Genomic DNA, 68,644 nt, shown 5'->3' with positions numbered 1-68,644 from the left:
TTTACCTGGAGACTGCTCGTTGTGTGACCAGTACAAACCCTAGTTAACTCAGCAGTGTCATTGATTGTAAGGTTATCCAATTTCTAAGATGGCCAGTTTTCCTCTTACTGCATTATTTTTATGGATGAATAGCATCCTAGTAGCTGTCTGGACAACAGTGTCGAGTCTCTGCCTTGTGTGTGCCCTTGGAATTACGAATGGACATGTGGCCTCCTTCCTTCATTTCCCCATGGGAGGAGATCTTCCCTAGTGTATGTGGCAGTCCCAGAGCAACTAGCACCCACTTCCCTACCATATGTGGGTCAAGGCTGCCTCCTAGGTAGGGGAGAGGCAGAGTTGCCTGCCCAGCAGAGCATGGGAAGGAGCCCCAGTGAAAACAGGGACTAGAACACCACACCCTTCGCTTTATCCTCTGAGCTTTGCAGGTGCCTGTGAAAACCTCTCTTCTTGCCTGCCTCTTCCACCTTCCTAAGGTGTGCATATTGATGGAGGCAGGTAGGCCAGTGGACTCTATGTTTCCTCAGCTGAATTTTCTACTGCCCTTTTCCAGACCCTCCAGTTAGGGTCATGGACTCACATAATATAGGCAGTGATCTGTGTTAAGGTCCCTTTCTTAAAAGCAAGGCCCAATAAATATTTGTTGCACTGAATGGTAGGAACTTTTCAGCTTTAGTACCTTCTAGAAGAGTTATAAATTAAATTTTAACTGTTTCTTCCCTTAGTGCTTATAACGCTGTAGCTAAAATTGTTGATTTTTGTTTTCTTTCACTCAAGCCTTATAGAGGGAAGTGCTTTGTCCAAAACTTTATGAATAAATCATTAGCAGAACTGACATGAGAGCCTATATCCTCTCCGACATTTAGGTCGTCTGGCTTTGTTGACTCCCACTTGGAAAACCAGTGTTCCCGTTTCATCCCCAGAGTCACTGAAAGCCTTGAAGCCAGCAGCAGGTCAGGTTTTATGTCTATACGCTAAGCCAGCCTTGGTTGGCCTGTTGGGGGAAAGCATCAGCAGTGGGAGAGCTGGGGTATGTGCACCAGACAGGCACCTGGCCAGAATTCCCCTTGGGCATTTCATAATCCAGCCTATCAGAGAGGCCTTGACCATGGCAAGATAGGGGATTTCCAGAGCCCTCGCTTCTGTTTCCCATTCCACATTTAATTTGACCTTATTCCTAATATGCCCCTTTCCCTAAGTCTTCTCCCCCTCAAAAATATCTTAGAAGGGACCTACTACTTTTAAGTAGGAAAAGTCAACTTATATTTTAATTAAAACAATTTCACTTTCAAAAAAAAAAAATATCTTAGAGCTCCAGCTCTTAAGCGGTGGATGCTGGAAACTCTGGTCTCTGTTCTTTTCTTGCTGCTCATTTGCAACCAACTCTTCAGTTCCAGGACAATTTAAATAAAAGGCTCTATGGACCCCCTGCTTCCTGCTGGTCTGGAATCTAGTATAAAACCATCAGTGTGGCTATATTAATAAATGTCCATATAGTTTTTGATCGTTAATTAAAACCTAAACTAGAAAATAGGCTCAGAAAGCATTCATGTATTTCCATTCTGACTGAGCCTGTAGCAGCTTCCTCTGAGAACTGCTTTGTCTCATCTGCCAGCCTTGGGTTTAGCCCCACAGGTGAACTCTGGAGAATAAAGAGCCCCCGAGTTTCTACTTCCTCTCTCCCAATTGTGATTCACTCACTGCTAGCTCTTGCAGGAAGCCCTAGGTGGTAAAGAGATCAAATCAGAATTCCTAGCCAGGAAAACCCTGTCTCTTAGCTACAATGACCCCTGTCTGCCATTGCATTCAGCTCTATGGCAGTTAACACCAGAAAAGCTTCATCTGGCTTCACACCCTCCTTCTGTTTCTTTCAGTCAAGCCTTATGTAATCTTATCACTGATGGCAGACTTCCTTCTTGCCCTCCTTTATTCCCTCCAAGGCTTTAAGCTCCAAAGCTTCCTAGATGCCTCCCACCAAAGAGATGCTTTCTGAAGCCCAGTCTCTCCTCTCTTTCTCACCCCTCAAATCCTCAAATCAACCCCCTAATAGATGTATCTCCCTCAATATCAGATGATACCCTTACAGAACCAGCTGGGTGGTGCTAAAAATCCCATTCCTCACCCTTCTCCCCGCTGGAGCTCCTGGAATCGGGTCTGCAGCCTCCTGTCATCCTAGCCTCCTTTTCTGTTCATTTGGAAGCTTTTCTCCATTGGTTTTGATAAATTCCTGGTTTGGCAGAAATATCCAGTATTTAGGAAGGTCCTGCAGGATGAATTCCCTGTCTCCGGCACCTGAGTTGACCCTCAGAAAGATCTGCTCCTGCCTCTCCCTGCCTTGCTGCCATTCCCCCTCTGCCTGGCCTAGGCTGGTCAGGATCAGTATGTGGAAGTCCTCTGCTCGGACACTCTATCCCTCTTTATCCATCGTGGCAAACAAAGCGTGGCTCTGCCCTGACTTCCTCCTCTTCCTTCTCCATTATTTATTTCTTCTCCTTCGCCTTCTCCCACCTCTCCTTTCCCTCCCCATGTAACACTCCTCATTCCTCTTCCTTTAAATCTCTTTCTCGTTCACTTGCTCCCCGTTGCCCATCTGTGCCTACTCCCTCCACCCCCCCAACCTCTCATTTTTCAATAGCATCTTCCTCATTGCCCGCACATGCTGAGGAAACAGGCAGGTATGGGGAAAATGGCTGCAGAGTGGGTCCCTGGTTGTCAGAGTAAGCTATCCCTTTTTCTCCAGAGGAGTAGTGGCTATCTTTTCCCATCTTGTCCTCAGTGGTCCTTAGGAGCCAGGGAACCCCAGGTGCTGGCTCTCTCTTTTGGGATGAACAGTCTCTCCTCTCGGCTTCATCCAGGGTTGAAGAGGAGAGGAGTCATTGAATCCGATAACCTCTTCTTTTGCTCTTCCTGAGTGTGGATCTGTCCGTGTTTCTCCCTCTTTTTTTTCTCATTCTCTCCCTCTTTCTGTCTCTCCCCAGCACAAAGCAGCGGCAGGACTGAACGAGTCTGTCTAGAGGCTCTGCCAGTCTATGCCCCTCACTCTTGCCCCTCCCCCCTCGCTGTGCGTGCTATGGGAGGGGGGGGGTTGGAGGGCGGTGGCATGGTGCCAGCCAACCCAGAACCATCTCCCGTGCCTTCTGCACTAAGGCGGGCTCTGTCTCTCCTGCCCTCCTCTCCCACTCTTCCTCTCCCATTTTTAATTAGCTGCGAATTAATTAAATCCCACATGCTAATTAACATTCCTACAGGGAAGCGTGCCAGGTCAGAAAAGCAGGGGATGGTAAAGCAAGACTTCTGTCCATCTAGGATAGGAGAATTGGGGATGAGAGGTGGGAGGGAAGGGGGATAAAGGGTAGATGAGGAAAGAATCTAAGTGGGAAGAAACCCGAGAGTGGTATGAAGAGACAGAGAAGGGAAATCATGGAGAATGGAACCTATTAAAAAGGAAAATAATTAGAATAATTAACATGGGAGAAATGAAAGTGTCTTGAAGCCTCTAAAGGTTAGGGGTAGAGCTGTGGGTCTCAAACATTAGCATGCATGAGTAGCCTGAGAATTCATGCTACAGAGGATGCTAATTTGCTGCCTTGAATGTCTTTCAAAGAAATAAATTTCAGTTTTAGAGGAGGGCTTTAGGTTAGAAATGAAGGAGAATTTCCTCCTTGGAAGGCAGTGGCATACTCTGTTGAAGAAACTCTTTGGGAGATAAATTCTTACCTGTCTAGAATGATTAAAGTTTGCCCAAAGCCAGAGTTGATGATGAACTTTAAGGTGTTTTCTAAATAGACATATTAATCCATAAGTATGTACTTTGTCCTAGAGAATCAAGAAAATCCAGGAAGGGAAAATTTAGGATTCATTCTCGGTTCCCTTTCCGTACTGCATTCTGGTGAGCTTTGAGTTTGTTCTCTGTGGTTCTGTCAACTTTTTAGGGATGAGCCTTCTCTTCAAATCAGATAATTACTTTGCTGAGAGGTTGAGAGCTCTGATTCCTGGTGAGATCTTCAGAAAGATGAGTACCTTATGGCCACCATGGCTTCTGGCTTTGAGCAAGGGGTGGAGAGACAGGAGAACAACCGGAGTTAGATATAAGAGAGCAGAGAAGGGAGGTTGAGGTGTGGCTTAACAAGGGTAGGTCTGGCACCAAGGATTCCAGTAAAGTCACTACTGTGGCCCAACCTGAAAAAAATAGGGACATCTTGCTTGTCATTGCTTTTCTCTGAAGAGTAAGGAAAACTATATTCAGTACCGCTCTAAATTCCCCCTTGTTTATCACCCCCACCAAGAACTCAAGTCTGGGAGGAGTCCAGCAGGTTAGAAGAATGTTTCCCAACCATTTCGAGTCTGAAATAGACCAGGAGCAAGTGCTGTGTTGTCTATACCCCTAACCACCATTCATTTAGATGGCATTCCTCACCATTATACCGCAGTAATTAATTCACTCAAACATATTTGCATATAAGCTGTGCAGAGCATGGTACAGCACAGTAACTCAGCCTGCATGCACGTATAAATGTGTGCACACTCCGATAGCACCTGTTGGCCTGTGCTGCTTTTGTGTCCTCGTCTATTGTGGGTGATCTGTGTCTGTGTCTGATCTGTCGCAGAGATGGGGGCTCCTGGAGAAACCAGGTCTGTTGAGCGGGGCCCACAAAACACGAGCCCAAACCCTCCTGTGTTTGCAGCTCTTCAGCAAACAGTGATTAACAGACAGCCATATATCGAGGTTTTAACAGTTGATTTAGAGTCTGTGACATTCCTAGTTGTGAATATTTTCCTCTGAAGGGAGTGCCTATTTTTTAAATTTATGAGAAGTGTAACAGTGAGTAAGATAAAGAATTCTGTGATAAGTAAGGTAGGCAACTCGAGAGGGTCATAGGGCTTGTGCTCCTTGATGAGGCTTGAAGCCAGTTCCTAAAGAGGGGCCAGGCCTGAGGAAAGACACCAGAGAGCAGAGAGCAGAGAACAGGATACAGACTTGTTGTCTGTACTGTATTCCCTTTCACTCTCTTAGACGTTTCCCAGCATCTTCCCACTCCAGAATTATGGTTGGGCCATCCGTGCCCATTTATATCTTATTTTGTCCACTTAATGTTGTGTCATATTCTCCTATGCTATTAAAAAAAATCAGGTTAGAGAATACCTTGTGAACATGTAATATTCTAACATGAATGTACCATAATTTGTCAAACCAGTTCTTATTGTTGGACATTTAGAATGTTTCCAGGTTTATTGTTAATAAACATTAACAACATTAACATTAACTCCCTTCTGTGTTGGATAGCCACATCTTTATATGTAAATCTTGCAGTTTTCCAATGTGAAATTTCTCGAGCAAAGGATAAAGACCCCCATTCTGGTTTGTGGATTGACTACATTTGATTCACCCATGGAAGCTTATTATTATTTAATTTTTAAAAAGGATTTATTTTTTGAATAGGTAAAATATTCAGACACTACAAAAGGTAACACAATGAAATTTTCTTCATCTTTGTCCTCCATTTCCCTCTCCAGAGGTGTTGAATGCATGTATAAGCATATGTATAGCTACAAAGATTTGTGAAAAATAGAAATCATCCTGTCTCACCTCCAAAAATTCTAATCTGGTCTGAGGAGGAGCCTTGGAATATCTCTCTTCTCCCCCCACCTCTCATGGCTTTCTAGCTAATTCTACAGTGCAGCCAGATGTGGGAACAACCACCAAGTCAGATGAACTCTCGGGATCCTTTCCAGCTCTAAAATTTAATGACTGAAACTCACAGAGTTAGTAATTTAAAAAATAATAATGATTAATGTTAAGACTAAATCATAATCAGGTGTCATAAAGATTCTCTTTGAAATGATCTCAGGGATCCAATTTTTGATACTGAATTTATTATTATTAATACAAATAATGGCTACCATTTATGGAGTGCTTATCTGTGCCAGGCTTTAGAAAGTACTTTACACATTCTCACTTAAATTCCATAGCATCCCATGAGCTACGTAATTCTTAAAGCAAGGCTTTGGAAAGATCAAGCAGTGAGCCCATGATAGAGGAACCATTAAGGGGCAGAAGGAAGATATGAACCCAGGCGTCTTCCTCTGGGGCCCATTCACCTCAATCCCCACCCCGAATGTGAGATCATACTCTGCCTGGTGTTTGATAAACTTGTTTTTTCACTAAAACATATCCTGAGTATCTTTTGTTTCCTACATAAAGGTGGTATTTTTGTTCATTTTTAGGTTTTTATATTTTTTATTATTTTTGTAATTCATTACACATGAATACATTTCTAAAACAAAAAATTCAAATAGTAAAAATAATGGAAACTCCCTTGATCTCATGTCCCCAATTCATATAACCATTATTACCAGATTTGTGTGTATCTGGGCCCTTTTCCATGCACTTATGTATGTAAAGACATACATGGGGTTTTTTTTTTTTAGTGTTTTTAGTTATTTTTACATAAATGGGAACACACTATACATAGGGTTCTGTAGCATGCTTTTTAAATTATTATATCTTCAAAGTCTAGGTCTTTAAAGATCTTTTTCAATTTTTTAATTGGCACATAATACCTGTAGCTTAGGCAACCATTTTGCTGGTGATGGGAATTATTATAAACACTACTCTTGTGAAGAAGGTTGAATTGTGGAACACCTGGGTGGCTCAGTTGGTTAAACGGCTGCCTTTGGCTTAGGTCATGATCCCAGCGTCCTGGGATCAAGTCCCACATCGGGCTCCTTGCTCGGCAGGGAGCCTGCTTCTCCCTCTGCCTTTGCCTGCCTCTCTGCCTGTGCTCGCTCTTGCTCTCTCTCTCTCTCTCTCTCTGACAAGTAAATAAATAAAAATCTTTAAAAAAAAAAAAAGAAGAAGAAGAAGAAGGTTGAATTGTTTTTCTCATAGATGCTTAGAAGTAGAATTGCTGGATAGAAGTTTTAAATGTTAATGGACACTGAAGCTGCCCTCCAGAAAGGCTAAATGAGTTTGTACTTCCACCAGCAGTGTACAAGAGTGGCATTTCCCTTGTCAGTCCCGGACACACTGCAGCTCTTCCCCTGAATTTGCTTTATGTTAATTGCTTCTTCTGGATGGTCTCTTGCAGAACAAGCCAAATATTGACAGATCTCTTTTGATTAAACTCTAGGGTAACTTTTCGCCTATTATTTCTGACCTCTGTACTGGGCCTGCTCTCTGAGATACATAGACTTTTTTTTTTTTAAAGAATCTAATTGTCTAAACCTTATGTCTCTTCTGGAATGTCCTCATGCCTGTCCGCATCCCCTTTTGCAGTCATATGCCTGGAATGGTTTAGGCATAACCCTGCTTATGACCAGAATGCTTCTCTCAATGACCTGTTGGCACAGCGAGAGGCAAGTCCAAGAATTACCTAACACTTTGTTTTAACACATTGTTTATTCGCTGTTTTAACACTTTCTTTTTTTAGTAGCTATGATTTATTCCTGTTGTAATCTTTTTAGAATGTGTGAGTCCGGCTACCTTGAGTGGCCACGCTAACGGGTGGGATCCTGATCAGATCATCAAGAGGCCTCTTGACTATAGCATGGCATTGACTAGCACCCAGGATGAAGGGGCCTGCTCTAATGGTAAGGGGCACAGGCAGCCTAATCCTTGCTGACTTTTGGATGGCAAACACAGGGATAAACAACAAAGAGAAACAAACGGTACTAAAACTAAAGGAGAAGAAAAAGGCATCGTTGCTACATTAACAGGTTCAGTGGCCTTAATAGTTCTTAGTGGAAAAATAAAGGAGATGGGAGAATTTAGAAAACCTTTTTTCAATTCCTTAAGGTCTTCCTTGATTCTTCTCCTGTGTGAGTAATGGAAGAACAGATATGTGGAGGGTCCAGTCCTGTGGATATAGGGTCCTTGAATAATTTGGAGTATTTGCTTCTGTGACCATAGAAAGTGGCATTTGGGCAATTTTGCTTCCAGATCTCAATGTTATTGACTGATGAATGAAGAAAAAAAAAAAACAGGGATCATTCAAGAAATTCCGGGGCTCTAGTGCTGAAAGGGAGTTCGGAGGTCATTTAATAATGGCATATGGCTTAATGGGTTTTGGGATCTGGAAAAAGCGGACTTGAAATGTAGCCACTTCCTGGTAGCAGAGCTTTGGGCACATTGCCTCTCCTGAGCCTCAGCTACTTCGTTTGAAAATAAAGAGAATAACTATTTTCTAGGATTTGTATGAAGGATAGAAATAAGTATAAAGACTTTCTTGTCCTTGTCTATGGAAGGTACCTCAGTGTGTATGGTTGTCGTGTGGGCCAGCAACCTCGTTTGCATGAGGAAACTTGGGCTCAGGGAAGTGAAATGGACAGCCCAAGGTCACAGAGCCAGTGAGTAGCAGAGCCAGGTTTTGATTTTTTGACTTTCGGCCCAATTTCCTTTCCTACAATGTAGTCTTTTTTCATTCTTTGTTAAAAAACAAAAAGAAAACATGCAGCCCCTTTCCGCCATCCATTCTTCTTTGTCCTTCTCTGTGTGTAGAGAGATAATGGGGGCAGGAATGTAGGGTTACTATCCTGTAACCCTTCAGAGTTACAGAATAGGAGGAAGTATTCTGTTGGAGAAACTTAATTGACCAGCTTATCAAAACGTCTTGCCAAGCTGGCAGAAAACCAGTGCTCCTAGATCCAGCTCTGGTTGTAAGCAGGGAGAAATGTACTTTGAGCTCCTCCACTCCCTCCCCTCTTATTTCCTTCTGTGCCCGCAGGCTCTGGTTGGCCAGGACTTCCAAGTGGATGTGGCTAATTTGAGCCAGTACCCTATTGGCCAACTCTGTTTCCTCCTCGCTGGGAGCTGCTGAGAGGAAAATGGCTGGTTGGCCATTTTGGGATGTTTCTGCAGTCTCCAGAGGGAAGAAGGGAGGAGGAGGTGTGACTGGAAGGTCCAAGGCTGAGAGTCTGGCATCAGCAAAAAGATGCAAGTGTCCGGGAATCCTTGGCTCTCTTACTGCTCAATTCTGTGCAGAAATTGTCCTGGATGGATGGAGTTGGCAACACCACTCTCCTTTCTGAGCTTCCCTGAGGGACGCTGTATCCTGTGCTGATGAGGATGGCTGCCAGATCCCTCTTCACTGTTGCAACCTGTGCTCTGGACCCTTAACTGCCTTTCACAATAATATCTTATATTTTCCTCCTCCCATTCCCAAAAGGCCTTACTTCTGTCAGGAGACAGTAAATAAATGACACCAGCTACTGACTGCTAACTAGGCTGATTTCATGGTACCCATCCCAGGTGACATAAAGCCTTAATGTGGGTAAGAGAAGCACTTGTGTCTGCAGAAGGCCCTACGTGACTCCAGGCGTGGGCAGTTTGGACAGTGCAGTATCTGCAACAGGTAACATTTGCTAGGCACGCAGTAGCTCTCTCCAAGCCCTGCTTTTTGCATTAGGCACTGTGCTAGGTTCTGGGATAGGATGTGAACTCCCTCTTATAGAGGAATTCAGTTTGGGAGGGAGTCGGGCATGGTCCAGTAGTCATTATGATAGTGGCTGCATTCGGGAGCAGACCATTTTGTAAGGTCCTATGTAAGATGAGCTGAGCGGATGCATTAGTCATGTCGGGGCAATTTCAGAGCCTCAGTCCAGGCCTGGGCAGTAGTGGTGGGGAGCCTGTACTTTAGTTGTCCATAGGCTCGGAATCACATGGAAAACTATTATGCTGGAGGCAGAACTCTTTCAGGCACTTTACATAGGAACAGGCACAGCCTATGTCTAAGAGGAATTTTCCTGGTGGAGCAGGAGCAGAAGCCTTGATAATGTTGTTCAGCCACACCCAGGGGTAGGGAAGATCTTCACAAGAATTGCCCGGGCTCTGGTATGGTGCATTGGCAAAGCTCTGACTGGGGAGTAATAAGACCTATATTGAAGTCCTTGTTTTCTTACCAAGAGCTGGATCAATTAATCTATAACTTTACTGGGTACCTACCTACCATGTGCAAGGAGGGTATGGAAATCAGGCATATAGACTCCTTTCCTGATCCCAAGAGGGTTCGGGCCAAAGGTTGCATGGCCTAAAGAGGAGGAGGAACAAGTGATTAATAATTACTATTAAACAACTTAATGGCAGGAATTGAGTTACCTATAATTACATCTTTTTATGTGTGTATGTGTGTGTTTGTTCTTTTGTTTTTTGTTTTTTTAAAGATCTTATTTACTTGACAGAGAGCCAGCAAGAGAGGGAACATAAGCGGGGGGAGTGGGAGAGAGAGAAGCAGGCTCCACACTGAGCAAGGAGCCCAATGCGGGGCTCCATTCCAGGACTCCAGGACCATGACCTGAGCCAAAGGGAGATGCTTAACAACTGAGCCAGGCACCCCTGTGTGGGTGTTGTTTTTTGTTTGTTTTTAAGATTTTATTTATTTATTTGACAGGCAGAGATCACAAGTAGGCAGAGAGGCAGGCAGAGTGGGGGGCGGGAAGCAGGGGCTCGATCCCAGGACGCCAGGATCATGACCTGAGCTGAAGGCAGAGGCTTTAACCCACTGAACCACCCAGGGGCCCCTGTGTGGGTGTTTTTTTTTTGTTTGTTTTGTTTTTTAAAGATTTTTATTTATTTATTTGATAGACAGAGAGAGATCACAAGTAGGCAGAGAGACAGGCAGAGAGAGAAGGGGAAGCAGGCTCCCCGCTGAGCAGAGAGCCGGATGCGGGGCTGGATCCCAGGACCCTGAGATCACGACCTGAGCTGAAGGCAGAGGCTTAAACCACTGAGCCACCCAGGTGCCCCTGTGTGGGTGTTTTTAATAGGTACTCTGGCTCCTTGCTTGGAGCTAAGTACTTAGCAAAGCCCTTGATAACAATTAGTTGACTGACTACAATTTACCAATGAAAGGAAAGCCACTTGTGAAGGCCTTGGTGAAGTAATGTTGCATCATTTGAAGAAATAACAGAAAACTCCCTCAGCTCTTAAATGTGTCTGTAGTGCTGTAGGGTCCTTGGAGGGAAATGGGGAACTAAATGCAGATGCCATCATTAGTCTGGTCCATGCCATTGGGAGACCCTTGTCCTGTCATGTGATGCAATCTGCCTATAGCTTCAGTCCAAGCCACATGGAGTGGAGGCAAGTATCTTGGACCATGAACCAGAAGACTTGGGTCCCACTCCCACTTCTGCCATTTGTCAGCTGGGTGAGTCTGGGGGAGTTGGCCCTGCCAGTGTTGCATAAAGGGAATAATGTCTACCTTGGGTTAATACAGCAGTCCCCCTTTATCTGCAGTTTCATTTCCTAAGGTTTCAGTTCTCTGCAGGCACCTGCAGTCCAGAAGGAAGATGATCCTTCTCGTGTGCCATCAGGTCAGTCCGCGCCTTACGCGCCTCATGCGCCTGTGTCATTCCCCGCACTGCTTCATCTGGTCACATAGGCGTTTTATCATCTCCTGGGATCATAAGAAGAAGAAGGGTAAGAGAGACCACATTCAAATAACTTCTGTTAGAGTATATTGTTAGTTGTCCTATATTATTTTCAGTTGTTATTGTTCATCTCTTACTGTGCCTAATTGATAAACTTTATCATAAATATATGTGTTGAGGAGAAAATATGGTGTGTAGGTGGTTTGGTATTGCCTATAGTTCAGGCATCCACTGGGGGTCTTGGAATATATCCCCTGTGGATAAGGGGGGCTGCTCTGTGTGGAACAGAAAATTTCCCAAGCAGAGCTTAAAGTATAATGTGTTCCTATCCACAAAGCACCCTACTCAAAGGCATTCACCCTCTAGAGTATCCCTGCTCTGTAGATGAAGTAACGAAGTCTAAAAGGGCTAAATGACTTGCACATTATGTTTTGAGTGGATGGTATCTTTGTTTCAGAGAAAGAGATCGTTCCTCAGTTGTCATGTTCTCTGTATTTAAAATTGCCCCTTGCCTTTCCCTCCATACACACCCCATCTCCCTTTCCTGCTTTATTTTTCTCCATAGCGTTAACACAATTGAACATACCATATATCCTTAGAGATGGCTTACCTGCTGGACATTGCCTTACGCTACATTTTAGGCTGGCATTTCAGAAGGAATGGAATGAAAGATAGTGATTATAGTGAGCCCTGAACATTGGAGTCTTGGGCCCTATTTCTGACTGAGGAGATTCTGCCAAGTAAAAGGATCTTGGAAGTCTGCTTCCCTGGGTTCAGCTTCTAGGTCAAGGCAATGTTTGCAAAAAGAGATCTGAGAAATAGGGCTCTTGGGTTCTTTTGCTTTTGTGCTTGCTCCTGGGTTCTGTCATTCTGGCGGAGGCCAAGAGGATTCTGAGGGCTCAGCTTCTCTAGAGTGAATTCTCCTATAGGCTTGTCCAGTTAGGAATAAGGCTACTGTATTAAACCTTTGGGTTTATGCAAGATGTAATGATTAATGAAAGAGGGATTATTTACTTAGAAAAGGATTCTGGGCATTTATGTGCTGTAGATGACAAAACCCTGGACTAAGCCTTAGCAGCCTTAGGTTCAGTCTCGGCTTTGCAGTTAATTTTCTGGGTGACCTTTGGTCAGGCACTATACTTCTCTAAAGCTGGTTTTCCCCATTTCTCTCTAGGTTGTAAGAATCATGTAAGCTTGCAGCTTTAAAAGTCTTTAAAGCCTATAAAAGAAGGAAGGAAATGACTATTGGCATTTATGAGATGACTCCTAAGAGCCAGCTACAGTATAAGAAATGTTCATTAGGAAAATTAGCCCATTTAGTCTTCACAGGCTCTTGGACCATTTTACAACCATTTTATAGATTAGGGAAACTGAGGCTCGGGGGATTTGTCTTCAGAGTGTCAGCAACGTTTTCAGGGTTTTGGGTGTAGTGCATGAGCTCCTACCTTAGATGTGGGTCTTGGCCCTCAAGAGACTTCCAGGTGACCCTGCCCTGCTGCTTGTCCTGGTGATTCTCTACTGAACTTTAAGTTGAATAAGGAAATTGTTTTTGTTATTCAGTGGCAATAAAGGGGGCTCATGAAAAACAGCGGTGCTAAGCAATGTTTTCTGTGTCAGCAGCCTACATGGGATAGATTAGGATGGTCCCAAGATCTTTGTCCAAACATCGTGGACCTTAGCATTTTACCTGTGGACCTCTTCTTCTTGAAACTCTTCTCCCTTGGCTTCTGTGACACAATCTCCCATTTGTCTTTGTATCACTCTGTTCGTTTTTGGTCTCTTGGTGCCAGCAGTGCCTCCACCCCTTAGGTTATTTTAAGAGTCTGCCTCTTCTTTACTTCTCACTCAGCATTTTCAGCATTCATTCCCAAGGATTCACCTCCACCAAGTTCCTAGTAATTCCTACATCTCTATCTTAAGTCAGATTTCTTCCTTGAGCTTCCAACTCCTCTATTCAAAATCTGCTTGCTGGGAGCTCCTGACTGAGTCAGTAGAGCACATGACCCTTGATCTCAGGGTTGTGAGATTGAGCCCCACATTGAGTATGCAGGTTACTTAAAAATAAATCTTTAAAAAGGGGCACCTGGGTGGCTCAGTAGCTTAAGCATCTGGACTCCTTTGACTCAGGTGCAGGGTGGAGCCCCATGTCTAGCTTCCTGCTCTGTGGGGAGTCAGCTTCTACCTCTCCCTTTGCCTCTCTCCCTCTGCTCTTCCCCACAGCTCCAGCTCTCTCTCTCAAATGAATAAATAAAATCTTTTTTAAAGAAACCTAAAAGGGGCACCTGGGTGGCTCAGTGGGTTAATTAAGCCTCTGCCTTTGGCTCATGATCCCAGGGTCCTGGGATCGAACCCCGAATCAGACTCTGCTCAGCAGGGAGCCTGCTTCCCCACCCCCCGCCCCTGCCTGACTCTCTGCCTTCTTGTGATCTCTATCAAATAAATAAATAAAATCTTTATAAAAAACAAACAAAAAACTAAAAAAATCCGTTTGACGGGTGTGTCCTCCTGGATGATCTAAACAAACTTTATTTTATTTTTTCAAAGATTTTATTTATTTATTTGACAGAGAGAGAAGCAGCTAGAGATGGAACACAAGCAGGGGGAGTGGGAGAGGGAGAAGCAGGTTCCCCACTGGGCAGGGAGCCTGACTGAGCAACCCAGGTGCCCCTAAACAAACTTTATTTTAGCTTGACTTCTTCTTTTTTTTTTTAAAGATTTTATTAATTTATTTGATAGATAGAGATCACAAGTAGGCAGAGAGGCAGGCAGAGAGAGAGGAGGAGGAAGCAGGCTCCCTGCTGAGCAGAGAGCCCGATGTGGGGCTGGAGCCCAAGAGCCTGAGATCATGACCTGAGCTAAAGGCAGAGGCTTAACCCTCTGAGCCACCCAGGCACCCCTTAGCTTGACTTCTAATTTCAGACTTTTAGCTTAATTTCTAAAACCAACTCCATTATTTCCCCCACCAAATCTGCTTTTATTCACTCTCCTAGTAGGTGATTCCTTTCTCTTCCTGATCACGGAGCATGGGACCTGAGCGTCTTTTGGCATCTTTTTCTTCACTCATCTCTATATACCGCCAGTTAAGGAAAGCTGATCTCAACTTCCCTTTCTTTTTTTTTTTTTTTTTTTAAGATTGACTTATTTATTTGACAGAGAGGGAGAGATGGAGAGAGAACACAAGCAGGGGAAACAACAGAGGGAGAAGGAGAAGCAGTGCCGCTGTCCGCCCGCGCCCCCCCCCCCCCGCCACCAAGACACACCCACGCTGAGCAGGGAGCTGGGTGCCCATGCCGGGGAGATCCCAGGACCTTGAGATCATGACCTGAGCCAAAGGCAGATGGTGAACTGATTGAGCCACCAAGATGCCCCTTAACTTCCCTTTCCTATTACCACTGTTTCTTTTTAGTTTCTAGTCATCTCTGACCTCAACCAGCCACAGGCACCTGTTATCCCTGCCTCCATTTTTGTCTCCCTTTGAATCTAGCCTCTGATGATCCACCAAAGTCAACTCTCTGAAGCCCAAATTTTACCATCATTGCCCTGCTTAAATCCTTCCATTTCTCCTGATAGCCTTCAGGGTAACATTCCCATACAAAATGGGGTATAGGTAGTATATATATGCGAAGGCCCTTTTTTCTCTGCCTTCTGCATATCTTTGCCTTATACTTTATACTGTGTCGCAACAATCTGCTCATAGTTCCTGTGTTCCTTAATTGAGTGATAGTGAAATATAAATGTGAGACTCACTAGATTTGAAGTATCCCAGGCTCAAAGCTAGACTAGGATGCTAGGAAATCAGCTTAGCTAGAGGGCCTCAGAGTTCCCCTAACTGAGGTATTTGTAAATCCCACTGACTTTTCTGCTCTTGGTTTTGTGATGAAGAACTTGCATTCCAACACTGCCCTGGGATTCAGGAGACTTAGACCTAGTCTTGAATCTTTCACTTAGGCTAGCTTCCATCCCATATGTAGGCCCAGAATCAGTGGGTGAACCAGACAGTTAGGAGAATGGGCTCTGGAGCTCCATCTACTCCTCTCAGTAGCTAACCTCTCCTTGCCTCAGTTTCTCTATCTATAGAATGAGTATAATGATAGTCTTTATCTCAGAGTTGTTTAATTAGATGAGTTAATATGGTGCCTGATATAGAGGAAGTGTGAACTAAATGTTGGTTTCTATTATTATTATTGCCACTGAAGGAAATCTACTTGGTCTCAAGAGACCTCCAGATGACAGGCAATTACAAGATTAACCTATTAGAGGTGCAGAGGACCCAGGGCTCTTTTTCAGTCCCCAGTCCTGGAATTAAATTATGTCTGAGTAGCTCAGGCTTTCCTGTCTATGGAATGGGCAGGAATAATAAACTTGCCTCTGGCAAGTTCCCCCAAAAGTGGAAGAGCCAAAGAAGAAAGAGAAAGAACAGAGGTGAAAGAAGTCCTAACGGGTGTGTTCCTCATCCCTTTTTGCTTCCTCCACTTAGATGCCTTTACACCTAGGCTCACAGAGCCTTCATCCTGTTCCTAGAACCCTGGGACAGCCATGATATCCCTTCTTGCTGCTGGCTTGTTTCCTTTGTTCCAAGCTTCTGTCTTAGAGGATCCAGAAACCTATGCTGAGATTTGATGGATGGTGTCATTGGTGTGTCATCCTTTTGGGAACATCAGCTTAATAGTCGCCCTTTCTGGGCAGGTGGAGTTGCTCCAAGGAGTAGTGCCCTTGGTGATTAGAAGGTTGAGTCATCTTCAGCTCTGTCCTTTAGATCCTGTCTGGGCAATAGTCCGTGTTGGGTCTAGCATTTGGAAGCACTCCAGTTTTGCTGAGGCCTAGGCCACTCCCCTGGCTTAGGCTAGATTTCCCCACACAAAATGGACAAACTTCCATCAGTCTAGACATGTTCATTTTCATCAGTTTACTTTCCAAGATGAGATATTTAAATTTAGCCCCTAATGGCCAGAGAGCCTGTCGAAAACAGAAGGTACAGGGTCAAGACACTCTGGGATGTAGCCTTACCCAGGAGACATGCTTCATCTTAGCTTCACACTGCCACTCTCCTCTACCTCCTCACTTTTTTCCCCAGATCTCTCTAGGGGCTGTTTTAAATTTCTGAAGCTCTGATTGAAAGAAAATGGCAGGTCGACTGCACAGATCCATTTCTTTTGATCCTAGCCCTGGGCAGAGCCACATACTGAAATTGGGTAGAATCAGAGAAGAGACAGCTATAAGGCTCACATAATAAGTCCTCTAGCTCTCTGTCTGCACCAGAGATACTCACAGTGTGGCCCAAATGACACCTGTCATTACAGTCACCTTGAGGATTGGGGAGAGTCTTTAAAAATGCACATTTCTGGGTCCTTCCCCATTTAGTTGAATCAGTCTCTGGAAGGTAGTTGCTAGTAAGTGTTATAAGCTAATCAGGTAAGTCATAGGCTTACTCACGTTGGAGAATCATGGTATTAGAGGTTGAGCTTTTTAAGTCCAGGATGGCTTGGAGAGGGACACTGAAGTCTGGAGGAGGGCTAAGTGACCTGACTGAGTACAAGTCAGGCAGATGCTTGGGGTTCAGCAGTAAACATCCCACTTAAATATCTGGGTTTTCCTGAGTGGCGTGTTCTTCAGGCTGTAATGGGGATGTGGGCCGTCCACCAGCCATCCTGCCAGAAGGTGGAGAGCACTGAAATATGTAGCCCATTTCTCCCTGCCCCCAACCCCAAATGCAGACGTAGTCAGGTGGGTCTGACTGAAACATGAACCATTCTAACCTTAGCTTCATTCGTTCAGCAAATATTTATTGCGCACCTACTTTCTATGTGTCAGGTATTGTTATTGGTGTTTGGGATATACTCATGAATAAAGCAAATATCCCTACTGTGGTGGAGTTATATGCCAGAGGTAAGAAATGGAAAATAAACAATAAACATTATGTAAATAAGTCAACTATACGTTAGGAGGTAATAGATGAAACGGAAGAAAAGAGTAGAGCAGGGTAAAGGGGCTGGGTTGGGGCAAGCATCAGTGCCTAAGTAGGGCAGTCAGGTAGGCCTCCTGGACAAAGAGCAGGAGGAGGGCAGGGAGCTGGCTAGGCATCTGTCTGAAGAGATGTACAACAGCACAGCGAACAATGCAAAGACTGGACTGAAGTGTAGGTACCTTCCCCTATCTTTAATGTGACTAAGGGGAAGAGAAGTGCCTTTTGAAGGTGTGGCAGAGGTGGGACTAGATTGTAGACCCCTTTCCTGTTCACCAGTGTTCTATTCTTCTGGGCAGTTTTGTTCCAGATTAACCCTCCAGAAGGACAGGTCAGGACAGAGCCTGAAGGGGCAGAGTAGGCTGGTTCATGTGAGAGTCTGCAGAAGTGGTGGGCTCTGAGGACTTCTTCCCTGAGGTTTCTGGGCCCCTTTGCTTTCACCTCTGCCTTATTGCCCTGTCCTCCCCCACCCCCCGCCCTTAGGGCCATCACTAACCAGTATCTCCCTCTTTGCTGCTAATGGTGGAAGGCTTAGGGAGTGGCTGTCAAGCAGAGTGATGGTTCTAGAAGACAATATACAGTTTATCAATATTGAATTTTGTAGCTCGCCTCTGCCGCCACCGTTGTAGGGAGCCGGCCAGGCTTGGCAATGTTATTTGATAATAGAATAATCATCATTTATATTGCAGCTTTGGAGAGCCTCTGCTACTGACAGTGGCTCAGTCCCTGGGTGTTAGGTGAAACAGGCTCTAGAAGGGAAAGTGAACCAGCTTGAAATCCCTGACCCTGGAGAGCTGGACTTTGGCCTCTGTCACTGGCCACTTTCCAGAGGGGAGTAATTTAGCAAAGATGCCACCCAATTTTTTCTGAAATACCTGAAATACTTTCTTTAAAAAAAAAGGGGGGGGTCCTACGAGAACATCTAGGTTTACCTCTGACTCTGTGGTTGGGTAGTTGACTCCTCTTTGTCCTCCCTTTATTGGGTGGTTCCTCAGCTAAAGGTGTAGTTAGCAGGTGGACAGTGGGTCACACTCCGACGTGGCTCTGCTAGCCCAGTGCCAGAGGACTATCCCATCAGAAACGCAGAAAGGAAGGAGGAGATGGGGTCAGCGGGCACTTGTGTAGACTTTTTTAGAGATCCAAAGGAAGGACCTCATCATTCCTGGATATTTGAACGTATATCTCTTTGGCAAATAAAACTTGTATTTTGAAGCTTTTCTCCCTTTAAAATGGGGTGATGAGTTATCTTGTGAAGAGAGTCATCATTCTTAGGAAGTTGTTGGGGGGTTACATGGGGAATGTGGGTGTAAAGTGGAGCTGGCTCACACAATAGAAAGCAAAAACAATTTGGTAATGTTCTTCAACTTTGAAATAATCTAGACTCCCACCTTTCTCCTGTTCCTAGTTCCCCAAAGGGCCTTGCGAGGAAAGAGGGGCTCACACTGTGGAAAGAAGATGGATTTCATAAGCTCAGAGAGGCTGTGGGCCCTGGCACAACTCTGAAGCTGGCCCCAAGGCCTCCTCACTAGTGAGTCAGGTGTCCCTCCAGCTCTAAGACGCCTAACCTCTCTGGAGAGGTGAAGGGACCTCAGGGACTGCAGACACCAGAGTGAGGACAGGCAAAGGGAAGGTTGCTAGGAATATAGCAGGAGATGTCCCAGGAGGCACTTGGGTTTTCTTGACCAGAAAGATATTAAGGTTGGGAGGGAGTAGAAGCTTTGGCTTGAAACCAGTATTATATAGCCGGGGGCAGGGATGGGGGCATCCCAGAAGACAAGTTCTAAATCCATGATATCAGAAGCACTTGGGAGCTTTTGTGACATACAAACTCCTGCCCCCATTCCCACTTCCACAAGAAGATAGACTAGACTCTCCAGAGGCAGGGAAGGGCTATAGGGTTCCAAAGATGGGGGTGAAGGCAGAGGGCGCGGTGGAAAAGACCAGGCCCGGGCCTCCGTCCGCAGAGGGAGGGAAGGCGTCTGGGTGAAGCTCTTCAAGAGCACAGGTAACTGGTAAATCCCATAGCAGCCTGGTCCCAGACTTTTAAGTCCTCCCCTGTTCCAGAGGTCAGGAAATCTTGGTCCTAATGTCAGTGCTATCACCTAGTGGCTCTGTGACCTTGGGCAAATCACTTCACCTTTCTGAGTCTCATTTGCTTCTACTGTAAAATCAGGGAATGGTTACTAAAGTCTCTCTCCAGCTCTGAAAGTATAGGTCTGTGGTTCTAAAGATTGTTATGGCTGGTGTATTGCATTTAGAAGACCAGAGCCTGGATGCTATTCCTTTGTTCATGGACTGTTGGGAGGCTGCTGACCTGGGGCCGGCTAGTCCGTCTGCTGGCTTTCAGGCCACAACCACACCTGGTCACTTAAGAGAGCTTTCCCCAAACTGGAACACTGCTGTGTGAATAAAATTAATTAAATTAGAAAATATGAAAATGATGGTTCCGTGGCCCAGTGACTTTGAGTATCTGTGGGTTAAATACATCGAACATTTTCTTTTTTCACAGGACTTCTCAGAGCCTTAACATACCAATATGCATTTTGAATCTCTTAGAGGGGGAATAAACAGAATTTCCTAAACAAATCTGATCATGGATCCATTTTTCTAAGGAGCAGTCCATCAGATCAGTGTTTCACAGAGCACCTACAGAAGTTTCCCTGTACTGGTGTCTCTCTTTCTCTAAAACCAGAAACAATTGCAAGTTAGGTGGCCCCTACAAAGGTCACACATTCTTGACCTTCAAGGTGGGTAGGAATGTTTCCACTCTTCCTACTCTGGAATCCCAAAGACAGGCAGTCTTTTGTCACAGTCTCCCTAGTGCAGCCTTGCAGGCAGTGCCAATGATTTTTGCTAATTGCTATTGAATTCCCCTTGAATTGACACCCCTCAGGGTTCCCCATATCGGTCCCCCATGCCCTCCTGCAGCAGATGCTCACAAATTGTCCCCTTCACCTTGACAGAGAGGTAGAGAAAGACAAGTCAACATGGGCTTCTCTGAGCTCCCAGAGCTTCCTTTCTGTGACCTGGTCTAAGGATCATTGTGGCTGGATTGACAGGTAGTAGCTGTTGACTCTGGTGTGGGGTTGATATTCTGTAAGAGACAGGAAGAAAGCTGCTGGAGTCCCCACCTAAGGAGTACATACTTTGTGGGATGAAAGGTAAGCTTGAGGAGAAGGGGGAATTGGCTGTCCTATTTGGGCAGGAAGGGCTGTGTTGCACTCCCTTGGACTCTGTTTTTATACCCCATTTTCCACACGCATGTCTCATCACTCTGCCCTTTTTCTCCTTCGTCCTTTTTTGGGTTCTTTTCATCTCCCCCCCCCCGCCCCCCGCTCTTGTAAGCAGACAGACTCTCCTTCCTCTTCCCCTATCCCAATCTCCCAATCCCCTCTTCACACCCCTGCTGCCCTCCAGCCTGGCAGCCTGCCCTGTAGGAATGTTAATTAGCATTCACGATTTAATTAATTCAGTAGCTAATTAATGATGGGGGGATAGAGAGCTGGGGTGCAGGGAAGCTTGGGGCTGGAGGTGGCAAGGAGAAAGAGCGGAGGCTGCAGAAGGCATCGCAGATGGCTGTGTGGTGGCTGGCACAGTGCCCACCGCCATGGATGCAGACACTCGGCGCGCACGCACACGGACACATGCACGCGCGCGCACACACACACACACACACCAAAAACGAGAGGGTGATCGAGGAATAAATTCAAAAGCAGGGAGAGAAGGGCACAGGGGCCCTGGGAACTGGGGGTGGGGAAGGCTCTAGATCTATTTGAATCTGCTCCGGAAGTGGAAGAGGAGAAAAAAAAAAAAAAACCCACCACAGGCGCAGAGAGAAGAGAGCTCTCCCGATACCCCACCCCGCCCCCACCCCACCCCAGCCACCCCTCCTCCCTGGCATGGGATTCATGGGCACCTGCTGAGGACAGGGTCCCCTCCCTCTGCTTGCCATAAATATTGGCACCGAGGACCCAGACTCAGAAGGACAGGACATTCCCAAGGAAAATTGTGGGGGTTTTTTTAAAGTTGCTTTTTATAATATATGTGTATATATATATATTTTTAAAACATTACACCCGTTTTGGTATGAGGGCGGAGGCGAGTGAAAGAAGGTGACCGAGCCAGGAGGAGAGAGCACAGATGGCTTGGTGGTGGTTATGGTGTGGTGAGTTGTGGGGAGGAGGCGAGGGGGTCTGGCAGAGGTTGGGGGTGGGTGGAATGAGGACCCTGTTTTCCGTTCGGTTTGCTGTGGATGAAGGAGAGAGAAAGAGAGAGAAAGGGGGTGGGGAGAGAAGTGAAACAGATGGCAGAGTGGAGAGGCGGCAGCCAGTGCCGGCACTGCCCAGCCTGGGCGGACCCAGCTCCCCCCCCCCACCGCCTGCCAGCTTTCCAAATGCCACCCTTCCCCCATCCTCCCCTCTTCCCATCCCCCCAGCTTGGCACTGATCTCCGAGAGAGAGGGAGGGAGGCTGGGCAAAGAGCATCTGTTCCCTCCATTCTCCCCGCTCTATCGGCTGCCAACCTAGGGCCATCGTCTGCCTCCATCACCCCTCCGCCCGCCTGCCCGCCCGCCTACCCACCCAATCCCAAACGGGTGCTGGATCAGGTGCCGAATCTGGCTGACTCCTCGGGTATACCCGTCACTATGCATTGCTGTGTGTCTGCCACCGCTGCCTGGCACTCATGGGGCCGTGTGTGTGTATGTGTGTGTGTGTGCGCATGTACATGTACGCATAAGTGCGTGCTGTATGTGAGCCTCCTGGGCATGGGTGGGGGTTGGCACTGCGGTTGCCAATCTAGTGTCCAACCAGAAGGACAGAAGGATGGAGGGGAAGAAGGAGGGGAGAGGTGCGGGGCCCGGGAGGGCAGAACAGGGTGCATGGGTTGCTTCGTGCTGCCTGCTTTCAGGCATTGGCACTGCAGCTGCCACCCTCATGCCCGCGGAGATGGGAGGAGGCGAATGGGAGGGGAGCGGCGGTAGGAGTCCTGGTGCTCTGAGAGGAAGGATTGCTACCTGGGAGCCATTGGCATCACACCCATCATGCTGGTGCCCCGAGCTGGGGCAGTGGGAACAGGGGCCCCAGGAGGCAGAGAGGAGGGGCAGGGGGATGTTAATGATCTTGCTGTCCCTCTGGAGCTCAGCTCTGAGAAACAGTTGGACTAGGAGGTAGTCAGCCTTCTTCCAGTCTGGGAAAGTAAAGTGGTGGAAAGAGTAGCCAGGGAAGTGCCAAGAAAGTGTCTAAGAGCTAGAAGGAGGGACCGTGCCACTGCTCCCTGAGGAGAGCTCCTCGGGGCTGGCAGTCTGGCCCTTTGTGAAAAGCAAGGGGACACGGGCATGCGGCCGTGGGTGCTGGCACTGCCTGAGGAGGCTGGCACAGGCTCTAGCATTGTGTGGAAGGAAGAAGGGGGGCAGTGCCTCTTGCCAATCTGCTTGAGAGGGTGGCAGTGCCAGGAGTGAGAAGGGAGGTGAGATGTTGGGCTGTATGTGTGTGTGTGTGTTTATGAGTTGTTTGGGAGAACAGACTTTTTTCTGCCAGGACCTCCTTCCTGTTCCCTCTTAGGCATGGGGAGTGGAGCAACAGACGGAGAGAGGCGTGAGGACACAAAGGAGGACGTGCGCCATTGCCAAGACCCCAAGGAAGAAGGATGGAGAGCGCTGGCAGTCCTGTTTGGCCCCCGGCCAGTTTCCTGCTGAAGATGGCCAAATCCTCCGGCCTGGTCTGTGTATGTCACTGTGCGCGCGTGGTGGGGGCGGGGTAGGGCTTGCTTGCTGAGCTGGGATCTAGAAGGGGAAGGGCACCTTTCCCATTTGGACTTTCCACTCTAACAAGTGAGGTATCTGATTTTCTCCCTGGTACCTTCCTGTCCTCCCACTCCCTCCCCTCCACCCCTCTTTCATCTCTCTATCACCATCTGGGTCCTACTGCTTGGCACCCAACCAACTAGACGCCGCCACGCTTGGCAGTGCTGCACTGGCACGTGAATAGTGTCTCGGATCCGGGCACTGCGGCAAACCCCAAGCCGCCAAACATGCTCACGACCGCCGCTTGGTGGCAGAGAGAGAGGGGGCGCACCTAAGCAGGCTGGGCATCGGGCGGAGCTCTGTGCTGGGGGGTGGCAGGAGATGGGACCCTGATGTGTCAGTACTCCCGCCAACCCCAACCAGACACCCACCTCCCTCCCACCTCACTGCCCCCCAGAAAGGGAGTTATCTGCTACCATACTCTGTGTTTGAGCAGCTCTTTCAGGGGAAGCTGGAGCACAGAGGGACAAGGGCACAGGCAAGAAGCCAAATTCAAGGCACCAGGCCAATGGCCTGTCCACCTTTCTGGGCAGTGAGGACAGAAAAAATAACAGCAGGGTGAATGAGAGCTATAGAGAGGCCAGCCAGTTGTGTTGCCACAAAGCCGGTGCCAGAAGAGACTGGAAGAGAAGTAGGGAGGGACCCTCAGGCCTTGCTGCCAGGTAGTAGGGTGGTTTGTGCCTGTACGTATTTCGTCTGCCTTGTGATTGGCTGAGCTGTGATTGAGATGAATCAGTTTTTCCTCCCTGGTTAAAAGGCCCATATTCAATAACAGTCCTAGAAAAATGAAGAGGTGCTCTTGGCTGAGAGAGGTAGGCAGGTATAAGGAAGACAAAGGCACCTGGGACTCGTCCTTCCAGAAACACTGTTTGGGGAGATTTAGTGTTTAGGAATTTCTCAATGGCACCCCAGTTAGGTAGAATGTGGATAAGTGTCCATGTCTTTGAAATCCACCCCTGGAAGGGAAACCACAGGTCAGCAATGAGCCCTTATAGAAAGGAAGGCTCTTAGGAGGGGAGGCCCCAGCATATCTGTGGTGACACAGACCACCCCTCTGCCTCCAGGAGCAGTTCCCTTGGCAGTGCCACAAAATTGGACCTTGGGCCTCCATCTGGAAGAACTTCTAGTAGATTGGGCTTTCTGGGTAGCCAGAAGCCATGGATTAGTAACTAGGAAGATATGTGGGTAGAAGCTTTGGCTCTGGGTGATACTGAGGGAGGCTGGGTGGCTCTGATGGAGGATGGGACCTGCCCAGAGGGAAATCAAGCCATTGCCATGCTGGACTGAACTGCTTAGGGTTGGGGGAGCTCCAGTTCTAGCATTTCTGGAAGTGGATGCCAGCTTCAGAAGAAGGGAGATGGTTTCCACAGCAGAGGAAAAAGCAGGGAGACACTCAGCCAAATGGGTGAGTGGACAATGTTTCTTTTCTCCTGTTCAAGAATAGCCAACGTAAGCAGAAGACAGAGTCAGATTTTCCAGGTGGTGGTGGTGGGGCTGATGGCAGGGTATTGGGAAGACAAAGCTGAGGTGATGTTAGGCCCCTGGTGGTATCCCTGGTGGAGCAGGGTTGGGTCTGGGTGCTGGAGAGTGAGGGGAAGGTCACAGGCGTGAATGGGCTGAGCAGCCCAAATCAGGGCTTCTTGTACTCCAGAAAGCATGGGATCACTTTAGGAGTTTCCAACTCAGCAAATCTGAAGTGTGGTTCAGAAATGTGCATTTTAAGCCAGCGCTCGGGCGACCACACTGCAGGTAGACAGAACTTGGAGAGACTGTTCTGAGATGTGGCAGTCACCTGCAGACCGTTAACCCTAGTCTGGGCTTCTCTAGGCCTTTGGCATCTTTCTTCTTCCTCCCCAACCACAGGCATGTCTTTATGCTGTCATGCCTGTAATACATGTGTTGTGGGATGTGTGTCAGTGTGTTGTGAGTAGGAGCAGCAGGACGAATAGGACGGATCGTGAGGTCAAGCCAGGCAGAGTTAGCCTGTCAGAACCATGCTTCTCACTGGCAGTAGTTATCACAGAAGAATCCCTTAGGGAACACTTCTGAATTCTGGTGGGCAGCTGCCCTGTGTTTTTGAAACCTCACCACCAAGAACCACTAAGTTAGGAGCACCGCCAGGAGGATGACTGTCTTTGGTCTGGTAAAATTTGTGTGGCTTCTGTGGCTCAGAACAGCATGAGGCCTAATTACACTGCTTTTTGGAGACAGGTCTGTGTCCTGGATGGACAGAGTATAGGGCCTCGCCTACTGCAGATACCTAGCAAGACGCAAATGTTGCTGTTTGAGCACTTGGTGGGAATGAGCACAGTGTGGGTCACTCAAGTCCACTGGAGAAGACATGGTATAAGGTTGGATATCAGGGAAGGACTGTGGATGTGGGGCATCCTGAGCTCCTACTGATGACCTCTTTCAGTGTTTTAGCCATTGTTTGTGTGTAAAAGTGTGTGTGTGGTGGTTGGTAAGATTAAGAGTCAACCCAGGGGGTGGGGGCACCTGGCTGGCTTAGCTGGTGGAGCATCTGACATTTGAACTTGGGGTCATGAGTTTGAGCCCCACATTGGGTGTAGCGAGTTCCTTAAAAAAAAGAAAAAAAATGTCGATCCCAGGTCACCTTTCCCCATCACCTTCCTTCTAGTACACTTATAATCAGCCTGCTTCCCCACTAGCTTCTAGCCGGACACTGTTCTGTGGCTGGAGAGCTGTAGGAAACACCAGGCTCAGACTACTGACCGGGAATAATGCCATTTACTTCTTGTCTGTCCTTTGTGTGGAAGGTTGGCTGGGCCCTCTGTATGACGAAGAATGACAGGGTGGGTCCTCACCCAATTATACACTCTGCCCATAACATGTGGTCTCGCCCTGGAAGCTTTCCCTGGGATTGCTTCCCATCTCTCCCCAAACTTGACGAGTCGCAGTCTAGATCTCTGAATGTCCTCTGTCTGGATTATCTTTCATCTGCCCTTTTCACAATGTATCCAGGCTGTTCTCATGCAGACTGGGTCTGTAGCCCTTCTTGTAGCAAGCGTTCCTTGGCATTGGAGCAGTTCTTCCTTAGTCCTCAAGGACATCCTCGGGGCTTACAAGTTGCTCACTAGTTGTTCCCAACTGGTGTTTTAGCTTCCCAGTGCAGCCTAGAGAGAAGGGCTCCCCGTGCCTAGCCTTCCTATAACAGAGCGTCCCAGCCCAGTTTAATCCTGTTTCTAGGCGTTTTCCTTAAAGTTTCCTCCTGGTTTCTCTTCTATCTCTCCTCTCCCTAGTGTCACAGTGCAGAGGAATGGAAGGTCATTTCACCATGGATTGCAGCCTTTGGTCACCCTTCCTGACTCTGGTTACATTTCCCCTGTTCATATTTTATTCTCACCTACTGTTGGATGTGAAGGAAATGAATATGTCCTGGAGGGCGGTTGTACTTACAGGAACTGTAGGTCCCTACACGGGCCTCTGTGCCCATGGGCCCCATCCGCGCTGGCATGTGTGTACCTCCACGGCATTCTTCGTGTGGCTCTGCTGGCTTCTGATGGCATGCATGCTTGTTTCCTTGGTGCAGTCATATACACAGAGCTCTGTATTTCAGATGTGATTTTCTATACACGGATGAATGATTAGATGAGAAGACGTGCATTAAAACAACCAGGCTGGTGGAGGTTTGGGAAATTGGCGATCTGATCTGTAAGCCTTCTACGTGGCTAAGGAACAAATAGATGGAATTAAGCAGATGGGTGCTATTGGGTCTGGAGTACTGGCTTTCTTGGTTCCTGTGCATGTTTCTGTAAGGACACTCCAAGGACTAGAAGGTTGGGTAAGAAGGGTTTATTTTTTCTGGCCCTACTGCAGACTCTGCCCCATTTGGCTGCTGTAGCTTTAGATTTTTCTCATATTCTAGTTGAGAAAGGGGTACCGGAACCCATCCCCACATGATTCTGGTTTAGAATAACTACAGCCAAGCTCCCATCCACCTCCTGTCTCCTGGTACTGATCCTAACAGTAAGTAGGCTGGACCAGAATTTGGACACCTTAGGGCCCATGTATGCTAGAAGTTCTTTGCCCCAGGCCGTGGAAGACCAATGGTAGAAGCCAAGGATTCAAGCTCACTTTAGGGTTGTTGGGGTGGGGCCTGTGTTACAGAATAGGTGTTGATATGCCAGGCATTTAAGTTGGGTCTGCTGCTCCCCAGGAGAAGCAGTAGGGTTTACCCAGGGTGACCTGGTATTCAACTCTAGCATTCTGCATGGGGCCTGACGACCTGGCCTTCCTTCCACCAGAACGGCCCGCTGAGCATCTCTGAAGCAGGAGCATGGCTGCTTGGGACTTTTGGTCTGAGAATGGGGTTGGGGAGGAAGGCTTCCAGCCACTGGGGACATGGAATGGCATACCTAACTCTACCGTCAGGCAGACTCTTGTCTCTCAAGTTACAGGGCTCCTGGTAAGGACAGTGGCTTAGTGTCAGCTCCTATCCCCTACTGTGCATGTATGCCATGTCTCTAGACCAGGGTGTCCCCATGTAAGAAAACATGCCAGAGGGCAAGAAGAGGCACAAGAGGGATTTCTGGCTATGTTAATTCCTGGTAAAAATATTCGCAGTTCAAATGACAGCAACCTGTCCTAGTTGTAAACTAAAAATGCCCGACACCTCACCTCTAATCATCCTGTACCAGGCGTTTGCCCCAGTTTTCTTTTAAAATGTTTCTTCTTTCCCTCCTATCTTTTCTTCTAATTTAGTGTTTGTTTTCAACTTTTACACACGTCACATTCCCTGAAAGCACAGAGTGAAAAAGCTTCTTTCCACCTACACATGCTGCTAAGAAAATAATTTTATACACCGTTTCAATGGGAAAAGAAAAGGATAGGAAGGGAGGGACACAGGAGAGAGGTGGGAAGGGTGGCGGCAAGAACGAGAGCTTGATGGGGCCAGCATTTGTAACTGGTGTTACTGGAAGGACTCTTTGTACCCTCCCCCGGTTTGCTAGAGTTGGAGCTCTTCACTTTAGAAATGCACTGGGAAGTGAGGTTCACAGAACATGTGGGCACCAGGGACTCGGCTGATTTTCCCTCCCCCTTTCTCCCATCTTTTTGGCACAAAAGCCTCTGCTTTGGTATTAACATGTTCACAGGGCAGAGCAACAGGCCAGGAAGTGGAAATCCCAGGGCTGACTGAACTGTGTGCACACATATTAAATGGATAAGGGTAGTGGAAGAAGCCCAAAGGGAGAAAGTTTGCAATACCTTGAGAGTGGAGGTCTCCTGGGCAAGGGCAGTAGCAGAAACTGTCTGGAGGACTGGTAACTTTTGCAGGCTTTTCTTTGCTTTTAGATCTTTTGCCATTGTAGCTGGGCTTTGGGATCACCGGTTCCCATCTGATGCTGGCAGAAACAATGTTAGAGGTGGGGAACCCTCTTCTAGCCCATTCCTTTTTCATTGGTTTCCCTTGGTGATAGCATTCTGTCAGATTCGCCTTGTGCTTTGGTCATTGCCTAGCCCACCCCCCGCAACCCCGAGCCTCCTGGGACAGCCTGTGACTGGGTGGTGCCCCCAGCAGCTGCTGCTTGCTGGTGGGAGGAAGGGCAAGGGCAGAGGAGGAAGGAAGAACATAGGTGGGGAATAAAGGTCCCCACAAAGGCAAGGATTTCAAGTGACCAGGAATGTGAAGGGGACACTGGACATGGAAATAGATGTTGGGGATAGATAGAAGCGAATGAGAGGGAGCAGTGGTTAGCTGTAGGAAAGGGAGGCATACGTGAGATTCAGAAACTGTGATATCCTGTCCACCCATTCCTTTCTTCCTGGGACTGCCGAGATACATTTGGCAACACTGACTTTCCTAACTAGTGACTGGGAATAAAGAGGTGTTAGCAATCCTGATACTCAGTTCAGAGGGCAAAGGTGGGTCTCTCCCAGTCTCTGGGCTCTTCTCCTCATGGCCAGCCCTGGCCTCGGAACCTGGGCTGGCTAGGGTCAGGCTGCACTGCTTTCTGTCCCAAGGATCACCATACCCATGCAAGGACTTAAAAGCCATCTGCTCTTCCCAAGACTAGTAGTTTAAAGAAACGCTTAACATGGGTGAAAATGGACACAAACGGGGGGGAAAAAAAAACACTTGTTTGATGGGAGAGTTTGCAGTTTTTTTCTGTATTTTCCAAGTTTATGTTTTACTTTAGTTCATTCCTCTGTCTCCATCTCTCTCCTGTGCACATACGCACGCGTGCTCTCTCTCTTGCTTTTTTTTTTTTTTTTTTTTTTTTTTGGTTGTGTGTGTGTTTTAGTTTTTTTAAAAGAACTTTGGATTTGCCGTTGGTGGGCAGCGCCGGTCCCGGAGGCTGGACCCCCCCACATGGCAGGTCTGGGACAAGGGGCGGGCCCATGGCTGCTGAGAGGATCTCTGTGTTTAAAGCCTTTGTGAATAAGTTACTGCAGTTCCCAGGGTGCAGGGTGGGGTTTGGCAGAGGGGTTCCTGGCGGCGGCTTCCCCTAGAGTCCAGGCCGCAGGGGCTCCTATCAGGCAAGGAGAGGGTCAGGAAGGAGGAATGTGGGGAGAGTGAGCTGTGCGCACTTCTCCCCCCTGCCAACCTCCAGTTTGGTTAGAGTTTTGTGGGCTCCCTGCCCATCCCAGACTCCGACCTTGGGAGCCAACTGGGTATTTGGAAAGTTTGTGAGCTGTGTGGCGCTCTAGACAAGGGGGTAGGGAGAGAGAAGGGGGAGTAGCAAAGTTTGTTTTCCTTCCTCCTTCTTTGTCTTGGGTTTTCTTTTTCCTTTCTTTTCTCTCTCTCTCTCTTTTTTTTTTTTTTTTTTTGTTTGGTGTTTTCTCGGTCAGTAGAACAGCATGGGCTGACATACGTGTGTGTATTTGCAGGGGTTGACTGTGTTGGGGGCGGTGAATCCAGTGGGGATAAGGTTGTAGGAAGATGGATTCTAGGATAGATCTCGTGTGTGGTGGGCAGGGCAGAGATGAGCAGACCATCAGGATGACAAATGAGCATGTGTCTGTGAAGACGTGGGGCAAGGAGCCGCAGAGGATCAGTGTGTGTCTGGGGGCTTGGGCAGGGGGAGGAGGCAGGACTCTGCTGGAGGTGGGGTGTGTGAAGCCCACTGAGGGTGGGAATTGAAAGATTCCCAGGAGGCGGGCGGAGCCAGGGGTTGGGTGTGGGGGATTTGAGCTCCCACCAAACACCCCTTGGGGCAAGGGAGGGGGCCCTGAGGCCTTCCCCTCTCCCCCATCTTGGTTTATCTGTTTATAAAGCTAGAAGTGTAGAGGTAGTAGTAGTTTTTGGGTTGGAGTCCGTGTGAGGTAATCTTGCTTCCTCTTTGGCAAAAGCCACAGCAGCCGTGGCGGCAGTGGCGGCGTTGGTGATGGTGATGGCTGGGCCCCCTGGGGGCGGGGCCGCCTTGCGCCTATGGGCCGAGGAGCGCAAGTGGGAGGCCAGGGCTTCGTGCCCACTCAGCAGCACCTCACATGCCAGGCAGTGGTAAGTGCAGATGGGCACCCGCAGTGGGGGGGGCACAGAACCCCCAGAGCCCCGCCCAAAGAAGCAGAAGGATCTCTGGTGAGCAGTGGCTGGGGCTTCCCCATCGAATGCCATCTTGCACTGGCGGCACAGATAACGGTGGGTCACATCCACGGTGGAGATGCCGGTACTGGCCGACAGCAGCTCCTCGGCCTCCCCGGCCTCCCCCTCCCCTGCAGCAGCCAGTTCAGGAGGCTTTGGAGGTGCTGTGGCTGTGGGCTCGGGGGGCTGGGGTGGTGGCTGGAGAAGGGCATTGGGGAGCAGTCCGATGAGGGTCTGAGGTATCACGGGGTTCATGGGAAATAGCCCCTTCTTCATGCCATAGAGCTGTTGGAAGTAGGCCCCCTGCAACTGGGGGCCAAAGACAGCTGGTGGTGTTGCCCCCCCAGCAGGGGGCAATGGGAAGGGCAGGAATTGGCCCCCCAAGAGGGCTGGGACAGTAGCCTTCAGTGCTTTGAGGTTCTTGAGGGCGTCGGTGGAGGAGTTGGTGGGGGCTGCCACTGGCTTTCGTTCACCAGAGACTCTGTCCCCAGAGGGCTCAGTAGGGGGGCCTGGGGCAGGGTCAGTGGTGCCTGCTGTGGAGCTGTTAGTTTGCTCTGGCACAGGTCTCTGAGGTAAGGGGCAGCCTGGGCCAGCAGTCTGGACCACTGTGGTGGCAGGCAGGACTGAAGTGGCGAGGCCGAGGAGGCCAGAGGAGGCTGCAGGGCCTAGGAAGATGAAAGGAGTGATGAAGGATTAGCCACCTACTGGTCCGTCATCCTTCCTTCTGTAGGCCACCTCCAGCCACACCCTTGCCCACTCCCGCCACATAGCTGCCACACGCCCTTCCCTCCCTTCTCTCCACAAAGAGCCTGAAACTAAGGAAGGCCACAGGAGGCTGGAAGTGGGAAGAGTCAAGGAGGAAAAAAAGGAGACCTTCACTAGAGAGGGGTGCTCTCTGCAGTCCAACCCCTCCCAACTGCCCACTCACCTGAACTGAAAGGAGCTAAGCTTCCCAGCGGGGGCTGGGCCAGAGCTGGGCCGGACAAGAGGACCGGGGCCAGGCGAGGCAGGGCCGGGGCAGCCCCAAGGGGCAGAGAGGCAGATGTGGTGGCAGGTGTGGCCTTGGGAGCCGGGGGTGCCTCAGGTGCTGGGGCCAAGTCGTAGCACTTGCTTTCACTCTTCAGCTGGGCTCGGACGGCCTCTTTGAGTTTGGCGAGGTGCTGGCGTGAGAAGAGATGGCCTCGGCAGGAGACATAGAAATCATACTTGACATCACAGTAGGGACAGTCGGTGCGCTGGGCTCCCAGGGGGCCCTCACTGCTGCCCCCAGCCCCGCCAGCTGCTGCCCCCTGCAGTTTGGCCTTCTTTTCCTTGGCACGAGCATTCTGGAACCAGACCTGGATGACTCTCTTGGGCAGCCCAATCTCCTCCCCCAGCACCTCACACTCCTGCATGGTCGGGGTACGGTAGGCCTCGTAGCAGGCTTTCATGATCTTCAACTGCAGGCTGCTCATCTGGGTCCTGTAGCGCCGTTGCCCCATTCCATCTGGAACCCCAGACCCCCCTCCTGCTCCTCCACTGCTTCCTCCAGCCCCAGGGGACTCCGGTTCGGCCAGACTGGAAGCAGACGAATCGCTGAGATCGCCTGCAGTTGGACTGCAAGCCTCGCTTTCTGGAGAAGCTTTAGCAGGTTCATCGGCACCCTCTTCCTCATTGGGTGGAGGGGGAGGTGGGAGGGGGAGCGGTGGCTCTGGTGTTGGGGTGGTGGCCTCTTTCCCCGGTGGCAGAAAAGGCAGGGGCCCAGCAGCAGGGGTAACTGGGGGGTAGGGAAAAGCAGGTGCTTCCCGCTTTGAGGCCTCCCTCCCAGTCCCGTCGTCTACCTTGCCCAACAAGAGGTTGAACTTGGGGAATGCTGCGGGGGTAGACGTGATGGGCTTGACTGCTGGGTTGGGCACTGCCCCAGGGGTGCTTCGAAACTGGCCTTTCCTCTCCCGGGCCCTGGTGTTCTGGAACCAGACCTGCACCACTCGCTTTTTGAGTCCCACCTCCTCGGAGATGCAGTCGAGCATCTTGCGAGTCGGGTTGGAGTCTTGCATGTACCAGCGGTACAGGATCTCCAGCTGCTCCGGCAGGATGGTGGTGCGCAGGCGCTTGTCCCTGGGGGGATCGCTCTCCCCTCCCCCGCCCACCTCACTGCCTGTCGGGGACAGGCTGCCCTCCTCATGCTTCCGTTTGAGCGGGGGCCCTGGTGTGGGCGGAGTGCCTGCCACCAGGGGGCTCCGCTCCCCGAACACCAGCAAGGGCAGATCTAGGAGGTTTGGGGCCGTGCTAGGCTGCAGGGATGGCAAGAAGTGCAGCCGCCGGTGACTGGCGAGGAGGTCTTGGCTGGGGAAGGACATGGTGCACTGGTCACAGGTATGGGCCGGGGAAGGTGAGGGAGGGGCATTCCCTTCAGGTTCTTTGCCTCCTGGCTTTGTTGCCTCTGCTTGACTCAGCTCTTCCCGGTCCGGGGGCTCTGGTGAGGGACCCTCGGGCCCTGTGGGGGGTTCCAGGTTCTGTTCCTCCTCTGCTTCCTCCTCCTCTACCTCTTCCTCCTCTTCCCCTCGCTCTGCCTCTTCCTCCTCCTCTTCAGGGGACTGGTCGTCATAGCATTTCTTGAGGTGCCGCACCAGCTCAAAAACGCATGAGAAGGTGGCATGGCAGCGCCTGCAGCCAGAGGCTCCCCCGTTGCCACCTCCGGTTGTCACAGGCCCACCCTCGATGGCATTTTTGCGTGCTTTCTGGCGGGCATTCTGGAACCACACTACCACCACACGGCTAGCCAGGCCCAGGAGACTTGCAAGCCGCTCCACCTCTCCGTCCTTGGGGTAGGCACTGGTCTCAAAGAAAGACTGCAGAGCCTGAGTCTGGAACTCTGTGAACTTGGTTCTGGAAAACCTACGGCCTGCAGGCACTAGGGGAGGCAGATTCCCTTTGGAGCTCTCTTCCTCCTCTGGGGGCCAACGTCCTGCCCGGCTCCGCTCCTCAGAGGGATGGGTCCCCACAGCCTCAGGCTCTGGGACCAGGAAGGGAGGGCCCAGTGGGGGAGCTGGTGAATCCAGGGACCCATCAGGAGGTTTGGGGGGCTCTGCAGGCGGTGGATACAGGCTGTCATAGCTCTTTCGAAACTGAGCAGCATAACGGCTCAGGGCCTCAAAGGGCAGGAATCGGCGGTGGACGTGCTCCTCGTGTGTCTTGAGGATGAGCATATTGGAGAAGAGTTTCCCACAGGCCCCACAGGCCAGTTTGTCCCCACCCCCCAGGGCCTCTGGTGGGGGTGGGGTTGGGGGAGGGGGCACAGCCTGCTTGCCTTCGTTGTACTGGATCACCAGCTCAAAGCCGAAGTTTTCTAGAAGGGCTTTGGCTGCAGTGCGGGCTGCTTCACTGGGCGTGGAGTTGGGGGGTGAGGTGGGCCTTGCCTCACCCCCCTCTTCTGCCACGGGGGGCCGCTCCCACTCCCGTTCAGCCAGCTCAGCCTTGGGGGGCGGGGGCGGGGGAGGAGGAGTGGCAGCTGGCAGGGACAGCAGGGGTGCAGGCCCCGCCAGTGCCAGCTTGGGCCCCACCTTGAGGTCATGGAGGTAGAAGGGCAGGAGCAGCTGTTGCTGCTGGAGCTTCAGCAGTGATTCGGGCACCAGAGGGAAGGGGGGCAAGACTGGCGGGGTGAAGAGTGGGGCTGGGAATCGGTGCAGGTCCAAGGCAGGTGGGGGAGGTGACAGGAATGGCAACCCAGACATGAAGCTACCAGGGTCGGGGCCCTTCTTTTCAGTGCCCACATCCCCCTCGGTCTCGCCCTCTTTGGGCTCTTCCTGACCTCGCTCTGGCCCCTCCACCTTGGCATCAGTCTTGGTCCCCCGAGAGCGAGTCTGGTGTAGAACGGAGCGCATGTGGATCTCCAAGGTGGAGCTCTGGTTGTAGGAGACCCGGCAGACGGTGCACTTGAAGGGCTTGTCTGTGGCAGCAGCAGTGGGAGGTGCGGCGCCCGCCTCTCCTCGGGCAGGGCCGGATGGGTCAATGGCAGCCTTTTTCATCTTGTGCAGGTGGGAGACAGAGTTGTAATGGACCAGGAGGATATTCTTCTGTGTGAAGGATTCCTTACACACAGTGCACTTATAGGGCCGGGCAGGGTCAAGAAACTTGTCCAGGGCAAAGTTGGTGGTCTTCCGATAGGTCAGAGGGTGGCGAGAGTCAGCTGGAGGGGGTTCTGTGGGGCGTGGCTCCCCGACACTCCCCTCTTCCTCCTCAGCCATGGTGGGTGGAGGGGCCATTTCTTCCACCGGGGCCTCCGGCCGAGGGGCTGGAGATGGGGCTGGAGAAGGGGATCGATCAGGGCTTCCTCGGGGCTTGTCTGGGCCCTCAGCTGAGGGCGGGGGAGGCTCAGGAAGAAGATCAGGACTGGCTTCAGGGGTCAGGTGAGGGTCTTCTGAGGGAGAGAGAAGGGGCCATAAGTAAGGAACTTGGTCTAAGGTCAGACCCCACAGGCTACTCAATGTCTAGGGCAACCGATCCTTGCCTCAGTTGACTTCAGACCCTCCTGGTCTGTGGAGCCCAGGTCCCCCTTCCCTGCCACCTTGACAGGCTTGCTGTCCCCATTCTTACCTGCTCCCTGTTCTCTGCTGGGTGCAGCCTCTGGCCCAAGAGCATGGGGCTCTGGGGCATCCCCCAGCGGGCAGAGAGCAGGCCCAGGCAGCACTTTGGTCATAAAGGTCATCTCTACAGTTGTGGCCTGTAACGGAAGAAAGCCCAGTGACTGACCCACACCTCCCCCACCCCACTACTCCTGCCGCCCTGCTTTGCACCTGCACCCACACCTGTGCCCAGCCCCAGCTCAGGGCTCCTCCTGGACTCGCTCCCCCTACCTTCTGCCCTTCCCCAGAGGAGAGGGCCTAGGCTGCTGCCTCTCCAATGCCGCAGCAAGGGCGTGCTGTTTAACAGCTCTTGTCAGGATTTCATGGAAATGAAGGAAACGCTGAGCTCCCTCACCGGCAAGCAGAGACAGCCAGACAAACTCTGCTAAGTGCTCCCCAACTGTAAAACCACCCCAAACCTGTGAAATGCTGCTTCCTCACCACTACCCTCCCCACCACACACACAAATACACACTTGCCTGGACACCCCTGCCTTTTCTTCCCCTCAGGTCAGGTCCTCGCCCAGCCAGTACTCACCACAAGCAGCAGCTTCTCCACGCACTCGGGCACCACATTGTGAAGGTGGCTAAGGTGGAAGTGCAGGGCAGGCCGGCCCACCAGCTGCTCCTGGCATAGCGGGCACCTGTACTTGGGCTGCACTGCATGCTGGGAGAGTGTGTGAGCCCTCACCTGGTCCGGCTCTGGGCTCAGGAAGCTGCAGTACGGACAGCAGAACACCTGGGGACACACAGCGGGGGGAGGGGGTGCCAAGGGAGGAGGCATCAGGGAATTGGGGGGCCACTATCACCCCACCCCGTGTGCCTGAACACAGCAAGATCCCTCACATCCAATTTAGGAGGAGTGAGCCCCAAACGAAGGCTTCAAGGCATCACGGGGATCCAGCCAGAGGCAAGAAGCTGGCTCCTCCCTCATTTCCCTTAGATTGGGACAAAGGCCTGGGCTAGACTTGCTCTTGCCTTCCTTCTTTGTCCGGGTCTCTCCCTCCATTTTGGCCTCTGTCTTTCCCATCTCTTCTGCCTTGCTCACTTCTCCAGCTAACAGTATGGCCCTGTACCTGCTCCCCTGAATTGAGTTTTCTTACCCACCCCCACCCTGTCAGCGTCATCTCTGGGGAATGGCTCCCCGGCCCTCTGTACATCTGGAACCAGAGGCTGCTCCTTCATCCCCGCCCACTCTGCGCCTCCGAGGTCCCTAACCTGAGTGTCTTCTGTAGAGGGGTCCTGCCTACCTGTCTGCTCAGAAGCTGGCTCATTATCCCAGCGGCTTAGCGGCTCCCACTCTCTTTTCCTTTTTCCCTTCTTAATGTAAACAAACACCACAGCTCCCCCAGCGGCCCAGGAAAATTCTGGCCTGGCTCTGCTGGCGCATTCCCGCCCACACCTCCTGAGGGGCGGTGCCAAGGGAAGGCCCTGCCACAGCCTTAGTCACCTGACTGCCTAACCTCCAGCCTGCTGCGGATCTGCCCAGCTCGGCTCACATCCTCTCCTGCCGGCTGGTGCCACTGGTCCAAGCCCACATACTGGGGGAGGGAATGGCCAGAAAGGAAGGGCATCCAGATGCTCATGTTAAAGCCCTCGGCCCTAGCAGCAGACATCTGCATTGGGTCTGTAGGAGGGAACAGGAGCGAGGAGGCAGGCCCAGCCAGCATTGTCATCTGTGAGAATGCAGTAATGGTGCGAGCTGAGGGGCAGCGCGGTGCCTTGGGACCCAGGCTGGGAGTCCCCTCACAATACCACTTCGCAGCCACAGAGCTAACCCACCCAGGCCAAGCTCTGAGGCCAGACTTAGAGAGCTGTGGAGTTTGCTATCTGGGTCAGTCATCTGGGCTGGGGCCTCAACCCTCAGGAAGGGGGTGCCCAGATGCTTCCCTGCAGGCTCAGGGCCTTCTGCAAGAGATGACCATTGTGTCTTTCTGGTCATGACAGGAAGAGAGAGCTGGGCAGCAGCTAGTCTTATGGTTTGGGCTTTCTCTTTTCATTTCTTCACTTGTGTCTTACCCCCTCTGTCCTCCTGCTTTCAGCCTTTCCTACCTCCACACAGCTTCTGTCTCCCCATCTCTCTCAAGTCCTGCCCGCCCTTGTCTTCTCCCTCTGTCCTACAGCCCCTCTGTGGTGCTGAACACCTGACTGGCCCTAGGTGGCGTTTCTCAGTGTGGCGTTCTGAGATAAGTCACAAGCCTGACAAAATTCCATCTACCTTTAAGTCTGAAATCTGTGTGTAAAGCTCTACCAAGGAGAATTTTAGGCTTTAGAATATGAACAGATCACAGTAACACCAGACCCCTGACCCCAGCTTTTCCCGGTTACCCCAGTTCTGACCGTGGTCTGGTTGGCATTGTCTCCTGGAGGGCCAGTCTTGCTCTCTGCCTCTTCAGAAGCTTTGAAAAAGAGAGGAGATTAAAGAGACTCTGACAGCCCTCCCTCTTCCTTTCCAGATGCCCATCCCCACCCCCACCCTGCCGACCCTGACCCTTAAGATGACCTGATTTGTTGCAGAGAGCTTCCAGAGTAGAGGGTAGGCTCTGGGGAAAGGGGGAAAGGCAGGAAAATACAAAGCTGTACTCAATACAGGGAGAGAAGGCCCAGCAGGGCTGACCCCAGATTAGCGGGATGGCCAGTTTTGAGCCTTTTGGGGCTCCCCCTCTTCATTTCCCTCTGGTGAGTCCTTTCTTGCATTAGTTTGGCTCCCTGTGCCCAGGAGGCCTTGCTGTGCATCTAGATTACTGCCATATCCCCTCTGCATCTCAGAATGTATGAGGAACAGGGCGGGGAGCAGGGCAGAAAATGGGGCAGGGATAGAGGGAAAAGGGACCAGTTGAGCAACTCACCCAATTGTTCTGTTTTGTTCTGAGCATCTTTTTCAGGGGTGGTCGGCTCAGCTAAGGGGGTGACAGGAGGCTTCCCTGTGTAGGAGGAGGGGAGAGTCGGCTTAATAAAAGAGTGAAGCATCAGGAAAGGGAAGACACAGGGCAGAGGAAGCAGGACAAGCAGCCAGGAGGAGAAGATGGATGGATGAGCCACCAGGCCGGAGAGGACAAAAAGCTGCCAAAAAGAAATACAGGATGAAGGAGAAATGATAGGATTAGAGCTAAGAGGGCATAAGAGATCCTCTCTGTGAGCCCAGCCCTCGTCATTTCAGGATGAGGAAGCAAGTCTGGCCATAGGCAGCAGAGATGGGGCCCAACTTGGCTCCCTGTCTTGACTGGTCCTGGAAGCAGGGAACCCAGAGCCATAAAGGGAGGGGCACCGAAGAAGGAAGGTGAGGCCTAAAATGGAAGCAGGTGCGGTGAGCAGGAGGCAGCAGGTCTATCTGGGAGAGGAGATTACCACTCAAGTAAGAATTGACAGATGTGTAGGAATTTATTTTCGGTGGCAGCCTAATTAAAGTGTTAAAGTTCCTTAACTCCGTTCAGCCCTGCGCCAGGATCATTAGCTATTGATCTGGGCCCCTCCGGCACTTAACTCCAGCCAGCATATTGGCAATTCAATTAGCACCAGTCAATGCGGCCTGTTCCTGGTTCCTGCTGCCCGCACCCTCGCCCTCGCCCGCCACCGGCCCCTGCAAGCCCGGATGCCCGTGCCCACCTCTGACAGGCTCTTCTCCTGCACCCTCTGGATCAGTGGTGCCTGGCTGGCTGTTCCTGATCTCTGTTGGTACAACCTCAGCTGCCTAAGGGGGACCCTAAGCCCAGCCTTCGGGCTGAAGACCTCCTAGGAGACAGGAAGAGGCTGGGGAGCCTGACAAGGGCTTCTGCTCCCTGCTGCCTTAGGGGCAGGACCACAGCTCCCATCTCGTGCCCAGCATGAAGCGGATTCCATTCTGTTCTTCTACCTCCTCTCTCCTTCCTGACCAGCTCCTGCTACCCCCAACACCTAGCTAGTGTTGCTGGAACCCTGCTTACCATTCGCAATTGCCAGGCGACTCCTCCTCTCCTCCCTTCTCTCCCCTCCCGTTCTCTGCTCTCCACCCAGCAAAGCCGCTGCCCTCCTCTGCCTCCTCCCTCCCAAGAGTCTCCCCCGGGCCGCCCCGCTGTTCCCCACACCCGGTTTCATCACGCCTTCATGGGGGCTCCTTTCTCATGCCCTCGACTGTCCACAGACCCATTTCTCCTCACGGGTGTTGCCTTCTCCCAAGCCCCAGCACCCGCTTCCTCACCGGGAGTCCGCAGCTGCCCATGGCTGAAGCTCAGGATGCTCTGCAGCGCTGAGAGCCCATCCTCGGCCGGGGGGCCGCCCTGCAGCAGCTGCAGGCGCCGCTGGGCCTGGGCGTCGCGGTGGGCTGGTGCACGCAGGTGCTGTAGCACAGCCAGGCGGGACGGCGTCTCCCATGCGCACAGCAGGCAGCGGAACAGCCCCAGCTCGGGCCCGGCTGCTGCCCCTTCCATCTCCAGCAGAAACTGGAAGCGTGGAAAGAGGGTGCTCAGGCCCCAAGGGACAGGCCCCTCTCAATCTCAGCGGCCCCTCTGCCTCCCTCAAGGGAGCCTGAGCAGAAGCACCCCCATCCTGCCCACTCCCTCTGCCCTCCTCTGGCCACCTGGATAGGATTGCTCTTCCTCCCCCATCTCCTCCTCTTGCTCCTACCAATCCTGGACTCCCTCATGGTAGGGGGATGGAGTCTGCTTCCATCCCTTTGAACTGCTGACAAGATGGCCTAAGGAGACAGAGACCCCACCTCTCTAGTCCCAAACACCAGAAAAGTTGAATAAAGTACTGGGTTCACTTTGTCTGTGTCCATCATCCTTTGGTCTCCTCTCCATAATCATCTCCAAAAAGTCGATGAGCCTGGTACATACTTGCCATTTTATCCAATCTTGCCCGCTCCAGGTTTTCCCCTCACTCTCCCACTCGTGGGTGTCTCCCTGGTCCATCCCCGTGCCCCTCTCCTCTCCTCTGTCCCAGGGGCTCTGTGCCAGGCCCCTCCAGGGCCAGACCCTTCCTGCCTCCCTCACCTTATAGATCTGGCTGTTTTCCTCATGGGCTGCAGCCCGGGCGTGCAGCTGCATCTTCTCCTTGCTGTTGGACTCGAAGTCACAGATGTTGCAGCGCAGGTGCAGCGGGGGCACGGAGCCATAGGGAGCCCCGTCTCCCAGGGGCACTGGGGCAGGGGAGCCCACGGCCCCACCACCCTCCCTTAGGTGGGCGGCCAGCTGGTACTTCTGCGCGTGTTTGTCAGTCTTGAGGTGGAGTTGGAAGTTGGCCTTCAGCTGGGTGCCGTAGCAGCAGAGTTTGCAGCGGTGGGTGTCCCCGGCCACCTCCTTCCACTCGGCCTCCGGGAGGCTCCGGCCCACGCTGCAGTGGTAGAGCAGCAGCTCCAGGCTGTCCGTGCTGAAGGCCTGGCACACCAGGCAGCGGAACACCTTCAGGGCCGGGCTGTCGTCTGGGGGCGGTGAGGTGGGCAGGCCATCGGACAAGGGGCCCAGGAGCTGACTTGGAGGCAGGGGGGTATCCGGGGAGAGGCTGCCAGGGGCTGGGGGACAGAGACAGAGGAGTGGCCCAAGGAAGGAAATGGGTGGGTGGGCAAATGAGGGCAGTGCAGAGGGAGCTGGTGTTACCGGGGGAGGGGGATTGGGGGTTGCTGGCCCTTGGGAGCACATAGGGACTGGAGTTTGGGCCCAGTTTGGGAAGGGAGTTTGGGAAGGGAGGAGGGGAAGCGGGCGCAGAACCCAGGCTACTTACCAGGTGTGGGGAACTTGCGAGCAGACGCTCCAAGGTGGTGGAAGCCGTTGAGAAGCAGCTGGGCTTCCAGGGGCTTGTCTGGCCTCAGCCCAGAGCCGGGCAAGGGAGCCTGAGGCTGCCCCAGGGCCTGCGGCCCGAAGTACTGGAAGAGTTCAGGGGTGGGGGTGGGGGCGGCTCCTGGCGGTGGCGGGGGGCCTGGCCCCACCAGCCCAGGCGGCAGGCCCAGCGGCAGCCCCTGGTGCAGCAGCAGCACATTCTGCATGTGTTTCTCAGAGGTCATGTGGATTCGCAGGTTGCGGGAGATGTTGGTCTCATAGCTGCACACCTTGCACTGCCAGGAAGATTTGGTCTTGGGCTCCTTGTCCCCAGCAACAGCGGGGAGCGCCGCCTCTGGGGGGCTGCCCTGGCCCCCGGGGCCCGCCTGGAAGCCCTGAAGGTTGGCCAGGTGCTTATCCGACTGCATGTGGATGCTGAGGTTGCCCTTGGTGGTGGTGGAGTAGTTGCACACGTCGCAGCGGTAGGGCTTGTAGCCGCAGTTGTAGCTCTCGCCCCGGGCCAGGCGGGGGTGCGCGCCGCCCGCGCTGCAGTAGCTGCAGTGGCTGTTGCTTTCGGGGTGCTTCTCCCGCATGTGCACATCCAGGGTCTGCTGGTACTTGTAGTGCCAGTTGCACTTGGGACACTTGAGCGTCTTGCAGGAGTTGCGAGAGTGTAACAGAGACATGTGGCTGGACAGGCTGAGGCCCTGGAAGGCCGTGGGGGCCGGGGTATAGTCGTCAGCGAGGCGGTAGGGCTGCGGTGCGTCGCTGGAGTCTTCAGGGGAGCCGACGAGGGCAGGGAGAGTGCCCCCCTCCTTGGAGGCGGGTGAGCTTTGGTTGAGTGGGGGGCAGAGCCCTCCGTCCTCTTCTTGCCCCTCGGAGAGCCAATCTGGCCCTGCCTCACCTGCTGCCATCTGTGATTCTTTGGCTTCGGCTGGGCTGGGGTCCCAGGTGACGGGGGTTGCGGGCGGGGAGGGCGGGCTGAGGGCCATGACTTCGTCGGCAGGCAGGACAGGTGCCTGGGCTTTGGCCTCAGTAGGGCCGTCCTCCGGCGGGGGTCCGTTTGCCTCTGTGCTCGCTGTGCTGCTGTTGTTGGGGGGGCCTTCTAGAGGGGGCTGAGTAGGTGGTTTTGGTTCCAGAAAGCTTAGGAGGGCAGTGCAGCCCTCCTCTCCCACCTGGAGCACAGCTGCGTTACTGGGCAGGCCCAGGTGTTGAGCAGGGGTGAGCTTCACCCCATGAGACTGTGTGTGACCCACAAAAGCCTGGGGCCTACTGAAACCCAGGCGGCACAGGAGGCAGAGCCAGAAGAGTGCCCTGTGGTCTCCTCCCCTGCTCTCCATAGGGCCATCTTTGGGATCTCCGGGTGGGTTTGGAGCCAGCTGGTAGCTCCAGAAGGCTCCATCCCTTCCCTCACAGGTGGCCGGAGATGGCGCTGAGGTATCACGGGACAGAATTTGGTCAGAAGAGCTAAAGCCTTGGATTGGGTCAAAGCCATGTTGGATATGAAGGGCAGTGAGGAGTGCAGGGGTCGAGTGGGCAAGGAGGGGCAGGCTGGGCTCTTCTTTGATTCCCACCTCGCCCCAAGGGAAGCCCTTTGGTAACAGTTCACTGCCACCTGTCAGGGACAGCTTGGCTGCGAGGTAGGCCTCACCACCAGCTATGAAGAACAAATGGTTGCTTAGGTCCACGGGTGGGAGCCCACCTCCTTCCTCCTCCTGCTCCTTGTCCTCTCGAACTCCTAGGTCCTTTGGTGAGAAGCCACCACAGCCAGGCTCTTCTCGGGGCTCCCCAGTCTCCTTTGGTGGGACGAGGCCACAGCCCGGCTCCAGGGCCTGTCCCCCCGGCTCTGAGGGCCTCATGCTCTCAGAGCTGGAGGGGGCAGCAGGGGGATCTTTGGTGACAGGGTCAGCGGGGGTGCTGGGGAAGGAGGTGTCCGGAGGCGGGGACGGGGCATGGTGCCCAGGGGTGGGGGTGGCGCCGGCGGTAGAGGGTGCGTTAAGGGTAGCCATTGCTGACGGAGGGGTGCTGGGGGTTCATCTCAGCGTGACAGCCAGTACCCTGCAGGGGAAACGTGGAGAGACAGCGGGGCCGTGAGGTGGCAGGAGACACTCGGCCAGGCAGTCGACCCTCCAGATACTCCAGCCCCACTCGCTTCTTTCCCAAGCACAGACTCAGGTACCGTTTGCCAACGTGAAGCTTCGCCTTAGTGCTAAGTCTTCAAACCTACCGTGTTCAAAATCAGAACTCTGTATTTCTCCCCTGAATTTGGTCCTCCCATCTTTCCGCTCTCAAAAATTGGTACCTCCACTGAGCTGGTTGCTTAGGCAAAAAAGCTAAAAAGCGGGCAGGCACCTGGGTGGCTTGGTCGGTTGAGCGTCTACCTTCGGCTCGGGTCGTGATCCCAAGGGGGAGTCCACTTCTTCCTCTGCCCTTCCTCCCACTCGTTCTTTCAATCTGTCTCTATCAAATGAATAAAATCTTTAAAAAAATCAATAAAAACCAAGGGCAACTGGATGGCACAGTGGCTTAAGCCTCCGCTTTCAGCTCAGGTCATGATCCCAGGGTTCTGGGATCGAGTCCCACATCGGGCTCCCTGCTCAGCGGGGTGCCTGCTTCTCCCTCTCTCTCTCTGCCTGCCTCCCCCTATTTGTGCTATCAAATAAATTCTTTAAAAAAAATCAGTAAAAACCTAGGAGGTTCCTCTTGCTCCCACTCATATGCAACTGGAGAGCAACCTCTCAGACACCTGTCCTGTCCCTCCACCAGCGTCCTCTCCACTAGCACCATCATGGCCCAAGCCACTGCCCTTCCTGAACCAGGGCAACAGACTTCACATAGTGGCCTCCACTTCCACTACTGCCCCTACAGCCCAGTCTCCTGCCATCCAGCAGCAGGAAAGACCTTTCATTTAATTCTCAATTATGAAAAATGCCAAGGTGCCTGGGTGGCTCAGTGGGTTAAGCATCTGCCTTTGGCTTAGGTCATGATCGTGGAATCCAGGGATCAAGTCCCAGCATCATCAGGCTCCTGGCTCAGCAGGGAGTCTGCCTCTCCCTTTGACCTTCCCCCCACTTCATGCTTTCTCTCTCTCACGCGTGTGCTCTCTCTCAAATAAATAAATAAAATCTTTTAAAAAATAAAAGAAGGGGTAACTGGGTGGCTCAGATCACGATCTCAGGGTCCTGGGATCGAGCCCCGCATTGGGCTCTCTGCTTGGCAGGGAGCCAGCTTCCCCCCCCTTCTCAGCCTCTCTGCCTGCTTGTGATCTCTCTTTCTGAATCAAATAAATAAAAAAAATTTTTAGGGTGCCTGGGTGGCTCAGTGGGTTAAGCCGCTGCCTTCGGCTCAGGTCACGATCTCAGGGTCCTGGGATCGAGTCCCGCATCGGGCTCTCTGCTCAGCAGGGAGCCTGCTTCCCTATCTCTCTCTCTCTGCCTGCCTCTCCATCTACTTATAATTTCTCTCTGTCAAATTAATAAATAAAATCTTTAAAAAAAATTTTTTTAAAGGATTTTATTTATTTATTTGACAGACAGAGATCACAAGTAGGCAGAGAGGCAGGCAGAGAGAGAGGAAAGGAAGCAGGCTCCCCACTGAGCAGAGAGCCCGATGCAGGGCTTGATCCCAGGACCCTGGCATCATGATCTGAGCCAAAGGCAGAGGCTTTAACCCACTGAGTCACCCAGGTGCCCCTAAATAAATAAAACCTTAAAAGAAAACTGCCAGACCTATATAAAAGTACAGGAACCCTTTTGTTCTCATCACTCAGCTTCAAAAGCCACCAACACATGGTTGGTCTTGTTCCATCCATATCCTCACCCATTTCCCCTTTTCCCATATTGTTTTAAAGCATATTTCAGTTATCATAAAGAAGCATCTTTTAAGATGTAAATTGTAGGGGCGCCTGGATGGCTCAGTGGGTTAAGGCCTCTGCCTTCAGCTTAGGTCATGATCCCAGGGTCCTGGGATCGAGCCAGGCATCGGGCTCTCTGCTCAGCGGGGAGCCTGCTTCCCTTCCTCTCTCTCTGCCTGCCTATCTGCCTACTTGTGCTCTCTCTCTGTCAAATAAATAAATAAAAATCTTAAAAAAAAAAAGAAAGTAAATTGTAGGGGCACCTGGGTGGCTCAGTCATTAAGCGGCTGCCTTCAGATCAGGTCATGATCCCAGGGTCCTGGAATCGGACCCCACATCAGGTTCCCTGCTTGGCAGGAAGCCTGCTTCTCTCTCTCCCAGTTCCCCTACTTGTGTTCCCTCTCTCTCACATAAATAAATAAAATCTTAAAAAAAAAAAAAAAAAAGTTGTTCTACAAAGAAGCATCTTTTAAAACATAAACTCTATTTCTGCCTAGAACCTGTCCATGATTTCTCACTGCACTGTGAATAAGATCCAAACTCTGTCCCTGGTTTACAAAAGCATCTATCTCATCTAATGCCTACCCACTTCTGACACATCTTCAAATCCTCTACCCCGCCTGGCTGGCTAGCAGCGGTCCACTGGCCTTCTCTCCGTTCCTCAAACATGTCAAGTTCAATCCCACCTTAGGGCCTTGCCTAAGGTAAACAGCCTAGACCTCTGTTTAGCGGCTCCTGCTCATTCAGGTCTCTGCTTACCTGTCACCCCTTCCAACAGGCCTTCCCTCCCTACAGAGGCTACCATGCCCTGGGGGTTATTTTCTTCAGAGCTTTACCACTACCTCCTATTTCCTGGTTTACTTATTTCTGCCTAGAATTCTAGAAGGTCAATGCCAGGAGAGCAAGAACTCTTGTGTTATTTATTACTCTATCATTAGCACCATGAAACATGTCTGCCACGTGTAGTCAATACATTATGTGTTGAATGAATGAACTCTAGGAAAGACCCTCAGATTTTCCACTCACTGAAAGGGTAGTTGCCCTAAGTCAAGGTCCTCTGGCAAGGGAGGCCACAGTGAACTTTCACTGGCCTGCAGGTGCCCTCCAGATCATCCATCGCTGGTCACTGCACGCAGAATAGGCAGAGGCTTCCCTGGCCAGTCGGAAGATAACAGCTGCAATGTGATTAACCTTCTCCTCCCCAAAGAGATTAAAAAAAAAAAAAAGTAACAGTAATATTATTATTAGAAGCTATCCAGGTCCATCTACCACAGTCCTGGTACTGTGCTAAATGCTTTCATCAATAATCTCATTTAATGTACCAACCAACCACCTTACTTTACAGATGAGGTAGTCAAAGACACAGAGAGGTTGAGCAAGCTGCTGACTGTCACGCAGGTCCAAGAAGGTGAAATGAGAAAAGGACCGGTGGGGCCCAGAGATCTGGGCCCCTCCCACTACCTGGATGGTTCTCAGACCCAATATAGACCAAAACCGCCTCCAACCGCCTAGCAATCAGAATTCCCGGGCTCCGTCCAGCTGACTAGAAGCACCTGGCCTCCCAGGCTGCTCCCAACCTTTTTACCTTGATGACCACACCTCCCTGCCCCCACCCAACTCACCAATTCCCCAGACATCACCATCCCATACTTCTCCCCATGTCCCAAGTGGCTTGCATCCTTTCCAGTTTTTACTATCAGCCAATCTCTAATAACTTAACCTTCCGAGCTCAGCCCCGTGCCGGGAAGGGATGTGGCCTCTCCTTCCCTGGGCCTCCTCTAACCCTCACCTTCAGACTCTTCCATTAGGACCTGGTCTTCAGTCTGGCCCCACCTAGCCTGCAGGCCCCCTTTCCCACTGCCCCCCTCCTCCTGGGGGGCTAGCCAGGCGTGAAGTCGGAGCCATTAAGAAGCTCCGCGTGGGCCTGGAGCAGCATGCTAATGAAAATGCAAATCAGCACCTGGGCGAGGGGTGGATGGGGGAGGTCGTTGGAAAACCCAGAGGGAAGTAAAGGAATTAGATGGAGGGGTTATCCTAGATACCCAGAAAGCAGAAGCCTGACCCTGTCTGAGAAAGGTGTCATTGGGGGTAGATGCGCTGGCTCACGAGGGTCTGACAATCCACTGTCACCCCCCACAATGGGGGCTTGCCACCCTTCCACCGCCCCACCTGGTGAGAAGGACTGAGGTTGGGCCCGAGGGGCTTCTCCGGGGCCCTGCCACGGAGGGCTGACCTGGGTGGTGCTCCGGCCCGCGGGGCCACCGCGCCTACATCCCATCGTTCAGCGGCTTCCTCCTGCCTCCCAACTCCAGCTCCAACTTCAGAGGAGGTACTAGGAAGACCCAAGCCCCAGATCCTTTCTCCAAAGCTTTTATTTCCCAGGCCTGGAAAAAGACCCAGCTGATTGCTAGCTAGAAACCAAAGGAGTTTTAGCTTTGGGCTAGCTTGTGGGTGAGAGCCAGACAGCTGAGGGGAGGTCGGCAGCTGTTTAAAATTGCAAATCTCTTCCCCACCTCCCCCCTCCTCCACTACAGGAAAGAATTTCAATTGCAAATTTATCTCTGCCTCCGTGCGCCCCCCCACTCCTCCCCCCCACTTCTCCGCACTTCTCCCCCCTCACCCTCTATTTATTATAAACCTCTAACTGCAGCAATTAGTTTTTCACCTTTTCCCCCTCCTTCCATTTCCCTCCTCCTCACTCTTTTCTTCCTTCCCTCTCTGGGCCTGTGTCCCTCTCCTTGCGCTTCCTACCTGGAACTCAGTCTGCAGCTCTCGCTGGAGATGGTGCAAAACCAGATGATGAACCAAGCCACCCTCCACCTACCCCCCAGCCCCGGGCCAAGCGTCCTGTCCACCCTCAGACTGCTGCCATTCCTCCTGTAGGTCCGGGCTGTCCTTAAGGGCGTCTCCTCTCCCTTGGTGCACATCCAAGAGGTGGGGAAGGGGAGAAGGTGCCCCTCAAGGGCCCTGGCATTCCTGCCTCTGGGGGAGGGAGGGGGCGAAAAGGGCAGGCCAGGCAGAGGGTGGAAGTGGAGGGACAGTCAAAGGAAAGGTGGCAGCAAGGGCTGGGGCCCAGGAGGAGAGGGGTTAGGGGAGACAGCAGGCAGTGGCGGCGGTGTGATTAGAGCGGAGATTGATGTGAAGGGGCGCCACAGACGGCAGAGAGAGTCAATAAAACGAGAGGATCACATTAGAGGCGACAGAGAGAGCTTTAAATTACAAGGCTGCTGCCACCGAGGGGGATGGGAGGAGGCAGGCCTGGAGCCAAGGGAGGGTGGAGAGTTCTGAGGGTGTAGCCGTCCCCTGAGAGGAATCTTCCAGCTCCAAAATGGCCCTCAGTCTCCAGAGCTCCCCTGCTGCCCCTTCATTCCATTTCTCTCCCTAATGCTTCCTTCCCTCCTGGGGCGAGGAGCGGAGAAAAGGGAAGACGGAGTGATGGAGAAATAGAAGAGATTTTCTTTTTGTTTGTTTGTTTCTGTTGTCCTCTTCCTCTTTCCAGAGCCTTGTTCCTGGCTGCTGCTCAGGCTGAGAAGAGAAGGCTGAGATACTGTCAAAGCTGAGCTGGGGAGTGGCTGCCCCACAGCCGTCCTCACTGAACTGCACAGACCTGTTTCTCAGAAGGACACCCAGTAAATAGCTGCACAAAAATTCCTCCGTCTTGATGTGCGCTCCCTGTTCTCGGGGCAGACACACAGTACCTAGAACAGGAGGGAGCCCGGAGGCTCCAAGACAGACAGTGGGACCCAGAAAGCTATGGGGAGAGAGACAGATGGGCCAAAAGGCTTGAATGGGACGTTATGACCGTCTGAGGAGGTGGTCTGTGAGACCACGCGAGGCAGGCAGAACATAGTGAGACTTAAGACCCGAGAACTACAGGAGCTAAAGGAGCAAGGGTAAAGGAAGTACCAAAGAAAGGAGGAGGCCCGAGGAAGGAGACAATCTGCCCCTCACCAAGGAGGAATTAGGGCGTGGGGTCGCGCTGGCCCGCGGAAGCCAAGGCAAAGCCGGCCAGGGGCGCTGCCTCAGAGCCCAGTGAGACTAAGACTATCCGTGGGTAGCGCCCCCTCCCGGCCCCAGCCGACTAGGAGCGGGGAAGGAACACTACTGCTCCCTAGTGGTTACGAGAGGAACAGCACCAAAGAGAAGACAGGCAGAGGAACAGATCGCCTTTCTCTTCCTGGATTCCCGTCCTTAAACCAGAAAGCAAAACCCCACTCCCTTTTCTCCAAGCCCAAGGACAAGGCAAAGGCTTTCCCTGAAAAGTCTGCCTGAGAGCACCAGCACTTTTGCTTAAAATTTACATACAATGATTTCCCTATCAGAGCCCTCCAGACACTTTGACTTTTCTCTTTTCCTCTCTGAAATTCTGGCCTACAGCACTGCTCTCTTCCACACTCACTTTGCCCTGGGCTCTCTCCTCATTTTGTCTCAACCTGTTGCTTTCAAGAGGCCTCAGACATGGAGAAGAGGGTCTTGAAGAGAAAAAGATGGAGTGCCCTGTCTCAGGGGGACTCTTTGGTATAAACAGCAAATAAACTCTCACTTAATTAGCTTTATTTTTAGGGTAGGGAAAGAACATGGGCTTTGGATTCATGCAGACCCAGGTTCAGTGCTGATTCCCTCACTCACCAGCTGTGCCACCTTGGTAAGTTACTTGTCTATTTCCTTATCTGGGAAAATGGGAAGAAGGATTCCTTCCTTTCTGGCCACTGTGTGCATGTCCAGTGGACACTGAATGGTCAGGTTAGTTCTTTTCCTTCTGTCTTCGCTAGCTCCGCCCACAGAGTAGAGCAAGGTGTTTGCAGGTAGGAGACAACTTTCCTTCCACCTTGCCCCGTCTTGTTTTTGTTTTTGTTTTTTTTAAAGTTTTTATTTATTGACAGAGAGAGAGGGGGAGAGAGAGAGGGAGAAGCAGGCTCCCTGCTGAACAGAGAGCCCCATGTGGGGCTCCATCTCAGGATCCCAGGATCACAACCTAAGCCAAAGGCAGGTGCCCAACCAACTGAGCCACCCAGGTGCCCCTGCCTTGTCCCTCTTGACCAGGACTCATCCTCTAATTTCTGCCCATTTCAAAAACTGAGGGCAGTGCCTTCAGTGGACAGGATTTAAATCTAAGTGTGCCCAGCAGCAGAGTTCACTTCTCACTTTGTCCTCTAGATTGCCAGGCCTCAAGACACCCCATCATCCCAGAGAAGAGAATGAAAGCCTTGCCTGGGCCCACACTTGGCCAGGGTGCAGAAGCAGCTAATGCTTGGATCAAAACTATATGGCCTCTCCCTGCATTTAAATTTAAAAAAAATTTTTTTAAAGATTTTATTTATTTATTTGACACACACAGAGAGAGAGAGAGATCACAAGCAGACAGAGAGGGAGAAACAGGCTCCCTGCCGAGCAGAGAGCCTGATGCAGGGCTCAATCCCAAGACCCTGAGACCATGACCCGAGCCGAAGGCAGAGGCCTAACTCTCTGAGCCACCCAGGCGCCCCACTCTCCCTGCATTTAAAATGATCATTTTCTGTCTCTAAATCTTACCTTCTTATTTAAAAAGAAAACAAAAGGAGGTACTCCTATTCCTCCATTTTATATATTTTTCACATTTCAAGTTTTTATTTAAAATCTAGCAAGTAACATATAGTGTAATATTAGTCTCAGGAGTACCTATTCCTCTATTTTAATCCTACCTATCTCTCCTAGATCTCTCCATCTCCCTCTACCCCAAATATCTGGCAGGGTTTACTTTGTGCTATAGAAGTTTTGTCCACAGGATGGAAAATGAGAATGGCAGGGAATGAGATACTCAGACAGGTGAAGGAGTGTCAAAGGGGGTAAAGAGAGAGCTAATGCGGAGAAGAGGGAGAGGTAGGGAAGCTTGGGGAAGGGGCCGGATCTTGATCCGCACATGTGATTACTGAATCTAAGACCTCCCAGCTTTGACACCAGATTGGGCAGGTGGCCTGTCCTCACTGGGAAGGATGGAGCAAGGGGGCTGTGTCTTACATCTTGCAAGATGCTTAAGGGAACTAACTGGATGAGGTGTGAGGGGGAAAGAGAGGCAGAGAGGAAGAAGACTGAGGGTTTAGGGGTGGGTAGGCTAGGAGCAGAAGGCAGGGGTCTAAAGGAAACTGTGGACTAAAACCACAACTAGCTAGTTGAACATCCATCCACATTTGCATGGCATGCTGAATGGGCTGCTGGAGGGGTGGATGTCCTGGAGAGGAGTGGACCCTTTCGCCCATGCATCTCCCTTAATGACACCTCAGTTGTTAGGACAGCAGGGTGGAGCTGTGTGATATAATAGGGGAGACTCAGGCCAGACAACCCCATAAAGCCAGCTCTGAACCCTTCTTCTATATGAAGGGCAGGAAGTAGTGCCCTTGAATTCAGATTCAGGATCCTATCTGATCCTGGCAGGGGGGACCTCTGTAGAAGACTGCTGATCTCCCTGAACTCAGAAAGAAATTACACACAATTCTTTAGAATCATTTGGAAGAATACCATTCTAAGTGACTCTGTATATAAACAAACCCTTCTAATTCTTTGAGCCTCTGTGAACCCTTGTGATGGTAACGACTCCATTTAACTAGTGTCACAACAACAACTACTAATAATAATGTCATTAAATGTTTCCTGTATGCCAGCACCATGCTGAGCCCTGGCCAAGCCCTGCATCACCTGATTCTGACCTGCAGTCTGATGAAAACTACAGCTATTCATTCCCATTTTACAAACATGGAAACAGACTTAGATGGGTTAAGGAATTTCTAAGGTCTCACACTTGGGAAAAAGGAGAGCCCAGACTGGATTCAGGTAGCCTGACCCCAGCACAATTCGTAAGCTTCTGAACTCTGGCTGCCATGTATTTTGAACGAGGTCTTTGAGTTTTGCGTGTGTTACTCTGCCCTTATGTGCGTCCTCCCTTGAGCATATAAGCCCGAGGATACCTATCAGGTCCTCTTTCAGCTTGGAAGGTGATGACCACTCTAAATTTCTTAGTAGAAGATGGGCCAAAAGAGGACCAAGGCTCTGTGCAACTCCAGGGGGCGCTATTCACACTGTAGTCAATGAGGGGCCCTAGCCATTCCTTTTGTATGTTTGTGTTGGGGGTTGCGGGAGAGCTAGATGTCAAAAGGCAGAGTTGAGGATATGTGTATTCGTTTGGGATAATGTCTCTTAAAGCTGGAAGTCTCCACATGTGCATCCATGATAGCAGATGGACTTCAAGACAGACAGTATGGTTATGGTTATGATTTAGAACACGGCCTTTAGGGTCAAACTGGAATCCAATTTTAGTTCTAGTCTGTATTATGTAAATGACTTCGGGTGAGTTGCTTAAAAACGATTTCTTCCTATACATAATGGGGACTGGCTCCTCATGGAGTTGTGTCCATTGAGATGATCATTATCCAGGCCAGCACTTTGTGATCAATAAATGGAAACGGTAATTATTCATCCACGTGCCTTATTTCCTGAGTTGGGGTGTACGCGTGTGTTTACTGTTTTTTGACTCTGTGTGTGGCCGAGGGCCTGGGTGTAGTGCTGTCGGTCCCAGCACCGTTTCGAGGTTAGTGAAGGTGCTGGGTCACGAGCCTCCTGCTGGGTCTCCCTGACGCCTCGGTACTGCCGGCGGGGGCCGGGGGCTGCCCGCTGGGCGGCGGGGTGTCCGGTGCGGGTGTGTTGCCTCGTGCCTGTTTGTGCTCGGCGGCCCGGCTGGCGCGGGCGTGTTTGGGGTGGTGGTAATTACTGGGATGGCCCAGCCCTAATGAGTGTGATCCCGTTACACTCTCGCCGCCTCTAATGGAGCTAACCTCATTTCACAGCCATTAGAGATGGAGATGAGGCCCCGCCCACTGCCCCCGCCAGCTGCAGCTCCCGCAGCCCGGCCACGTTCTTTCCCTCCGGCTCGCCATTTCCCGGTGCCACCTCTCCTTCTCCCGCCTGGTCTTGTGCTCCTCCTTCCAGGCTTCTCTGCCCTGTTCCCCATTGTTCTCTTCCGTCCCAGCTTTCCGCTCCCCTCGCCTCTCCCCTGCTCCTGGTGCGTCCCCTTCCCTCGGCCTCCGCTGTGCCTGGGTTCCCTCCTCCTCGTTCGGCCTACGCATCTCTGCTTGCCTGTCCTCTCCTCTGCGCCCCTCCCCCGCCCTTCCCTGCAGCTGGCCCTCCCCTCCCCCACATTGCCCCGTCCGGCCAAAGGACAAATCTCAAGGGGAAACCAGCAAAGACAAACAAGGAGCAGTGACTTCATTATCGTCGTTAATTTGCCACTTCAGTTTCTCCCACAAGGGTCAAAGCCAGCACGGCTTGAACTCAGGGCTGCCACGGAGGCCGAGCCGAGGCTGCCTTTTCGGCTTGAAGCCTCTCCCCAACCACTCTCCCTCCCTCCCCTTCCAACGCTGCCATCGTTTCCCGGCAGGGGGTCAGACTCCCGGTTTTGCTCCTCCATTTCTTTCCCTGGCCGCACAGCCTACTGCCCTCCCTCCTTTTTCATTTAAATTGTGGCCTTCACTCCAGCTCCAAGTCACATGGTTTTTGCCTCGGACTCCCTCTCTCAGCCATACTCTAACGGTCCCCCGCTTCTCCAGTTCCCTGCCCCATCCATCCTGCACCCCCTTCTTGACTTCCCCTGGCCTTCTCTCTTCCTTACCTCAAGTGCACACCCTTCCCTGAAGCATTGGGATTTATGAAATCCAGCCGCCAGAAGAAGCTGGAGACGGAAGAAGGCATTCTGGCCCAAGCATGCCAGAGGTCCAGAACTTGGAAAGGGCTGGACAGGAAAGAAGACAGCTGCCATGGGGCCAAGAGGCCCATGAGTCAGAAGCAGCAGCAGAATCTAGACTCAGACATCCCAGACCCGAAAAACCACCTCGGAGACCAGAGAAAAAGGAGGATAAATGGCCTTGGCTTGGGCTTGAGACTGGGGGGGGGCGGTGATCATGGAGAAAACAAGGATGGAAAGATATGAGGATGGAAATGGCGTGTATCCCCATCAGTTCCTCAGGGAAACCCAGTCTAACACTCCGGTCCCACCCTCTGCCTTCCTTCACTGAGAAGCCAAATGACTAGCAATTGACTCTTAACCTTTCCTCGGATCCCAGCCCCAAAGGGAGAGGCTGAGGGTAGCTGGCTGTGACTAGAGGAGGCACTAGGGAAATGTCCACAATGAAGTAAAATTTTCTGGCCCACACCCATCCTGCCCCACTGACTGCATGTCAGTCAGCACGCTACACTGAGCGCGAGCCTGCATGCATTTACCTTCTCTCAGAAAAGAGCTCTAGATACTATGTCCTCCTAATTGCACAGGCCGCCGTGTGGGTGGATGGCCCTGCGGTGACTCCAAGACTGGAAGCTTCGCTTTCATGTAATCCACTATTCCTGCCCAAACACAGAGAGGCAGCGCCTGTTCTCTCACTTGACTTGGAAAGAAAATTTTTGAGGGATACCCAGGTACCTCAGCAGGAATTAGAAAAAAAAAAAAAAAAAAAAAAGGTCCCTCAGTTGTTAATTGTCTGCTTTCAGCTCAGGGTCCTGGGATCGAGCCCAGCATTGCATAAGAGCTCCCTGCTCAGCGGGAAGCCTGCTTCTCCCTCTCTCACTTCCCCAGCTTGTGTTCCTTCTCTCCCTGTCTCTGTCAAATAAATAAATAAAAATCTTTTAAAAAGAAAAAAAAAATGTCTCCCTCCAGGTATACACAGTCTAGTGGTATAGCTTGGTGACAGGGAAACAGGCGGATCTTAGCCTGGTCACCCCTTGAACTGGGCATCTCGAACCACCATCCAGAGGCCCTAGTCTCAGGACTACTTTCCTACAGGAGGGGGCTATTGAGAGCCAATGGGATTACCTCAGGATGCTGAGGGATGGCCCTCTAATCTTTCACACACACACACACACACACACACACACACCCCTCTCAAGAGCCTGGGGTGGAGGAGGGGTGGGCAGGCAGGCCCCTGGACTTTCCCCAGAGAGGCAAGGGGCTCTGGGAAAGTGAGTGGTGGGATGACTGAGAAGGCAGAGAAGAAAGATGGAAAAATCAATGAAATGAGTTTCTAACGGTGAGGTAAAGGACCGCCGTGTCGACAGCCTGTCGCCTGCTGCAAAATATGAGCTGCCCAAGTCCATGGTGGTGGCTGACAGTGCATCCAGCTGCCACTGTCCTCCTTTCAGGGTACCCGCCTCCAGCCCCTTCTCCAGTTGCCCTGGCCTTTCTTATTATAGCCAGACTTCCCCTTCCCTCCCAGGGTTCCCCACTTGCTTGCTTGCTCCCTTCCGGGTCTTCTCTCCTCGAGTCCTCAACCCATTCAGGGTCTTTATGACTCCACCATAGAAACAAGAAGATTATAATCCTTGACCCGTGCATCTTTCTCGAAGACTTCTGTGTACTGGGACACCTCTCTGCAGATTTTCCTCAGAATTGTGATGAGCTCCACATTTCTTGCCACACCTCATCCCTTTCTAGAGCCTCTGGACACTCAACAATTGGAGTCAGGGATCAAGGCCATCCCCACAGGGTTCTTGACACCCAGGTCTGTGCCTACTGCCTGCTGGCCCACTTGGCCAGTGCTGACTTCCTTGTGTTTGCCTGGATTGGGAGAGGGTGCATAGGATGGGCCTGGTATTGATTCATGAACTCTTGGTGACTTGGGGGGCGGGGCAGGGGTATGACTGATTCAGTTGTGGTTCTGTGATTGGGAATGGGGTAGAGTGGCGATGCTACTTCCAATTCACATCTGCCAACTCTTGTCTTCAGAAACAACTCCCAACCTTTTCTGGAAACCACCTCCTTTCTTTATCTTCTTCCTCATCTTCCTCTTGGGTTTCTAAGACTGTTCATTCATGTTTTCTTCCCATTACCTCTCCAAAGACTCCCCAGATCAGCCCTTAGAGTCAGCCCTCCAAGTGTGGCTGCCTTGGCTGACACCAAGTGTGCCTCTAATGGAGATAGTCTCTCCTCTCTCCACCTCAGATCTCACTGCTGTTCAGTGAACTCCCCTCCAGCCCTTTCCTTCAGTTTCTGCTTTCCCAACTTGCCCGTTTATGGCGACTTAGGCCTGAGGGGAAGGTAGGCAACTCCTTTCCCTGGCTTCTTCTGATTAATTCAACATTCAGTCAACAGATGTTTACTAAGCATCATCTATGTGGCAGATGCTGGGCTATGTGCTGGGAAACAATCGGAAAGTAGGACAAGGCACCTGCACCTACGGCCATCATGACTAACCCTGGCTCTCTCACCCAACAGCTTCCTCTCTCAACTCAGTTGCCCCACCCCACCCCAAACAAAGTCCACTGTGCCCTATGGCATTTCAGAACCCAGCCCTTTTCTCTATCCCTGCCTCAGGTTGCACTCACACAGCCCTGATCTCCTCTCTTCTGCATTTCCAGCTTCAGTCTCCACTCCTAAACCCAGAGCTAGGTTCATCTTACATTTTCAGCTCTCCTCCCTGCTCACAAAGCCCTTCTCCTTTCACGTTCCCAAACTGCCATTTCCAGTTTTCTTCCTTCTTTGCCTGCCTTTCAGTCCTACCACCCGGTCCTCAATGCCCCGACTCCCAAGGTCTCTTCCTCTTGCTCCGGCAGGTTCCCGTGAATGTCAGCGACTCACATAGGAGATCTCACTCTGAGCTCAGAACAGCTCTGGGGAGGCAAGGTCAAGCTACCGACCCAGGGATCCTAGAGATCAGACTCAGGCCCTGGCCTCCGGAGTGCCCAGCTCCCAGCAAAGCAGCAAGTTGTTCCTCTGTGGGTCTCAAGGTAACACCAGCTGCTCTGACATCACGGAGGGAGGAACCCTGTCAGGTTGCCAGGGCAACACCAGCAATTTATGACATCAGAGCTTGAGGCCTTTGGTTCTCAGGGGACTAGAAAGATTCAAGTTCCTGTCAGCTAAAGTAAATGGGAATTCTACTTTTTCATCTCTTTGCTCGTGTCCCCCTGGCTTGGGAATGAAAAGCAAAGGCCTCTGGTGGGGTAGTGAAGGATGTGGCCAGTGGAACGGATGCTTGTGAGGTCTCTTTCCCTCTCTCTTCACCAGTATCTCTGCATGCTCTCTGCCTCTCCTTTGGCATCTCTCTCTTGCGGGGCTTCACCCGGTGGCATTTCTGCTATGCCTTTTTCCGAATCACCCCTCCTGCGGCGCTCTCTTTGCACCGGTCACGCTGTGTCCCTCTCACACCAGAGGCATTTGTTTCCTTTGATACCTCATGCTCTCCTTTCTTCCCCCTCCCAAGCTCTGTGTGGCTCTGATCTGCTTCAGCACTCCTCCATTTGCCTTCCATTTACCTTCTTTGTACCATATTCTTTTTCCACCTCATCTTATTCTTCAATTCCTCCCTTCCCCCACTTTACCATTGTATTCACTGCATTTTGCCTTTTCTGTTGACCTCCTCTTTAGGAATACTCTATCATTTCTGTCCATCTTCTGTATCACTCTAAACTCATGTTTTATTTCATTCTCCCAATTTTTCATTAATCACCCCTCAGTTCCATCCCTGCCCCCATTCCGCACGGATTTTCTTCCTTTCCTTTTGCACATTCCACATGTCATGCATTTCTCTACCCCATACGTTTATTATACCCAGCCTCTCCTTCCTTTCTGGAACACTATTCACCTCTGAAATCGTCCATCTTCTGCCCCTATCTACCCCCTTTCAAGCCGGAGGGCTGGAAAACAATGCTGCACTTAAAACAAGGCAAACTCTCCTGACTCTTTATCCACATTTCCCATTCTTTAGGCTGAATGAACCTGGCGTCTTCTGTCAGATGAATGAAAACAGGCCTGTAAAAGATCATGCTGAATCCAAATATGATAATAACAGGGGCCCGGGAACATGAGCTAGAAAGTAAAGAAAAAGCCACTGATACCTAAAAGGATCTAAAGGATGAGAGGCAACCAAGCAGGGTGGAGCTCAAAGTCCTAGAGAATGTCCCCTTACAAAATCAAAGTTGACAGTTAATGGACATAATGGCCCTGACTGATGAAGGGGTTATATGCCCCTGGAAGCCCATTAAATTGATTTCTTGGCCTGTTTATGTGCCTTCACAAACCATACTCCCCACCTCTCCCAGCCCCTTGCTCTCTTGTTACCTTCTGGTGCAGAGGCTAAAATTCTGGGTGAGAGGATAAGGGATAAAAGGAAATTAAGGTGACCAAGGAGAAAAGGTAGGGAGAAGGCAGGTTATGGGAACAAAGGTAAAGAAGAAGCAAGGGAGGTCATGGGAGACAGGACTGCAAAAAAAAAGGGGAGGTGAAGCAAAATGGGAAAATGAAAAAATATACAATAGCAAAATGAGGGAAGGGAGGAAATCAAGTCAGCAAGGAAGAGGTTTGTGGTGGGAAGCTTCTGGAGAGGCAAATGACACACAAGAGACCAGAGGTCCTGGTCGGGGAGACAGGCACATGGCAAAGGAGACAGTCAACAATGCTAGAAGTTCCAAAGCTTTGTGGGTGAAGGTGGAAGAAGATGCTGTTCTGGCTGTGCTGAACGGGTACCTGAGTCCTTTGAGGAGACACATCTGCCCCATCCTTCAGACTCTTTCCAGGCCCCTGACCAATGACTGCCACAATCATGACTGATAAGCATGAAAAAAGTAGCCTCAAAAGGCCAGGGATATCTTAAGGACTCTGAAGGAGAGGGCATGGAGTCCTAGACAGGCAGACACACCACCAGTCAGGCAGCCAAGGCGTGACACATAGTGACAGGGACACACAGGAAGAGGATCACCCGGATAGGAAGAGTCACATGCGGAGACAGTGACACACAGACCCAGAGATGGATGGGTGCAGAGAATGAACGAGGGGGAAGAATGGCAAAATCAAGAGGCAGGGGACTCGTGGACACAGATCAGCGGGGCTACAAGCACATCGAGACCACGCGTGGTCGAGTGCTCAAAAATGACAGGGCTACTCTGAGAGGGGGACACACAAGAGCAGAGCAGGTGGAGAGTTGGAGGGCCAGGAGAGACACACACTTCACCTTGAGTGGAGCAGGGCCTCCCCTCACCTACTCGCACCTTTCCCCCCCCCCCCAAAAAAAAAAAAAAAGCTCAACTTCAGGCAAAACGAAGATCGAAGATTAAGAGTATCCACGTCCCTTTCCACCCACCCTCGCCCCCAGCATGCTAGCCCATCCGCCAGTCCGCCCCCCTGCCGAGGTTTCCGATCCCGCAGCCGGCGGGGGGCAGCCGAGACCCAGGCCCCTCCGGGCTGACAGCTCCGAGCCCGCAACTCACCCTGCCTCCCCTTCCCTCCGGGACCCCCGCTCCCCGCACAGCTCGGCGCGGTCCGTCTAGGCTCTCGTTACCCTCCGTCTGTCCAGCTGGCTCCTGGTCCAGCTTCGATGCCTTTTCCTTTCGCCGTCTCTCCCTCCACCCCTGCATCTATCTCCCCCACCCTATCCTCCCTCGCACACCCCCTCCCCCCCCACCCCTGCCCCCTCCTTCTCCCCAGGCTCTCGGTCTGTCTGTCCATCCGTATCCCCTCCCCCAGCCCCTTCCCCGTCCCTCTCCGTGCCCTCCAGCGGCAGTCTCCGAGCGCCTCCTCTCCCTTCCGTCTCCAGCTTCCAAAGAGCAAGGAAAGGAAGAAGAGAGAGAGGGAGAGGAGAAAAAAAAAAACCAACCCAGCAGCATCGGAAATCGATGCACTTACACCTCAGCTGGAAGCAGGGACGGGAGTCGAACCGCGGCCGCCGAGCAGCGCGAGGCGGGGAGGGGAGGGGGCGGCTCTTGGAAGGGACTTCTCCGATGTGTTGATTCCTTTTTTTTTTCCCCTCCTCCTCCCTCCCTCCAGCGCTCACTCCGGGGCGTCAGGGACGGAGATGGAAAAAATAAATAAATAAATTCACGGCGGTGAGGGAAGTGAAGGAAAATAATCAATGCTATTTGGCTGCGGCTGAAGTGTTTTCCCGGCTTCGTGAGGGGGTTTCCATTGATTCACCCTGGGCACTCGCTCTCTCCCTGCCTCCTCCTCCTCGCCCTCCTCCTCCTCCTCCTCGCCCTCCTCCTCCTCCTCCTCCTCCTCGCCCTCACTCCTCCGCCTCATTCACTGGCTGGAGCCGAGGCGTCCTACACAATGGAATAATCAATACCCAGGAGCCCGGGGCGGCCCCACTGAGCAGGTGCAGCGTCCCGCCCGCCGCGGTGCGTGCCGGGAGTTGTAGTCCGTTCCTGGTCCCACCCGCCTGCTAGCTCACGGTGAGTGCGCGCGCGGGACCGAGGACCGAGGGCAGTCCTGCCCGCGGGCGGGGCCACCTTGCTCACTGTGGCGCCGGGTCCAAGCTAGTGCTTGCAAAGGTGCAGGCGCCTTTAAACTCCTCGTGTTCTCTTTCTCTCCCTCCAGCCTACAGAAACTATGCATGTGTTTTGTTGTTTGTTTAAAAGCGGCCCGTAGAATAAGCATGAGCTTATTCCAGCTTTCCAGAGCGTCCCAGGCCGACCTTTCTTTTCCATTCCCTTCTTCTGCCTTACCAGTCCCCCTCCTTTCCAGTTGGGTACTAGAACCTTCTCTTCCACAGCAGTTACTCGGAAGTCTCCAAGAGCTTCTGTTTCCTCCACCCAGAGTTAGGTTGGGAAAGGGACCTTCTGGCTCCTGGGCCTCATCCTCAGGTTATTAAGCTCTCTTATCGTCTAATAATAGCTGTACAGATTTATTGAGTACACAGAACAGTTCCAAGCGCTTTCATGTTCATTAATTTACTTAATCCTCACAGCTAGTCCCATTTTACAGTTGAGAAAATCAGACCACAGAGAAGTTAATTAAGTGGCCCAAAGCCACATGGCCAATAAGTAACAAACAGTGCCAGGATTCAAACCTCGATGGTCTGACTCCAGGGCTCACAATAGCTGCTATAGCCTATTTCTCTTAAAAGTAAAATAATAGGGGCGCCTGGGTGGCTCAGTGGGTTAGGCCTCTGCCTTTGGCTCAGGTCATGATCTTAGGGTCCTGGAATTGAGTCCCGCATCAGCATCGGGCTCTCGGCTCAGCAGGGAACCTGCTTCCTTCTCTCTCTCTCTCTGTCTGCCTCTCTGCCCACTTGTGGTCTCTGTCAAATAAGTTTTAAAAATCTTTAAAAAAGTAAAATAATAATAATAATAATAAAGGAAAAGAAAAGGAAGGAAAGTAAGAAAAGAGAGAAACAAACAAACAAACCAAAAAAACCTTGGAGCTCACAGGAAGAGGAAGATTTTGAGTCTCTATGATGTGACCATTTATCACTGAATCCCCACCCACAACTGTGGCAGTCCACTTTTTACCAAGAAGGGAGCTCTGAGAGGTTTAGTGAGGTGGAGTAGCGTTTGGAGTAGTAGTTTGAAAACCAAACACCTGGAAATCAAAGCTGAAGGTCAACCCCAGGTCTATCTGGTTCCTGAGTCTGGTCTTTCCTTTCAGTTAATCTGCTGCCTCTGCCCCACTGAATAGCACCTTGTAACTCAGGGAAGAGGACCTTATAATTCAGAGAAAGAGGCTTTTTCCCCTAGGAAAGAAAACTGAAAATCCTTGAAGGGTGGATAAAAAGTATGCCAGTGATTGGAACTAGGGGCTGGGGCCCTCCCCTCCCTGACTACCGGTGCCTGTTATGGGGTGGAGGAGGGATGCATCCAAGACATCTCAAGTTCAAGATGTGTTTGCCCCACAGTACATCCCACAGGTCATTTGATTCCAGAAATATCCTGGGAAGATGACAGATGTTGAGAACCTGGCACTTCTCACTCATCATAGGAGTTGAAAAGAGGCACTGTTCCTCAGCAAGGCACCTCACCCAGAGGGTCAGACACACGGCCTCCAGGTAATCATAGTCCTCAGAGAGAGTAAGAAGGACCTCTTCTCTATTTTGTCTCCCAAAGCACTCAAAGGGCCACCCCCACATCTTCCTGTATTTTAGGCGAATGTAAGAGTTTCTCCCACTCCAGACAAAGCCTGCTCAGGGGCCCCTGGCAACTCAGTGACAAATTCCTCAGGCTGGCACTCAAGGCCATTTCCAACCTGGCCTTCAACTGTATTTCTAGCCTCATCTCCTTCTTAAACACTGGCCAGGTGCTCTCCAGCTTCTTGGTCTTTGCTCATGCTTTTCCTGTCTCCATCTGGGTCTCTTGAAATCCCGTTATGTCTTTAGTTCCTATCCAAAATTTCGTTCCTTCTCTGACAGAAGGTTTTCAACCTTGCCCTAAACACTCAATGCAGAACATATTATCCCCTCTAAAACTCCCGAGTAAACTGGTCTTAGTTATCCCCCCTTTCAGCCCATTGTCACTGGCTTGTATTTTGTGGGCCACCATTACAGTCAATAAAATCTCTCTTGGATAGCGTTTGGATTAGTGGCTTGGATTTCAGGCCTATTTGTCAAGGAAGTGAGGGTCCTGGAGACGGGACTGAGGTTCAGCTTCTTCCATCAACAACCTGCACCATCCCTGCTCAACTTCAGGTTGAGTCCCGCGGGCTGTAGCCGAAGCTTTCCTATCACCATAGCGACGGGTGGGGCGAGGAGGCGAAATCTCCCTTTAGAACTACAACTCCCATCATGCATCCGGACCCCGGTCTGTCAGGCTCAGCCTGAGGCCTGAGACCGGGAGACCCCCGGGAGCCGGGAGGGGTCGGGCAGGAGGAGCAGAGCACGGGGGTACTTCTGCGTTCCCGGTCCTGCGCGGAGGTCGTGGACCCCCTATCACGTAGCAGGTCTCTCGCCCGGCCTGTCCTCGGCATCGCCACATCGGGCCTAATATGGCCGTTCGTGCTGGGACCGGCTAGGTGCACAGAGATCCGGCCCCAGGTCCGAGACCAGGGACTGCTCCCGGCATTCCTCGCGGGCTTGGCGTGGGCTCCCCTCGCCCATCTCCAGGTCCAGCGAGTGGGAGCCCCTCGGGCTTTGAGGTGAGACCTGAGGCTCCGCTGGCCTGGCCGGTGCTGCGGCGAAGGGTGGGGTCATTGCGGGAAGTGAGCCATTGGCCACCCGGGGTAGCAAGGTATAGAGGGCGAGTATTGAAAGGAGGACACTCACTACAGTTTTCTAGGGAGCCCTTTGGATTGAGGACATCACCGAAGGTGTAAGGGATTACCTGGAGATCTGCCACTGTTGCAGAACCTTAGGACATCAGAGACAGTCCAGGGCCATCCATCTCTCAGGCAGGGAGAGAGAGCTGTGGCCCCAACACAAAGCTCCGTGACAGTGTGTACCTCATAAATTCTTCCCAGGTAGAGGGTGGTTTGCTGAATTGTTACCCTGCAAGGTTGAGCACCCTGGGGAGGTCAGCAAATGTTTATTGATTTACTGATTGCAGGTAGCATGGCCCAACCATTGATTGAGGTGGAGCGAAAGTTCGTTCCTGGCCCTGACACAGAGGAGCGGCTGCAGGAGTTGGGGGGCACCCTGGAGCACCAGGTCACCTTCCGGGACAGCTACTATGACACCCCTGAGCTGAGCCTCATGCGGGCTGACTATTGGCTGCGACAGAGAGAGGGTAGTGGGTGGGAGCTCAAATATCCTGGAGGAGCTGTTGTCTCAGGACCTCACACTGAGTTTATGGAACTCACAGTTGAGCCCGCAATTGTGGCTCAGCTCTGTGAGGTGCTGGGAGCTGACGTCCTGGAGTCTGGAAGTGTGGCTGCTGTGCTGGGCCCACTGGGGCTGCAGGAAGTAGCTAGTTTTGTGACCAAGCGTAGTGCCTGGAAGCTGGTGCTATCCCAAGCTGAAGAAGAGAAGCCTTCGCTCACGGTGGACCTGGATACAGCCGACTTTGGCTACGCTGTGGGTGAGGTAGAGGCCCTGGTACACGAGAAGGCTGAGGTCCCAGCTGCCCTAGAGAAGATCCACAGCCTCAGCAGCATGCTTGGTGAGGGAGATGTGCCCTTCTGTCCTTTCCTTGCCTTCCCTACCACTCTTTTGGATGTATCCACTGAAATCAGCCAGAGGAGAGGGTCTTGGGGTTATTTCTGTAACAGGGATCGTCTTGGCAATTTTTTGGAGGACGGTTTGCTTTTACAGAAGCTGTCTAACCTGGATTGGATCCTTCCTTGTCTCTAATCTCCCCCAATCCTTGTCTCATTTAGTTCTGACACCGCTGGCTGCTCCAAGTTTGCATCCGTCCTCTGCTTGAATCCTTCCATCCATCCTTTCTTCCCCCAAATCCTGTTTTCTTCTTTTTATAGCTACCTAGATCCCCATTTAATTTGTCCCGTTGGCTTTGAGTAGAAAGACAACAACGTTGTACTTATGTGACAGACAACAGGAGAAGCCGTGGCAGATTTCTTTTTCTGTAGACAGTTCATCCATAGAAGTATGGGATTGTGCGTTCCATGAGGCCTTCAAGCAGTGGAATGCTGCTCTCGCTTTCTCAGCAAACATACACTAAGTTGAGTTTCCTGCTATAAGCCCAGCATGCTGCCAGACTCTAACAATAAGACACTGACTTATGGTGGCTCCATACCACATAGAGGCTAGAATATTATGCGAATCTCACCCCATGGTTGTTGCTGCTTCTCTCCTTTCTACATCCCTGTTTCTCTGTGTGCATCTCTCCTTGTTCTTCATTATCAACTAAGGAGCTTCAGCCTGCCTGCATGAGCTTTCATCTTGACTGGGGGCCAGGAGTAGTAACTGAAAAGAGTAGATACAGAGGCACCCTCTGTCTTCATGGCATCTGAGCACCTCTTCACCATTTCTCCTTGCCAGAGGAGAGGCTCATGCTTGGCTTCCCAGCTTCACTCCTACCCGAAGTGGCCCCTGTAGGCCCCACTGGCACAGGCCAGTCAGGGTGTGTGCTGGTGGGTTACAGAAACTTCCTAGGTGGCCTACAGAATCCCAGTGCTGCCTTGGAAACAACTTTGAGGTCTGGCTAGGGCAGGGAGCGGAATCAAAGCATTTACAGCTGCCTGGTTCTCTCCTCTCAGTTCTCCTTTTGCCTGCAGGTGTGCCCGCACAGGAGACAGCACCTCCTAAGGTGATGGTGTACCTCCAGCGCTTCCGGCCTCAGGACTATCAGCACCTGCTGGAAGTATACAGCCGCAGAGAGAAGCCACAGGGGACTAAATCTCCTGACAGCAGCTTGGGCTAGGCTGTCTCTTCTTCAACAAGGAAGAGAACTCTGGGTCTAACAGGGTTCTTTCCTGGGTAGCCTGTGCCTCTTCCCCAGGCCTCCTTCCCACAGTTGACTCCTCGCTCTCTAGCTCCGCCTGTTCTTTACCTTACCTTCAGCTAGCCTTCCGTGAGCCCTCCCTGGCTGCCTCTTCTCCCTCATCCGTCAGATGCAATCTGTGGGCCGCCCCTCTCCCCTGGCCGCTAAGCAGCCTCCATTGATTTCCGCTCGTGTTTATAGGATTTCCACTTAGCCGTGATCAGTAGTTAAGCACAGGAAAATCCCTTGCCACCCCCCCTCCGTTGGTCGATGCCATTGATTCTGCCAGCGGCTCCTAAACTGCCTTACAGCTGAGTTAGAGATGAGGGGAGGCAGCAGGGATTTCCCTGCCTTGAGGTGTGGGGAAGAGCAGCAGGTTGGGGAAGTAGGTGGGAATCCCTGTTAGAAATCTGGAAGTTCTGGGGCACCTGGGTGGCTCAGTCGTTAAGTATCTGCCTTCAGCTCAGGTCATGATCCTGGGGTCTTGGAATCGAGTCCCGCATCGGGCTCCCTACTCATTGGGAAGCCTGCTTCTCCCTCTCCCACTCTCCATACTTGTGTTCCCTCTCTCACTGTGTCTCTGTCAAATAAAAATAACATCTTAAAAAAAAATCTGGAAGTTCTGTTTCATTTTGTTGCTGTGCCCTACTCTGGACCAGATTGTAGAGTGCCTCCTGTGGAAGTTTAGGGGCAAATTTGCTCCCCAAATTGGAGGGTAGAAAGAGCCCTTTGTTGAAACAGGTTTCTAAGGCTCAAGGGAAGATACAAACTTCCAGGATAAGAAGACTCTTCCCTTGCTATGATTTGTAAATGTGTTCTATCTCAACTGTACCCAAATACGGCTTTCCCCCTCAGGCTTTATTGGACTTTCATTATTTGTAGGAGGTGAAGGGACAGCACCCTCTACCCCGCCCCGTTTTTGCAGAGGCAAATGCAGGACCAGATCGCCACCTGCTGGTCGATGTCAGGTACAGGCTCCAAGTGGCTGAGACCCTGGGGTGTTGGGTCTCAGGAGGATTTCAGACTGCATGGAGGGTGTTACTGCCACGTCTCCACGGGCAAGTTGTTCACCTCAAAGATCTCCTGCACAGACTGGCCAAAGTGGTTGTAGGTGAGGCGCAGCTTCAGCCTCAAGGGGGCCTAGGAATATGAGAGTGGAGACCAGGGTTAGAATCTGTGATTTCAGTCCCAGGGCCTTATCAACAGGGGGTGGGGTGGGTGCTCCTGAGCTCACCTTCTTAGGGTTGAGGATTCTGAGGAGCTGGGTCATGGGAAGGCCACCCTGAGCTGGAACTGTGTCTCCACTGGGGGCCTGGAGCTGCAGCTGGAAACTCTGAACACAGGAGATTGGGCAGAGCATAGTAAGGCAGATAGCTGGGCTCAGGCAACCCCTCCACACCCAACAGTTTCAAACCCTCTTCCCATAATTCCCCAAGTGCTTGTCTCTGCATTCCCTTCCCGTCTCATTCTTCCTCCCACCCACCTCCCCTACTTAGCCTTTTTTCCTGGACTGCCCAGGCCACCTCAAATCCTGGTCTTCTACAAACCTTGGGCACAGCAGCCTGACAGACGAAGTGGGTGACATCAGCCTCTGAGGTGTTGATAGCAGTGACCATGATTAGGAGCAAAGCCGGGGTTCCAGGGGGTCGAACAAAAGACAGAGTCAGCTGTAGTCCTTCACGCTCAAACACTTTGAGATTTGGGATGGAAGCTAGAGTGTGGAAAAAGCAGCAGCTCAGTGTATGGGGAAGATAACAAGCTCATTCATTCATTCATTCAATAGAAATTAAGTGAGTGCCCATTGGGTTCAAGGCAGTGCTGGAGAAGCCAGGTACAAAGTGGACAAGAAGATGAAGTCCTTATTCTGAACTTATAGTCTAGTGGGCAGAGAAAAACAATAAACAAGGAAACAACCAAGACAATCACAGACTACTTGGTGCTATGAAGAAAATAAATAATGTCAGAGTAACTGGGAGGAATAACTTAAATAAGGGCGCCTGGGTGGCTGAGTCAGTTAAATTAACCCTATGTCTCGGGTTGTGATCTCAGGGTCCTGGAATCAAACCCCATACCGGGCTCCCTGCTCAGCAGGGAGTCTGCTTCTCCCTCTCCCTCTGCCCCTTCTACTGTTCATGCTCTCTCCATCTCAAATAAATAAATAAATAAATAAATAAAAAGAGTGTCAGGGGAAGGCATCTGACATTTTAGCTGAGGCCTGCAGAATGAGAATGAGCCAGTTATCTGACGTGCTCGGCAAGAACATTCCATGGAGGGGCACCTGGCTGACTCAGTTGGTTAAGCCTTTAGCTCAGGTCATGATCCCAGGGTCCCGGGATCGAGTCCTGCATTGAGCCCTCAGCAGGGAGTCTGCTTCTCCCTCTGCCCCTCAGCCCACTGGTACTCTCTAGGTCTCTCTCTCAAAGTAAAAAAAAAAAAAAAAAATCATTCCATGTGAAAGGAGCACAAGTTTACCAAGGGCTTCAGGTAAGAGAGTCTGAGGAGCTAAGAGGGCCATGGAGCTGGGAGTGGGAAGTATAGGAGACGGACTGGGAGGCAGCTGGGCCTCACGGGCTAGGGGTATCCAGGAGGGAACTGGCATGAGCTAATGAAGCCTTTTATCTATCAAGATGGGGAAGGGATGAGAGGTTCACAGCACGGAGGAGGACATGTGGACTTCAGTCCTTGGCAAAAAAGGAGAAGCAGCCCATCCCCACCCCTCCTTTTCTTTTTTTTTTTTTTTTTTTTAAGATTTTATTTATTTATTTGACAGAGATCACAAGTAGGCAGAGAGTCAGGCAGAGAAGGAGGTGGAAGTAGGCTCCCCACTGAGCAGAGAGCCAGATGCGGGGCTTGATCCCAGGACCCTGGGATCACGACCTGAGCCAAAGGCAGAGGCTTAACCAACTGAGCCACCCAGGGGCCCCATACCCCTACTTTTCTTAAGACGTCTCCTGTCTCCCCTTTACTGAGGCTTACCTGGGGCTGGAGACACACAGGGCAGGTCAAGGAGGTGTACTGAAGTGCCTTCTGAGGAGGGTTCCAGAGGAGGTGGGGGCTGGGCAGCCCCAGAAGTGCCATCCAGGAGATCTAATAGATCCAAGAGCTTGGAGGTCTGCGGGAAAGGGCAGAAGGAGCAGGGCTAGGTGTGGAAGCCTGACCAAGTCCTCTTCCCCCAGGGGCTTCCGGCCCCCACCTGCGGCTCTGTGGGGATAACGGCTGCTTCCGAATGCTGGGCTTCTTTGCTTTCCTTTGCTTCCTCATCCTGGGTACCACCTCGCTCCACAAGAGGCATCTTTTCCAGGATGGCAGCCCTGAGAGGATGGAATATAGGTGTGTCCCTCTGGCTAGACCCTGGGCTTTTCATAAGCAGCATGTGGGAGGACAGGTAAGACCGTGCTGAGCCCCAGGCATGTGGTGGGTCAGAGCGCCTCTCTGATGTCCTAAGCTGGCATACTGCCCCGCTGGTTTTCGGATGAGCACGGAGGGCTGGGAGCCACCTTGGCTTCAAGGAACTATGGGTGGGAGGCTCTGACTATGGAGGAGGAAGACCACAGGGGACGACAAAACCCTTGTACCCAGAAAGGAGTACCGCGAGAAGTGGCGTGGGGAGAGGGCAGGGGTTGGGTCCTACGCTGCGGCACAGTGACAGTCGCACCTCATGTAGTCATACTTCTGGAAGAGTGCGTTGTACTC

At 51.6% G+C, this 68,644-nt stretch overlaps 3 protein-coding genes across 12 annotated transcripts in view; 1 reads left to right on the top strand and 2 right to left on the bottom strand.

Annotated features, from left to right (window-relative positions):
* Positions 1–29,244: 29,244 nt before the first annotated feature.
* ZFHX2 (zinc finger homeobox 2) lies at positions 29,245–59,866 on the bottom strand. Of its 5 annotated transcripts, none has more exons than XM_044232196.1 (11): positions 59,493–59,866; positions 45,884–46,048; positions 40,970–43,062; positions 40,243–40,760; positions 39,450–39,690; positions 38,122–38,196; positions 37,613–37,671; positions 35,811–36,011; positions 35,245–35,371; positions 31,598–35,068; positions 29,245–31,334 (listed from the first exon to the last, which is right to left on the bottom strand). In XM_044232196.1, exons 3-11 carry the CDS (start codon positions 43,011–43,013, stop codon positions 30,355–30,357), a joined length of 7,716 nt encoding a protein of 2,571 aa, XP_044088131.1. In that variant the 5' UTR covers positions 43,014–43,062; positions 45,884–46,048; positions 59,493–59,866; the 3' UTR covers positions 29,245–30,354. The 5 variants fall into 5 exon arrangements, with proteins under 5 accessions (XP_044088131.1, XP_044088133.1, XP_044088132.1 ...); XM_044232198.1 differs by lacking the exon at positions 59,493–59,866 and adding an exon at positions 47,609–47,653; XM_044232197.1 differs by lacking the exon at positions 59,493–59,866 and adding an exon at positions 46,647–46,753 and having other exon boundaries at positions 45,884–46,051.
* A 2,520-nt stretch (positions 59,867–62,386) lies between these two features.
* On the top strand, positions 62,387–65,440 carry THTPA (thiamine triphosphatase). Of its 4 annotated transcripts, none has more exons than XM_044232202.1 (2): positions 62,387–62,711; positions 63,119–64,730. In XM_044232202.1, exon 2 carries the CDS (start codon positions 63,124–63,126, stop codon positions 63,859–63,861), a length of 738 nt encoding a protein of 245 aa, XP_044088137.1. In that variant the 5' UTR covers positions 62,387–62,711; positions 63,119–63,123; the 3' UTR covers positions 63,862–64,730. The 4 variants fall into 4 exon arrangements, with proteins under 4 accessions (XP_044088137.1, XP_044088140.1, XP_044088138.1 ...); XM_044232205.1 differs by lacking the exon at positions 62,387–62,711 and adding an exon at positions 64,746–65,440 and having other exon boundaries at positions 62,726–63,670; XM_044232203.1 differs by lacking the exon at positions 62,387–62,711 and adding an exon at positions 62,726–63,006.
* A 348-nt stretch (positions 65,441–65,788) lies between these two features.
* AP1G2 (adaptor related protein complex 1 subunit gamma 2) overlaps positions 65,789–68,644 on the bottom strand; it is a 10,112-nt gene continuing 7,256 nt past the window's right edge. For 2 of the 3 annotated variants that reach the window (XM_044230346.1, XM_044230347.1), the window contains 6 exons: positions 68,607–68,644; positions 68,145–68,262; positions 67,928–68,063; positions 66,499–66,662; positions 66,186–66,284; positions 65,789–66,091 (listed from right to left, as the gene is read on the bottom strand). The exon at positions 68,607–68,644 is cut by the window's right edge and continues 67 nt beyond it. In XM_044230346.1, the coding sequence (XP_044086281.1) occupies positions 65,990–66,091; positions 66,186–66,284; positions 66,499–66,662; positions 67,928–68,063; positions 68,145–68,262; positions 68,607–68,644 (657 nt within the window). In that variant the 3' untranslated portion in view covers positions 65,789–65,989. Of the gene's footprint in view, positions 66,092–66,185; positions 66,285–66,498; positions 66,663–67,927; positions 68,091–68,144; positions 68,263–68,606 lie in introns of all 3 variants that reach the window. The other variant, XM_044230345.1, reaches the window with a different exon arrangement.

The sequence above is a fragment of the Neovison vison genome, chromosome 13 (assembly GCF_020171115.1).
Source record: "Neovison vison isolate M4711 chromosome 13, ASM_NN_V1, whole genome shotgun sequence".
Lineage (NCBI taxonomy): Eukaryota > Metazoa > Chordata > Mammalia > Carnivora > Mustelidae > Neogale > Neogale vison.
Note: the sequence above shows the minus strand (reverse complement) of the source record. Positions and strands in the feature narration are given on the sequence as shown.

Bases quoted from the DNA above. Each gene is read 5' to 3' on its own strand.
- ZFHX2 (XM_044232196.1), bottom strand. From the start codon at position 43,013: ATGGCTACCCTTAACGCACCCTCTACCGCCGGCGCCACCCCCACCCCT. The intron at 35,372-35,810 runs GTGAGTACTGGC...CTTCCGTTACAG, and splicing joins TGGAGAAGCTGCTGCTTGTG to GCCACAACTGTAGAGATGAC. The intron at 35,069-35,244 runs GTAAGAATGGGG...TCTCTCCCTCAG, and splicing joins CAGCAGAGAACAGGGAGCAG to AAGACCCTCACCTGACCCCT.
- THTPA (XM_044232202.1), top strand. From the start codon at position 63,124: ATGGCCCAACCATTGATTGAGGTGGAGCGAAAGTTCGTTCCTGGCCCT.